Below are 69956 nucleotides of genomic sequence, written 5' to 3'. Positions count from 1 at the left end.
AAGGAGAAGGTCATGTGGAGCCAGTGGCAGAGGATAGAGTGATGAGGCCACAAGCCAAGGAATGCCTGGGGCCACCAGAAGCTGGAAGAGACAAGGAAGGATCCTCCCCTAGAGCCTTTGGAGGGAGCCACAGCCCTGCTCATGCCTTGATTTTGGACTTCTGGCCTCCAGAACTGTGTGCTTATAAATTTCTGTAGTTTTAAGACACCTAGTTGGCAGTCAATTGTTAGGTCAGCCACAGGATGCTAATCCATGCAGTACGATGCTTAAACAGTACTTGCGGGCGAGCACAAATGTATATGAAGATGCATGTGTGTGAAGAAGATGTGAGTGATGACAATAGCCATGGTACCAGTTAACCACTATTAAGAGCTTACTATAGGGACTTCCCTGGTGGTCCAGTGGGTAAGACTCCACGCTCCCAATGCAAGGGGCTTGGGGTTCTATCCCTGGTTGGGGAACTATATCCTGCATACATGCCGCAACTAAGAAGTCTGTGTGCCACAACTAAGAAGTCCGCATGCCACAACTAAGAGTCCACATGCCGCAACGAAGATGCCGTGTGCCAAACTAAGACCTGGCGCAGCCTAAATAAATAAATTTTTTTTTTAAAAAAGAGCTTACTACAGACCAGGAGTTCTCAACCAGGGGTGAGCCTGCCTCCAGAGGATGTTTGGCAACATCTGGAAACGTTATGGGGTATCAAACTGGAGACACAGTGCTCCTGGCATCTCATGGGTGGTGGCCAGGGATTCTGCTCAGCACCCTACAGTGCACAGCACAGCCCATCACAGAGCAGGCTCTGGCTCCAGTGTAGCTGAGAAACCCTGGGGTGGGCTGAGAATTGTTTACTGCCCTACTGGCCTCATCTCTCTCATCCCCACCACAAACTCATGATGTTAGTGCTTGTGATAGCGAGATCTATAGTAAGAGACATACATGTGTTGGAACTTCCCTGGTGGTGCAGGGGGTGAGACCCCATGCTCCCAATGCAGGGGCCTGGGGTTCGATCCCTGGTTGGGGAACTAGATCCCACATGCATGCTGCAACTAAAAGTTCTCATGCCACAGCTAAAAGCCCGCATGCCGCAACTAAGACCCAGTGCAGCCAAAATAAATAAATAAATATTAAAAATAAAAAAAGAAATATGTATTTGTTCTTAGTTCACTCTTCCTGGCACAGAGCTCCTAAAACCGTTAGAGTTCCCTAAGTGATGAGAGCAATAAAGATGTCCTGTTTGGTTAATTTTTTTTTTTTTTTTTTCTGCTGCATGGCATGTGGGATCTTAGTTCCCTGACCAGGAATCAAACCCGTGCCCTCTGCAATGGAAGCGTGGAGTCCTAACCACTGGACTTCCAGGGAATTCCCCTGTTTTGTTAATGAGGTAACTTTTGGAAAGCACCTTAGAATGGGGGCTGGTTGCCAGGGGAACCAACCACATGATTAGAGGGTTGGAACTTTCAGCCCCACCCCCCTACCTCAGAGGAAGGGAGAGGGCCTGGAGATGGAGTTCAGCTGGGGAGAGTAGGGCGCTTGGGAGGGCGAAGCAGCATATGCTTGGGAGGGCGTAGGACAAAGCATACATTGTCCTATGCATCTCTTTCATCTGGCTGGCTGTTCCTGAGTTATATGCTTTTATAGTAAACCGGTAATACAGTGAGTAAGTGGGGTTCCTGAGTTCTGTGAGCTGCTCTAGCAAATTAATGGAACCCAAGGAAAGGGTCATGGGAACCCCTGATTTATAGCCAGTTGGACAGAAGCACAGGTAACAACCTAGACTTAAAATTGGCATATGCAAACTATTTTATATAGAATGGATAAACAATAAGGTCCTACTGTAGAGCACAGGGAACTATATTCCATATCCTGTGATAACCATAATGGAAAAGAATATTAAAAAAAGAATGTATATATATGTATAACTGAATCACTTTGCTGTACAGCAGAAATTAACACAACATTGTAAATCAACTATACTTCAAAAAAAAAAAAAAAGATTGGCATCTGAAGTGGAGGGCAGTGCTGTAGGATGGAGCCCTTACCCTGTGGAATGCGATTCTATCTCTGGGTAGGTAGTGTCAGAATTGAGTTGAATTGTAGGACCCACAGCCGCTCTCCAAGAATTGCTTGGTGTGGGGATAACCCCACCCACGTGCTGGAATTGGGTGGTAGAATTTTAGTACTTCAGTCACCCCTCGCTTCGGTATCCACAGGAGATTGGTTCCAGGTTCCCCCCCTCTTCAGATAACAACAGCTGGGGATGCTCAAGTCTCTCATCTAAAATGGCGTAGTATTTTCATATAACCTACTGCACATCTTCCTGTGTACCTCAGATCATCTCTGGATTGCTTACGATACCTAATAGAATGCAAATGTTATATAAATAAATAGCTGTCAGCTCAAGGCAAATTCAAGTTTTGCTTTCTGGAACTTTCTGAATTTATGTATTTATTTATTTATTCTGCACTGCACGGCTTACTGGATGTTAGTTCCCCAACCAGGGATTAAACGCGGGCCCCCAGCAGTGGAAGCATGGGGTTCTAACCACTGGACCACCAGGGAATTCTCTGGAATTTTTTTTCAAATATTTTTGATCTGTGCTTGGTTGATTCCTGACTATTATTATTTCCACCTGTCACAGGAGGAAACTGAGGCACGGGGAGCCCAAGGAGCTTCCCTGAGACCTCACAGCTCATCAGTAGCAGCCTGGACCCAAAATGCTTCTTCTTTATTCCTTTCTATATAGTGAGACATTTTTAAGACATCTTCATGCCTTAGGTTTTCTTTTTAGCTAGAATAAGGCAGGACTATATAGACAGTAGAGGAAAAAGCTCATTCACAGAACCTTCAGTCACATCTCACTGAGCCTCCAGGTCCCCCTCTGTAAAAAGGGACAAATTCTAATTTTTTTAAAAAATAAATTTATTTATTTATTTTTGGCTGTGTTGGGTCTTCGTTTCTGTGCGAGGGCTTTCTCTAGTTGCGGCGAGCGGGGGCCACTCTTCATCGCGGTGCGCGGGCTTCTCACTGTCGCGGCCTCTCCCGTTGCGGAGCACAGGCTCCAGACGCGCAGGCTCAGTAGTTGTGGCTCACGGGTCCAGTTGCTCCGCGGCATGTGGGATCTTCCCGGACCGGGGCACGAACCCGCGTCGCCTGCATTGGCAGGCAGATTCTCAACCACTGCGCCATCAGGGAAGCCCCCAAATTCTAATTTTTAAAAAAGAGTTTTGAGGGAGCTTCAAGGATGGCGGCATCCACGGCACTGACTCTGCAGGAGAGCCCCAGCATGAAAAAAGCAGTGTCGCTGATAAATGAAATAGATATAGGAAAACTTCCACGATTGCTCACCCCAATTCTTCAAAAACTTCACCTGAAGGCTGAGAATAGTTTCAGTGAAGAAGAGGAAGAAAGACTCCAAGCTGCATTTTCTCTAGAGAGACAAGATCTTCACCTAGTTCTTGCAACAATATCATTCATTTTAGAACAGGCCGTATATCACAACGTGAAGCCAGCTGCTTCGCAGCAGCAGTTAGAGAACATTCATCTTAGACAAGACAAAGCAGAAGCATTTGTCAATGCTTGGTCGTCTATGGGTCAAGAAGCAATTGAAAAATTCAGGCAGAGGATTCTCGCACCCCACAAGCTGGAGACGGTCGATGGCAGCTTAACCTTCAGATAGATGGCCCACTCTGCCCAAGCAAAACTAAAATCTCTTCAAGCTGTGTTACAGCTAGGAGTGAGCAATGAAGAGTCGAAGAGCCTGAAGGAAGTTCTTGTGGAATTCAGTCACAAGGAATTGTTTGATTTCTATAACAAGCTTGTGACCATACAAGCACAGCTGGATTCCCTTACAGGATGTTCTCCAAGACTTGTTTCTCTATATACTCCTGCCACCTTATTATTTTGCACTGAAGATAAACGGCCAGGTTGTGTTTTCTGAAGGATTCGTTAGCTTTCTTCTTGTAAATTATATGGCTTATTGCTTCTTATCACAGTAACGGCCAAGGAAGATCATTGTTCTGAGTACAGATGTTCTAATATACATTCTCTAGTTCTGTGAGCCAACAGCAAGCAATTGTTAAGAACACTTCTGTTTTAAAGGAAACAAAAGTGAATATCGTATTGTTTTTACTGTCCTATTTTTGCTTTATTGCCTGACCTTTTTGTTTTTTACATACTTGATGATACTTTTATGTATCAAGAAGGGTCCATGGATACAAAGTGTAATGTGTACCTTAGAACACAGAACTTCATTAATTACAATAATAAAAATAAGAAAGTAGCCACATTCAAAAAAATTTTTTTTATTGGAGTATAGTTGATTTACAATGTTGTGTTTCAGGTGTACAGCAAAGTGAATCAGTTATACATATATCCACTGATTTTTAGATTACTTTCCCATATAGGCCATTACAGAGTATTGAGTAGAGTTCCCTATGCTATACAGTAGGTCCTTATTAGTTATCTATTTTATATATAGTAGTGTGTGTATGTTAATCCCAACCTCCCACTTTATCCCACCCACCCACCCCTTACGGGACAAATTCTACTTGAGGTGCAATGAGAGGGCTTCTTAGAAAGGAAGATACCTCCAGCCAGCCCTGGAGGATCTGAAACAGCAGGCTAGGGTCGGAAGCTGAGTGAGGCCCCCACAAAGGGGACTGGGACTGCACTTGTCAGAGATACCAGCCCAGGTAAGTTCCCAGATGGCTCCTGCCCAAGGTCTTGGCTGGGCCAAAACTACCTCTGTGGGAGGGTGTGGTTCCTGCCTGTCTGGCCTCCATTCCATCATATCGGGTTAAAACCACAGCTCTCTCCCACAGCTATTTTCCCTTTGTGGACCACCCTCCACTTCTTCTCATTCTAGGAGGTTTGGAGAGAGGTGACACCACCCTCTGGCCACCGGAGTGGGCATGTGGGACTCAGGCTTCACAAATCAGAGCATTCCTTCTTCCCCAACCATAGTGATTGGCTCAGGGACTGGCCTGTGACCCGAGCCAGCCAATGAGAATCAGCCATAGACTTTGGGGAATTATTTGGAGGAGAGGTGTTCTCTTTCTGCTGAGTGGCTGAGTTGGGAGGATATCAGCCAGCAACCACCTATCTTTGCCACAGCAAAAGCAAAGTGGAAAGCAAAGCAAAGCTACGTGGTCAAGAGAGGAGGCTGACGACATTGGGTGAGCACCTGAATCTATACCACCTGAAGCACCTGAAGCTATACCTAAAGCATACCAACATTTGGGCTCAAGCTGGATTGAGGTGTGATTTGACTGTCACTTATCACCAAACAGGTCATGACTGATACAGAACTCAAGTGGGACAGAACCAGGCTCTGTGAAGTTCCAGATGTTGGCTTTCCTCCCTCACCTCTAAGGGTAACCCAGGAAAGTGCGGCACTTTAGGAAATAAGGCTGTGGCGTCAGCCATGTGATCAGAGCAGGAACAAAGTCACACGAGCCATCCATGTGTGGGGCACCCACCTGCAGGTCCTGATGGGGAAGCACCTACCTTTCCCCCACTCATCTTTGCCCCATTTACCTGTGGACTGTGCTTCTCCCACAGAGCGGGGATGAGCCTCTGGACTGTCTTGTACTCCACTGGAATCTCATACACATGCAGGTCCACGCTGTCACCGAGCCCCAGCTTCTCCAGCTCCTGGGAGCAAGAGCAGAGGAAATGTGGCATTAGGTCAGGGCTGCAGGGATAACTAAATCCCTGGGGACAGAGTGACCTATCCTCAGAAGACAGGCGGGGTTCCTGACTCACTGCAGAGCGGGAAGGCACATGCGCTGGCCTATCCCAAAGATCCTCCCTCAGCCCCTTCCCCACCCCCTCTCTCAGCATCTCCGTGGGCAGCAGCATGATACCATGGCCTCTGAGGCTAGTCTCCTGGATTTGAACCCTGCCTGTGGGGGGAAGGGCAGTGACTTGGGCAAGTCACTCAACCTCTCTGTGCCTCAGTTTCCTCATCTGTAAAATGGGGATAATAAAGTACTTACTTCACAAGGTAGTTATAACAAATGAAGGAACTAATTCACGCTAAAGAGTTCCAAGCAATGTTTGGCATACTGTAGGGACTCGAATAATGTTGACTACCATTACTACTATTATTTTTGTTGTTTGTTATTATGCTCTCCCTTTGTTACACCTGTTAAGAATTATTTATAGACTTGGTGCATGGTAGATAGCAGGGTCTCAACATATATTTACAGATGGACCCAACTCCTTAGGGAGCCTCTAACCATCTCAGGAATGAAGGGGTTTAAGAACATCATGAATTATAAACAAAAATGGGCTATGATGACCCCAAATTTCATAGCAGCACTATTTACAATAGCCAAGACATGGAAGCAACCTAAATATGTCCATCAACAGATGAATGGATAAAGAAGATGTGATATATATATAAATGGAATATTACTCAGCCACAAAAGAGAGTGAAATAGGGACTTCCCTGGTGGCACAGTGGTTAAGAATCTGCCTGCCAATGCAGGGGACATGGGTTCGAGCCCTGGTCTGGGAAGATCCCACATGCCGCGGAGCAACTAAGCCTGTGCACCACAACTACTGAGCCTGCGCTCTAGAGCCTGCAAGCCACAACTACTGAGCCCACGGGCCACAACTACTGAGCCCACAAGCCACAACTACTGAGCTCACGTGCCACAACTACTGAAGCCCACGTGCCTATAGCCTGTACTCCGCAACAAGAGAAGACACTGCAATGAGAAGCCCGCACACTGCAACGAAGAGTAGCCCTCGCTCGCTGCAACTAGAGAAAGCCTGCACGCAGCAACAAAGACCCAACACAGCCAAAAATAAATAATTTTTTTAAAAAAAGAGTGAAATAATGCCATTTGCAGCAACATGGATAGCCCTAGAGATTATCATACCAAGTGAAGTCAGTCAAGCAGAGAAAGACAAATACCATATGATCTCACTTATATGTGGAATCTAAACAAAAATGATACAAATGTACTTATTTACAAAACAGAGACAGACTCACAGACCCAGAAAACAAACTGACGGTTATCAAAGGGGAAAGGGCAGGGAGGGATAAATTAGAAGTTTGGGATTAACAGATCCACACTACTATATACAAAATAGATAACCAACAAGGACCTACTGTACAGCACAGGGAACTATATTCACTATCTTGTAATAAACTATAATGGAAAAAATCTGAAAAAGAATATGTATACATAAGTACATACATATATATGTATATATAAATATATATCTGGGAAAAAAGGGCTATGATGGATCACCACATGCGTACTTTTCTGGGGAAACACGGATGCTTTCCTCAGATTCTCAATGTGGCAGAGCCCATGACTGGGCCTCCTTCCCCCAGATGGCCCACAACCCAGAGCACAGCAGACCCAGAACCAACTTTCCCGGAGGAATGATGATCCTGGCAGCTCTGGCGTCCAGGGGTGAGCAGAGACGTTCAGGGATGAAGGTTTCAGCTCAATATCAAAAACTGAGCATTCTTCATGGTAAAATTAATACCCCAAATAATGATTATCGGTCAGGCTGTTTCATATTATTCTCAGATCTCATGCAGTAATTTGGACATGCTACCACTGGCGGATGTTACAGAGTTCTATGGGCAGGTCCCAGGCGAAGCAGTTTTTGCATCTGGCCGTGCCGAATTCACTAGAGGTGAGCTCTTTTTTTTTTTTTTTTTTTTTTCACGCTGCGCGGCTTGTGGGATCTTAGTTCCCCGACCAGGAACTGAACCCAGGCCCATGGCAGTGAAAGTGTGGAGTCCTAACCACTGGACCACCAGGGAAGTCCCTAGAGGTGAGTTCTTGCATCTCCTGCAGCGGCTGCAGGATTTCTTTCTCTGGTTGCCTTGACCTTGCTATACCCACGCTATGCCAAATCTGTGCCCCACTGACTGCAGTTGCTCTGGAGAGTATCCGATGCCTGGAACAGCTAATTCCAAATTGCTCCCCAGAGAGGTCACCTGGAGACAAGGACATCTGGAGGGTAGGTGGGGCGAGGCAGGTGTGTGTGCGGGGGGGAGTCTCAAATGCCAACACCAGGATCTGGGACCCCAGCCCTCTTGCTAAGCCCAGTTACGTGTGACATCAGGAAGCCCTCCCCGCCGGACAGAAGAGGGCAGAGCGCAAACCTGCTCCCCAAACGTGGTGCACGGTGAGCTGCAGACACTGATGGGTAGAGGGCTGGGGGGGAGGGTGGTTATATTTTGTGTGAGATCTATTTTAAAAGACGCTAAAGAGAAAACTTTGTAAACTATTTAATTTCTCCCACAATCATTTTTCTTAGTCACTGATATTTTTATTCTTCATGCTCCTTTGTCTTCTCAACTCCCTGGAGTGTGGTGGTGGGAATCAGAGGGGACTTTCTTCAAGGGTTTATGGATTCAGAGACGAGGCAGGCCTGGTGCTCGCTGGCACACAACCATGATTCCTACCTGACCGTATTGTTTTTTACACCATTGAACCCCTGAGAAGCGCTGGAGGTTTTAGATCTGTGCTCCCTGTTTCCATTCCCGTGATTTTATCAATATTCACCCTGTTTGTGCACGCTGCACGCCCGGAGTGATTATTCTGAATGGCCACACATTAAAAATAATAGGAGGTTATAGACCACTGTTTGCTTGACGCTTGTTGGATACACCCAAGTTTTGTTTTGGCAAATTGATTTGGAGATCAAGCCCCACCTCCTCCCCAGCACTGCCCCAGCCTCCTGTCCCCCAAGGCAGCATCTAAAATCACAACGCAGGCTTTCCCTGCTTCCGCTCTGCTGTGGCTCCTGCCACGCTCAGAATAAAAATCTTAACTCCCCACCATAGCCCACGATGCCCTGAGGGGTCGGGATGCTGCCCTCCTCTCCCTTTGTCCCCCTTCTGCTCACTTCTCCCAACACAGCCTCCCACATACCAGACTCACTCCTGCCTCAGGGCCTTTGCACTGGCTATTCCCTCCACTTAGAATGCTCTTCCCATCACTTTCCAGTCAGTTGACTCCTTAGCCTTCGTGTCTCAGCCTCCCAAGAAGACATTCTGGATGCCCAGCCTGCTTTACATGCTCTCTTGGTCCCACTGGTCAATGTCTTGGCCACGGCCCAAGATGTGCACACATTCGGTGCTGGTGAATGTCGGCTGAACAAGTGAGCAGTTCAAGCTTGGACTGAGAGCAAATACAGACCCAGGTGAGCCTGGGCAAGTACCCGACCCTCCTGAGGGTGCCTTGTTTTTCTTAACTGTAAGTGGGGGTTTGGACTCACTGCTGGCTGTGACCGCTTTCCTTTTCATCCTTTCCTACATTTAAAAGTAGCTCCTAACTATTTGCAACAGCTGAAGTATCCATCACTGGATGAAAGAATATAAACAAAATGTGGTCCATCCATACAGTGGAATATTACTCAGCCATGAAAAGGAATGAAGCACTGACACATGCTACAATGTGGATGAACCTTGAAAACATCATGCTGCATGAAAAAAGCCAGACACAAAAGGTCACATATTATATGACTCTGTTTATGTGAAATGTCCAGAACAGGCAAATCCACAGAGACAGACAGCAGATCAATGGTTGCCAGGGGCTTGGGGACTGGGGATGGGGAGTGACTGCTAACGGGGACAGGATTTCCTTTTTGGATGATAAAAATGTTCTGGAATTAAATAGAGGTGGTGGTTGGACAACACTGTGAATGTAATAAATGCCACTGATTTGTATACTTTAAAATAGTTTTATACTATGCAAGTTCATCTCAATTTTTTTTAAAAAGGAAAAAAGCAGCTCTTAATTGCATGGATGGTGGAGGGTAGGAATCAGGGGTGGAGCCTCTAGAGCCAGGTGACCAGGTTTGTTCTCCCTCCCCTCCCCTCACTCCCTGGCTGGGTGACCCTGGGTAAGTCACTCAACCTCTCTGTGCTTTAGCTCCCTCATCTGTAAATGGGTGAACAGTAGTATCCATGTCATAGGGAGAAAAAATAAAACAATAGAAGAAACTAGAAAAAATAAAACAATGTTAAATTATATTTTAAAACATTAATGTGTTTCCTTTAAAAAAAATCCAAAAAAATCCAAAAAAAATCCAAAATTTCTGCCTAATATGGCATAAGTGAAAAAAAAATAGATAAAATGTGTAAAATAACAGTTTTCAGACGTGGAGTTGAGGAGTCAAAGCTGAGGTTCTAGAAAGTGTAAGAAGGCTACAGTTTGCAGAGTGGAGTCGTGGACAGGAGGTACCTGGGGGGGAAGAGGAGGTAGGGGGAGGGAGAGGAGGGGGGAGGGGAAGGGGAGGAGGGAAGTAGGTAGAGAGTGTGTGTAGAGAGGGAGAGAGGAAGAGAGAGGGAGAGAGAGGGAGGAAGAGAGAGAGAGATCAATCTAGAAGTTGATCCAGAGATCTTTTGAGAGTCCGAGGACTGATGGGTTTACACGCATGCAGAGGCCAGGGACAGAGCCACTTGAAAGGAACAGAGGGAACAAGCCTCCGAGCTCACACCAGGTTGGAAATACTTGTTCCCACCAGCCAGAGTGGAAAAACTTCACAAGGAAGTAGAGAAAAATTAGCCCCAGAGCGGAGACTGCTCTGGTTCTGCCTAACAAAACTGAACAGCAAGGCTGGAAAGGAACTGTTTCCAGTAGCTTAATTGTATCCCAGAACAAAGATCAAGAATATTTTGAGGAAATACAAAAGGATACAGCATGCCACAAGGTAAAATTCACAAGGTCTGGCATCAGTTGAAACTTACCAGGCATGCAAAGAAGCCAAAAACTACCACCCATAATGAAGAGAAAAATCAATCAATAGAAACAGGACCGGGGGCTTCCCTGGTGGCGCAGTGGTTAAGAATCCGCCTGCCAATGCAGGGGGCATGGGTTCAAGCCCTGGTCCAGGAATCCCACATGCAGCGGAGCAACTAGGCCCGTGAGTCACAACAACTGAAGCCCGCATGCCACAACTACTAAAGCCCGAGCACCTAGAGCCCAAGCTCCGCAACAAGAGAAGCCACTGCAATGAGAAGCTCGCGCACCGCAACAAAGAGTAGTCCCCGCTCGCCACAACTAAAGAAAGACCGCACGCAGCAACGAAGACCCAATGCAGCCAAAAATAAAATAAATAAATATTTTTTAAAAAGAAAGGAAAAAAAAAGAAAAGAAAAGAAACAGGACAAGGGAATTCCCTGGTGGTCGAGTGATTAGGATTTCAGTGATTAGGATTTCATGCTTTCACTGCCAATGGCCCAGGTTCAATCGCTGGTCAGGAAACTAAGATCCCTCAAGCCACGTGGCATGGCCAGAAAAAAAAAAAAAAAAAAAAAAAAGAAATGAAATGAAGTGAAACAAAATAAAATCTACAGAGTAAATATCCACTTCCAAGCCCTCCACACACACATAATTTGCAGGAATTTCAAATTCCCAACTGCCTGGGCAGGAGGAAGCACCCAGATATGTGAAGGCACCCAATCTGGGGTCCTCCTCTTTTCCCTTAAATGATGAACTGTGTCCCTTTATCAGGATCTTGAACATGTAGGGGAAATGGGGATACACAAACTTTTCATTTTTAAGGAAAGTGGGGACTTCCCTGATGGCACAGTGGTTAAGAATCCGCCTGCCAATGCAGGGGACACGGGTTCGAGCCCTGGTCTGGGAAGATCCCACATGCCGCCGAGCAACTAAGCCTGTGCACCACAACTACTGAGCCTGTGCTCTAGAGCCTGCGAGCCACAACTACTGAGCCCACGAGCCACAACTACTGAGCCCACGAGCCACAACTACTGAGCCCACATGCAACAACTACTGAAGCCCACGTGCCTATAGCCTGTGCTCCGCAACAAGAGAAGACACTGCAGTGAGAAGCCCGCACACTGCAACGAAGAGTAGCCCCCGCTTGCTGCAACTAGAGAAAGCCTGCACGCAGCAACAAAGACCCAACACAGCCATGGAAAGCAGTGAAGCATTGATTCATGCTACAGCAGGGACGGACCTTGAAAATGTTATGCTGAGTGAAAGGAGACATAAAAGGCCACATTCAATTATGTTTTCAAAAGTGAAAAAGAAAAAGTGAGCACTTGGCCCAAAGAGGCTAAAGTCAAACACACTTGGCTTGGGCTTCCCTGGTGGTGCAGTGGTTGGGGGTCCGCCTGCCGATGCAGGGGACGCGGGTTCGTGCCCCGGTCCGAGAGGATCCCACGTGCCGCGGAGCGGCTGCACCCGTGAGCCATGGCCGCTGAGCCTGCGCGTCCGGAGCCTGTGCTCCGCCAACGGGAGAGGCCACAGCGGTGAGAGGCCCGAGTGCCGCAAAAAAAAAAAAAAAAAAAAAAGTTCCTATAAAAGGGTTTCATCTTCAAAGAATTCATGGAAAAGGCTCTGACAAGTACAGGTTTCTGGTAACTGACTATACTGCTGAACTGAATGAATAAGCATTTTCAGAACTCTAATGGAAAAGTGATGAATTCATAAAAGTGCTAACAAAAGACCAAGATAAAAAACAATTAATTACATGGGACTGAGTGAACTGATGAGGATGATTATAATTTGTGTGACTTTCTGTTTGAATAAAAAAATAAAGTTAAAAAAATGCATTTCCAAAAAGTGAGCCTGAAACCAAAAAGGAAAGAAGTGCTCAAGAATGATACAGGAGCCAGCCTGAAGGGGCTGCCACGGGCCAAATCCGGGACAATTTGAACATCAAAATTAAGAGAGAAGGATGTAATAACCTATACAGGAAAAGAATCTGAAAAATAATAGATATATGTATATGTATAACTGAATCACTTTGCTGTAGACCTGAAACTAACACAACACTGTAAACCAACTATACTCCAATATAAAATAAAAATTTTTAAAAAATTAAGAGATTATCATCTGTTGAAGACAGTACCCATGAGTCCACGCAGATACAAATAAACTCACAGAAGGTCTTAAAAAGTGTCAAAGGTAAGATGGAACTAGAAAACCATCATTTGGCAAGCATCATACTAAAATAATAACTGATTCAGGTGAGACTCACCAGGGGATGCTAATATGGTCTCAAAGCATCTCTTTACAGGGTCTCAAAGTATCTCTCTATGGATGCTTTCTCATCACAAAGGGCAAGAGAGTAACTTTGCAAAGAAGAAATCCATCAGACCTCACCTTTAGCAAGTGATCAAGGTCAATGATGCCAAGAATGAGACGCAGCAATATAACCAGTGCCTCCTGATATGATGCATGGAGAAGGACACAACTTTACTTCTGTGGGATTCCTGCCCCCAATACACACACAGCCTCCATCTAGTCATGAGGAAACGCTGGAGGAGCCACCCTGACGGACACTCTCCGAAGGATTGAGCAGTTCTTAACAAACATGTCATGCCGTGAGACACAAAGGAAGACTGAGGAATTTTCCAGGCCACAGGGGATTAAAGAAATGGGACAACTGAACCCTACATATAATCTGGAACTTTCTTCTGCTGTGAAGGACATTAACAGGGTGGTTGGCAAATCTGAATAAGGTCTGTAGATTATAGAATTGTATCAATGTCCAATAAGCCTGATTTTGATCACTGTGCTGAGGCTGTGTTTTAGGAAACACACGGTGACTTATTTAGGGATAGAGGAGTATCATGTCTGCAACTGACCCTTAAATGACACAGAGCACGACAGTTCCTCAAAATATTAAACACAGAATTACCATAGGATGCAGTCATTCCACTTCAGGGTCTATACCCACAAGGACTGAAAGCAGGACCTTGAAGAGATATTTGTAGGCCCATGTTCACGGCTGCATTATTCGTAAGAGCTAAGATGTAGACGCAACCCGAGTGTCTACTGACCTATTAATGGATAAGCAAAATGTGGTATATACAGCTTGCGACCAGGCAATGGGATATATATCAACCTTCAAGAGGAAGGAAATTCTGACACATGCTACAACACGAATGAACCTTGAAAACATTATGCTAAATGAAATAAGCCAGGCGCAGAAGCACAAAACTGTATGCTTGCATTTATATGAGGTCCCTAGCGTAGTCAGATCCATAGAGACAGAAAGGAGAATGTGGTAGCTGCCAGGAGCCGGGAGAGTGAGGAATGAGCAGTTAGTGTTTAATGGGGACAGGGTTTCAGTTTAGGAAGATGAAAAAGTTCTGGAAACCAATGATGGTGATGGCTGCAAAACAATGTGAAGGTACTTAATGCCACTCAACTGTACGCTTTATAATAATGGTTAAGGTGGTAAAGCTTATGTTATATATATTTTACCATAGTTTAAAAAATGACTTGGAAGTCAAAAAATGTTTAAACTATATTTATCTACCTACCTATTTATCTATAGAGAAAGAGCAAATGTAATATAATGTTAACACTTGGGGAACCTGGGTGTGAAAGGACTTCTTTGTCTTCCTCTCCTGCCGTGGCTGGGAGGAGAGATCTCCAGCAAAGACATCTCAGCATAAGGTAAATAATCTCATCTATCTTTACATCCTGTCAACCACGACCCAACTTTTTCTTACCCTCCTGTCCCCCACAGCTTGAAAGTTCCCTGCCCCCTCCCGTTTCTTTTCCGCATGGCCCTGGCAGTGCTTTCTGGCAACATCTTGAAAGTCCAGTAGTGAAAAGAATCCATCCCCCAGGTTAAGTGAGGACTTAAAAGGATCATCTTTATTTGTTCAGAGTTTCACTCAGGGAGTTATCCCCAAAGCTGTCCACGGGACAGGCCACCCATATGCCCAGGCAAGTCAATTTGGTGGAAGAATCTCTATGGGCAGGGGGGGTGGGGTACTGAGGATGCTACTAACTCGGTTAGTGACCAAGCCAAGGAACCCTCTATACGGCGCAGTAACCCTCCCGGTGGCCACCATGACATCTGATACGCCAAGGTCGGACCCCCAGCTCAGGGCAGCAGCCCCGCCTTATGGATCCTGTCTCTCTGCCCCTCTCCCTTCACCCAGCAGAAACAGGCGCTACATGCTGAGCACCACTGCCCGCCCAGAGTAACTCAAGGGTCTCTCCCACTGGGTGATGTTTACCAAGTATAAGTGGGAAGAATCGCCCACATCGACTTTTGACGGTAGGAAATGACCTGGTGCCACCAGGGAGCCATGGAGTGAGTCACCTTCTTGTGCTAACCTTTCCTCCTCATGTCCTCTGGGTTCCCACCTACCCCTCCCCATCTGGGGGAAAAAATAAACTAAGAAACCCACCATCAAAGAAATACACACACCCCATGGCCAGCATCCCCACAGAGAGGCGTCCGCATGCTCGCTAGAGACCCTGAGAGGGGCATCCTTGTTGCTTTACTCTTGGGGAGCAAACCCTGAAGCCCCCAGTGTCAGTGCCAATGGGAGGAGGGGTGGGTCGGGAAAGGAGACAGTTGTCCCCCCGCCACACACACACACACACACACACACACACACACCCCAATACAGGGTGAGGAAAAGCAGCCGGTGCCAGAGGAACACACCATCCCATTCATTTCTTTGCAGCTTGAGACCAGGCAAAACTCATCTGCGGTGACGGAGCTCAGGAAGCAGCTGAGGAGCGATGGGGGGCGGGGGGTGGGGTAGCAGGAAAGAATGTTCTGGGTTGATGGGAATCAACCACCTTGATCGAAGTATTGGTGACATGGGCATAAACACTTTTCACCAAAGTGATGGGGGCACTGAAGATCTGTACATGTTTTTATACAAATGATTCCCCAATTTTAATAAGGGCAATGGTGGGGGAGGAGCAGCTGTACCATTCATCTGAAGTTAACAGAAGTAGGTGGCCCGTAATCAAGCGAAATTCTTGGCCTCTGACCACTTTCTGCTCCAAAAGGACTGGACAGTCCTCCTGGGGGGAGGGTAGCAGCGCACCCCAAGTCCCACAACAATCTGCAGCCAGCACAGCCACCAAGCACAGACTGTGAAAGTAACGGGGCTTGTGCGCCCCAGACAACACATTGTCTACACCCCACCTACCTGACAAGACCCTGCCGCGCGGCTGCGTCTGACCGATTCCCTTGACCCCATAACAAAGACCCGCTTTGTTCCCTGGTTAATATCCTTAGCAGGTCTGTCTAGACTCACTGTGGCAGTAATTGTCCTGTGACCCGACTCCTCCTTGCCCCACTTGGGCAGAGAAGGCTACAGTTGGCCCCAAGCCAACAGAGTCCAAGCCCTCAACACCCACCTGAGCCTCCTAGGGCGAGAAAGACCCGCAGCCAGCATCCCACTCCCGCCACCCAAGACCTGCGGGGAGACGGGACACTTGAAAAATGCAGTCCCTCCTGTGTGGGGTGCCAGGGGCAGCGGCATTTTTTCCTGGGAAAGAGGAAAGGAGGGGTGCCCCTCTGTCCCCAGAACTCCCACCTCCAGAATGTGGCTGGTGGGAAACAGTTCACTCTCTGCTGGGGCGCCAGTTCACCCAGGGCATGAAGAAGGAAGGTCAGATAAGAGAGAGAGGAGAGAGACATAAAGAGAGAGAGAGAGAGAGAGAGAGAGAGAGAGAAGGAGGTGGGGGAGGGAGAGAGTCAGGAAGAGACAGAGACCCAGAGAGAGATAGAGGCACCCAGAGAGAGACTGAGAGTGACAGAGAAACAGAGAGAAGAGGAGAGACAGACAGAGAGAAGTGAGTTGGTCCCTGGCAGAGGAGAAGGAGTTCCTTCCACAGGTGGCAACTCGAGCTTCAGAAAAATCAGTTGGGACAGGAAGTAACGGCTGCTCACTCCGCCTCACCAAACACCCATCTTCAGCTTGAGGTGACAGACATCAATGGTTGCCCACAACTCATGTCTGGATCACACCAAGAACACTCTGAGGCATATTTTCTTGAGGGACGGATTTGACCCATCCAATGACTACACCCTTTCCATGGGCAAATCTGTTTTATCCAGAGTAACTGAAAAGCACCACCAGCAGCTCCTAGCCACCCCATGGGTGGATCCGGCAGATGCTCTGCTGTGCAGAAGGCATAAGACCCAAGTGCAATTCCAATGACACCAAGTTCTAGAACAGGTAAAACGCACCTATGGAGGCCATAAAGTCAGCAGAGAGGTTTACACCTGGGAGTGGGGTTGGCGGGTGGAGTGGGAGTAGCTGGGAAAGGACACAAGGGGCTTCTGCAATGGGGACGAACAGAGAAGGGGCTGAGAATGTTCTAGGTCTTGATCTGAACTCAGGTGCTGCGGAGGTACACGTGTCAAATTTCATGGGCTAACACTGCTGTGCGCACTCAGGGTATGTACGGGCAACTCCAGTTTTTGCTGTTGTTGCTTTTTTAAGGGAAACAATTGGATCTGGGAAGGTTGGCATTTTTTAGCTGGGGAATGGTGGAGAATTCTCTCTTCTTGTCTCATAAAGTTGAGGAAGAAAACTGAAAGTCTTCTAGAGGTGAGGTCTGGAGAGATGGGTGACTGAAATATAAGGGGTATGTCCCCACCGGCAGCAGGATGAAAAGCTGCCATCCTCCACCATCCGAGTCCCAAAGCTCGGAGGGATTTCCAAAGATTGTTTAATTGATTTTTCTCCTATTTAGATGCAGATCATAGTGTCTGGGGCCCAGGAATTCAGACACACGGCTTTGTGTCCACTCAGCCCCGTGAAGACTCCTGTCTGAAACTCGCACAAAGCCAGACACACATGTCTTCAGAAACACGCTGTTTCCTTTTTGTCTGGGGCTCCAGGGAGCGGGTGCGACGAGCAGGGCCTCAGACATGCTCCCATCTGCGGAATCCCGGGGATCCTGTCCCTCTGTTCCGCTAGCAAAGTGGGGTGAAATTTTTTAAAAAGGGAGAGGAATGTGGCCAAGATTTTGAGGTCTGGAAGAAGGGTAACAAAAAAGGTGGGGCACCCCAACTGGGAATAGACACACTGAGGTTTCAGCTTGGATTTTTCTCCGAATTCAGGGCTCTGGAGTGGAAAGCAGGGGATGCTTTAAATCAAGAAGCTAATGGGCTAGGATTAACACGAGCTTGGCTCTGGTCCGTGCAGATCTGATTTATATAAGGAGGAAACTTTTCTCTCTTTCTCTCTGCCCATTGTTCCCCAGTCTGTCCCTCCAAATGCCCCAACTGACAAAGAAACTGGAAGGCTCAGGACAGCGGGAGAGACCTCCTCCCCCGCAATATGCAGCCTTTGCTTCCTCCAGCTGCCAGGAAGCAACACTGAGGGTCACTGCACCCCCTCTACAAGGTTAATACATCCCCCAATATCCCTGCCTGGTCCCCCAAAACCTGGCTGTGGCATGGGATACTTCCGAAGAAATGCCACTCTGGTTTCTGAGCTGGATGACCTCAGATAACTCTCTCTGTGCCTCAGTTTCCTCATCCATAAAGTGGGCACAAGAATAACTGCACCTAAGGGTTGCTGGGAGAATTCAGCATGCTGGGCAGCAAAAAACACTTGGCGCAGAGCAAGCACTCAACAAACGCAAGCTACAGTGGTAATTATCTGAGAGGAAGTGTATATCAGACTTAAATATCTCTCAGGAAGCTTCACAGGAGACATTCTCTTCGTAGGTTACTTCCTTTCTTTGGTGTCAAGTATTTCCAGGGGAAGCCCAGCCCCAAGCCTGATTCCTCCCCTCTGGATCCAGTTACCTGGACTGCAATCCAGCTGGCATTCACAGTGTGTTCCCCAAAAGGGCCGAACCCTGAAAAAAATAAGAAAAGCAGCATGTCACCACCCAGCGGCCCCTCCTGGCCTGCCCAGGGCCAGGCTGCTGCTTTCATCCAGGAGAATGGAACAGGGAGCTTCGGGAGCAGCAGCCACCTGGGACAATGTCGGGGGCCTGGTCCCAAGTTTGGGGTGCACCCAGTGGCCCTTCAGAGCCCTCCATCACACAAACTTGTCTGCTCTTAACAGAAGCTGTGAGTCCTTTCTCGTCCTCACTTTCACCTGACCTTCATGCCCAGCAAGAGGCCAGTGCCCTCCTTTTGCCCCAGAAAAGGCTGGCCTTGCTCCCTTCCCGATTTCTTCCCCTATCCTTGACCCCTAAATATAATATAATTTTATCACTGTCTTTGTGCCTCCTCCCTGGACTCTGGAACTGCAGGGCCATAGGCGGTCTGTGAATCATCACCTGATAAGGAACGGCCCTTAAGGGATGCATGTGTATATCTCCCAGGTCAGGCTGTCCAGACATCATCCCACCACCCTCCTCCCTACTCACTCAAACTCCAGGCCCCATTTACAAACCAGATTCTCACCTGAGGATGTGCTAAGTGCTCTGCATGCCCTGTGGCATTCAGCCTCCCTGTGCCTCTCTTTCAGGCACGGGTGTTTCCTGGGCCCATTTTAGAGGAGCTGGGACTGAGGTACAGAGAGGTGAAGCCAGCTGCCCAAGGTCTCACAGCAAGAAGACGGAAGAGCACGGATTCAAACACAGACCCAGGAAAGTCTGTGGCCTCCCTCTTCTAATTGCCCCCAACACACCTAAAAAATAAACCTCTCTAAAAAATAAACCTCTCTAAGAAAGGCTGTCATTGAACCATGGGTCACTCCAGTTGGGCCAAGTGTCCCAAGTGGTATCATGGCCCTGGGAGGGATGCTGTTCCCTGGATCAGCAGGGGGCCCCCAAGTAGGGTCAGAACCTCTCCACCCCTTTCCTCCTCCTGCATGGACCAAGTATGAGTCCCAGCTCAGCCACTTACAAACAAGGTGACCTCTGTGAGCCTCAGTTTCCCCCTCTGCAAAATGGAAGCAGTAAAGATTTAACGAGCTCATGCAAGAAAAATGCCCAGTCCCGTGGCTGCCCGCTGAGTCAGGACTAAAGTAATAAATAAGCAGATATAGGAGGGCTGCAGGGGAAAGTGACCCTCTGGCAACTCGACACACCTGTTTGTCAGATAAGTGGCTTCTTCCGTATTCCTGGGAATTCCAGGACCAGCCCAAACCTCCCTGGACCACAATATACCTGTTCGAACCTTAGCTGGATTTCTCACTCTGACCCTCCTGACAGGGTCAAAATACCGCACGCCCCCACGCCGACCAGAGGCCTGGCAGAAACTGACCGCACACGAGGCTCCGAGGTGGAGTCTCCTAGAGGAGAAGCAGTTAGTTTTGGGGAGTCGGTGACAGTGGGGCAGGGGTCCAGACTCACCCACAAACAGCCCGGGCAGGAAAGATTTTGACCAAGACAGTCCTTGGGACAAGCGGAAGAACGGCCGGGCACCCGAGGTTCCCCAAACTTCACCTGCCCCTGCCTGTGGGGAGCAACCCCCCATTAGCGCAGGGCTCGGGGAGCAGTGGTTGGCAAGAGATTAACTTATCACGGGGCAGTTCCTGCCCGCAAATCGACCTTTGTCCCCTGGGACCGGGGGTGGTGACAAACCCGACCTCGGGAGGGGCAGGGAGGAGTCCAGTCCAGCCTGCCGGCCGGGCAGACACAAGAAACAAGCGCCCGGAGGGTCCCTGTCCCCAACCGGGGAAGGAAGGAGGCCAGAGGGGCCTGCTCCGTGTGGGGCACTTGGCAGGACACCCACGTCCTTGCCTGCCCCGACTCCTGACAGTGGGACCACAGGGGCGCCCCCTTCTCCACTTTCTCTGTCGCGCGGACTGAGCTGGGCTCCCGCGGGCGATGACATCTGCCAAACCTGGGACGACTTCTAGCACCTGCCCCACCCGGGCCACCGCGCTTCTTCCGGCCCCGCTGCCTCCGGAGCCGCCCGACCCGCCCCCGCCACGGGCCGCGGCTGCCGCGGCCGCCATCAGAGCACTACTCGCGTACCCGTCACCACCACCGCCTTCCTGGGCTGTTCCATGGCGGGCTCAGGCTGCGCCTTTGACCCACTCCTGTCCGGCCCGGCGAGCCCGTTGCTGCCGCTGCCGCCGCTCGGCCACCGCGCCGCCCCGCCCCCAAGCCCGGCCCCGCCCCGCCCTGGCCCCGCCCCCGGCCGGGCTGCTGGGCGTGCGCGTCCCCGCGACCAAGACGCAGAGTGCACGCCCCATCCCTAACTTTCCCCACAGTAGTGCGTGGTTGCCCCCACTCCCCAACCTCAGTTTACCCACCTGTACGATGGGGACAGTTCGTCCTGCAGGCTGTGGCCGCTTGAACTCGAGTCACACGCTGGGGACGAGGCTGTTATGCATTCCACAATGTTCACTGATCGCTTGCTGTGAGTTATATCGGTGCCCCCCACCTCCCTGTGAGCAAGGCTCCATTATTCGGCCCCTTTTACAGATGAGGAAACTGAGGCATAGTTCGGAAGGCCATTCACCTAAATCCTCCTGGGGTCACAGATGCGGCATTCAAGCCAGGAGTTTGAGGGAGGGATGAAATAAGGTGAAAACCAGGCACCCACAGCTGGGTGGTGCCAAAGCAGGCTCCTGTATTGCTAAGGAGGCTGACGTGGCCCCAGATACCTGGGCCTCCCCTCCCTCCTTCTCCCCAAACACAGCTGCTCTAGACCCAGCAGTCCTCCAAGGGCCCACCCAACACAGTCCCACCTTAGGGCCTTTGCACCACTTGCTGTTTCTTCTGCCTGGAACATACCCTACAGGTTCCTGCAAAACTAGTTGCTTCTTCAGGGCTTAGCTGGAACATCACCTCCTCCTAGGGGTCCTCCTCACCCTGGCTGAAATCCCCCACCCCAACTCACCACCACCCCAGTAGGTCCGTCTCATTTCCTTGTTTCATCCTCTTCAGAGCATTAATCACATTCAGAAATCATTCCTTTATAGGCACTGCTTTTCTTTTCTTTTTTTTAATTTTATTTATTTATTTATTTTTGGCTGCGCGTCGTGGGCTTTTCTCTAGTTGCGGTGAGTGGGGGCTACTCTTCATTGTGGTGCGCGGGCTTCTCATTGCAGGGGCTTCTCTTGTTGCGGAGCACAGGCTCTAGGCACGCGGGCTCAGTAGTTGTGGCTCGCGGGCTTAGTTGCTCCCCGGCATGTGGGATCTTCCTGGACCAGGGCTCGAACCCGTGTCCCCTGCATTGGCAGGCAGATTCTTAACCACTGGGCCACCAGGGAAGCCCGACACTGCTTTTCTGGTTTATTTCCCTTTTCCTGCCCTGACTTCCAGAAAAGGGTTATGTCTCCATTAGAGCCTTGTGCCTGGCACACAGTAGGTCCCCAACCCACATTCAGCAGAGGCCAGCATTCTTCCAAATATAGCCAAAAAATACGGCTGAGTTTCTGGCCACATCCTTAGAAACAGGACTGGACCTTGGACATGGGTCACTGACATCTCATTCCAAGCAGCCTTGGCCCAGATTAGTTAGGGTGCTGACCAAGGACCGTCTGCCTCTGGCCCAGGCCTCAGAATATCCAAAGCAATGTTCTCTGAACTGCCCGGCAGCCTTGTTTGCAAGCTCAGACCAGAGGTCACACACTCAGTGGCTATTTTGGTCTCTGGCAGTTTCAGGTAGAATTCAGAAAATCTGAAATCCAGCCTGGGCCAGCTGTGGGAGCGAGACCTCAGCCAAGTAGAAGAAAAGAACAGAAGAAAAATCTCACCAAGAATCTGGTTTTATAACTCAAACATGTAATAAGTGTCTGGTACAAAGTGCATGTATTGCTGGAAGCTGGGGATGTGAAGAGAGGGAAACCACAGAGGGTTTCATTTTCCCCCCCATCGCAATGGGAAAAAAAAAAAAAGGAAATTGATGACACTGAGTTAGCCGTGATCAGAAAAACGGAGTCACATGCTACTGCCGAGAGTGACAGGGGTAAAAGTTAGTATTCACTGGATGCAGGCCCTGTTTAAGCACATCACTGATGTTCTCTTTTTTAATATCACAAATTTTCGGAGAGAGGAACTATTCTTCTCCCATTTTGCAAGTAAGGAAAAGGGACCCAGAGCAGCTAAGCCGCTCGTCCCAAGTCACACATGGAAGGGGCTGGGATTTGGATCAGAAATAAGTGGGTGAGTCCTTAGGGAAGGAAAAGCAGGACCAAAGTCCTTAAGGAAGCACAAGAAGGGCCAAAGAAAGCTGGCTAGATGGGGCTAAGTTATGTGTTCACAGAGAGAGACACAGTCTGGCTTTGCAACAGTGTAACAAGCAGCTCAGTGCCTGTGAGGGGTGAGGTGAAGGGAGGGTGAGGGATGGAGAGCTCTTTATTTAAAAAACCAAGATGGTTACATTGGAAAGCCAAGTGCAGTAAAGTGGTGCAGCTACTGTGGAAAAGTTTGGCAGTTCCTCAAGAAGTTAAACATGGTTACCATAGGCCCCAGCAATTCCACTCCTAGGGATAACGCCAAAATAATTAAATAGGTGTCCAAATATTATAGGTGAAAGTTCATGACAGCACTATTCACAATCGCCAGAAGAAAAGAAAACAAATGTTCATCAACAGTTAAAGAAATAAACCGTGGTCCATTCATACAATGGAATATTACTCAACAGTGAAGAGGAATGAAGCACTGACACATGCTACTGCGTGGATGAACCTTAAAACACCAGGCTGAGTGAAAGAAGCCAGACTCATAAGGCCACATACTGTATGATTCCATTGATATGAAATGTCCAGAACAGGAAAATTCAGAGACAGAAAGCAGACTAGTGGTTGCCAGGGGCTGCAGGAGGGGAGATGGGAAGTGACTGCTAATGGGGACAGGGTTTCTTTTGGGGGTGATGGAAGTGTTCTGAAACTAGATAAGAGGCAATGGTTGCACAGCATGGTGAATGTATTTAATGCCACTGGATCATATACTTTATTTTTTTAATTGTATTTTTATTAATTTATTGGCTGCGTTGGGTCTTCATTGCTGCATGTGGACTTTCTCTAGTTGTGGCGAACGGGGGGCTACTCTTCATTGCGGTGCGCGGGCTTCTCATTGTGATGGCTTCTCTTGTTGCAGTGCACAGGCTCTAGGAGTACGGGCTTCAGAAGTTGTGGCTTGCGGGCTGTAAAGCGCAGGCTCAGTAGTTGTGGCGCACAGGCTTAGTTGCTCCACAGCATGTGCGATCTTCCCAGACTAGGGCTCGAACCCGTGTCCCCTGCATTGGCAGGCAGACTCTTAACCACTGTGCCACCGGGAAGTCTCTGGATCATACACTTTAAAATGGTTGAAGTGGTAAGTGTTATGTGTATTTTATCACAATGATTAAAAAAAAAACAGCGTGGAAGCACTGATGGAATGAAAAACAAATGTCAGAGTAAGAAAAATGCAGAAAATATCTGAGGAAGGAAGAGTAAGAAATTGATAACATGATAACAGTGGGGGCTTTGGGGAGGGAACCAGAATATGGGGGAGGTGAAAGTGGGGGTGGAGGGGAGACACCCTCAGCATTTCTTCCACTATGTACATACATGGACTACTCAGAAATAAAAGATGGGGCTTCCCTGGTGGTGCAGTGGTTAAGAATCCACCTGCCAAGGCAGGGTCCACGGGTTCCGGGAAGATCCCACATGCCGCGGAGCAACTAAGCCCGTGAGCCACAAGTACTGAGCCTGTGCTCTAGAACTCATGAGCCGCAACTACTGAAGCCCACGTGCCTAGAGCCCATGCTCCGCAACAAGAGAAGCCACCGCAACGAGAAGCCCGCGCAACAAAACAAAGAGTAGCCCCTGCTCGCCGCAAATAGAGAAAGCCTGCACAAAGCAACGAAGAACCAACACAGCCAAAAATAAATAATAAATACATTTTTTAAAAGAATAAATAAAGATGATACACTCTCTGTTTTAAAAAACACCACTCGATTTTTTTAAATTGTGGTAAAACCATAAAATGGACCATTTTCAAGTGTACAGTTCAGCAATGTTAAAAGTACATTCTTCACATTGTCGTGCAACCAACCTTCAGAACTCTTTTCATCTTGCAAAACTGAAACTGTACCCACGAAACAACTCTCCATTCCCCCCCAACCCCAGCCCCCGGCACCCACCATTCTATTTTCTTTCACTGTGAATTTCAATACTTCTAGGGATCTCATATGAGCGGAATCATACAGTATTTGTCCTTCTGTGACTGGCTCATTTCACTTAGCATAATGTCCTCAGGGTTCATCCATGTAGTAGCATGTGTCAGAATGTCCTTCCTTTTTAAGGCTGAATAATATTCCACTGTATGAATGGGCCACATTTTGTTTATCCATCTATCCATCAGTGGACACTTGGGTTGCTTCCACTTTTTGGCCATCCTGAGTAATGCTGCTGTGAACATGGATACACAAGTATCTTTTTGAGATCCTGCTTTCAATTCTTTAGACCATTCAACTTTTCTAACTTCCTATTTGGAAATATTTTAAGACTGACAAAGTTGCAAAAATAGTTCCCTCTCCATGGACACTTAACTAAACCATTGTCAAAACCAGGATATTGGGGCTTCCCTGGTGGCACAGTGGTTAAGAATCTTCCTGCCAATGCAGGCGACACAGGTTCAAGCCCTGGTCCAGGAAGATCCCACACACGGCGGAGCAACTAAGCCCGTGCGCTGCAACTACTGAGCCTGCACTCTAGAGCCCGCGAGCCACAACTACTGAGCCCGCGTGCCACAACTACTGAAGCCCACACGCCTAGAGTCCATGCTCCGCAACAAGAGAAGCCAACGCAGCGAGAAGCCAGTGCACTGCAACGAAGAGTAGCCCCTGCTTGCCGCAACTAGAGAAAACCCGGGTGCAGCAACGAAGACCCCACGCAGCCAATAAATAAATAAATAAATAAATAAAATTTAAAAAAAAAACAGGAAATTGACGGTACGACGTAATGGACTCAGGTACCACACCTTATTTCCTGGAGTTGTAAAAACAAACAAAGAAACAAAACAAACAAATAAAAACATTTCATTTGTGAAGAATATTTCCTTTTAAAATTTTTATGCAATATTCTTAGGAAGAGAATGGAGGGCAGCAAGTGTGGTGGTTAAAGCCAGATCGCCTGGGTTCAAATTCTGCCTGGCTCCTCACGTGGTGCCTGCTCTCAGATGAGTTATTTTCCCATTCCAAGCCTCAGTTTCCTCATCTGTAAAATGGGGATCAAAGAGTACTGGGGCCCCAGTGAGTCCTGGGAAGGAAGGTAAAGTATATAATAGGAGTATTAACATAGATAACAATGTGGTCACACAGAATGTCTTCATGGAGCATCTTTTTTTTTTATTGATGTATAGTTGATTGACAATGATGTGTCAATTTCTACTGTACAGCAAAGTGATTCAGTTATACATATATATACATTCTTTTTCATATTCTTTTCCGTTATGGTTTATCACAGGATATTGAATTTATTACCTGCACTATGCAGTATTTTTTAAATAGAATGTGCTGTTTGCATATGGAAAGATGAGTGTGATGTATTGCTTAGTCAATCAACAAACCCACAGTCTATCCAGTTTCTTCCACATGCTCTCTCTCCATGCCAACTCCAATCTCTCCTAACACGTGTCACTGCTGTAATTTCACTTTTATACATACAGTTGTGCAGCTGCCGACTGTCTCCCTCTGGACTGTGAGCATGGGAGGGCAAGGACCTGATCTGACTTGGTCACCGCTGTGTACAGGGCCCAGCACGAATCGGTGCTCAATAAATATGCTAAGTAGAGCAGAACCCACCATGCTGGAGGTTGGCTTGGGAAAGAAGCTGCATTTCTCTGTGGGCCCCCACCCTGACAGCCCTGGGAGATTAGGGGCTCACAGCCATAGAGAGCCAGGTGGGGGAGGCTAGGACTGGAGCTGGATTCAGATCCCACCCCTAGGATCTCCAAGACTCTTCGCATTGCCAGCTCCTGCTGGGTGTGGCCTTGGGGGAGGTGGGAGAGAGTGGAAGCCCATGGGACCCCATGGCGCCTTCTTGGGGCTCCTTCCTTTTGGCTCTGCCAGTTCAGGGACTGGATGGGCCTTTTGGCCGAGTTAGGCAGAGTGACATCTGGGTAGACATGCGCGTTTCAAAGGGTGAATGCCCCTTTTTCTCCAGGTGGTCTTGAGATGTGTGAGTCCTTTCGGGGGCTCAGACTAGAAGATGGAGTGGATGCTTTTGTTACTGAACCAAACTTGGGTCTGCTCACCCACGTGCAGTAAAGCCAATCTACTGACACCAGGTTGTGGTGAAGGAAAGTGCAGGGTTTATTGTAAGGTGCCATCCAAGGAGAAGCGTGGCTCCGGCGGCTTGTACTCAAAAACCCCAAACACCCAGAAAGGTTTCAGCAAAGCATTTTTCAAGGCCAAGTGAGGGAGGTGGGTCGCAGGGTATGTGATCAGCTTGTGCTGATCCCTGGCGGTCCAGTAGTTAGGATTCCGTGCTTTCACTGCTGAGGGCGCAGGTCTGATCAGGGAACTAAGATCCTTCAAGCCACGTGGCCAAAATTTAAAAAAGAAAGAAACAGAGAAACAAAGAATAAGAAAAAAAAAAAAAAGATGCATATAGTTTTCTAGCAATTTTCTTTTTTTCCTGTACTCCTTTTGCGAAGTGGGTTCTGGTAATCCTCAGAAGCTATGAATGTAGTGGCAGGAGGGGGAGATGGGGGAAGCAGTTTCCACCTGCAACTTAAAACAGAAGAAAACAAAATTAAGGAAGATAAATCTTTTTCTTTAAGAACTTACATTTTTAAAAAATTATTGTTTATTTATTTGGCTGCATTGGATCTTCGTTGCGGCACACGGGCTCTCTCTAGTTGTGGTGCGTGCGGGCTTAGTTGCCCCGAAGCATGTGGGATCTTAGATCCCTAACCAAGAATGGAACCTGAGTCCCCTGCATTGGAAGGCAGATTCTTTTTTTTTTTTTTTGCGGTACGCGGGCCTCTCACTGTTATGGCCTCTCCCGTTGTGGAGCACAGGCTCCGGACGCGCAGTCTCAGAGGCCATGGCTCATGGACCCAGCGGCTTGGCGGCATGCGGGATTCTCCTGAACCGGGCCACGAACCCGTGTCCCTTGCATCAGCAGGCGGACTCTCAACCACTGCGCCACCAGGGAAGCCCCCCCTTTTCTCTCTTTTTAAGAATCTAACCACTAAGCTCAGCCCACTGCCTGCTCCCGGGGGGGTGGGGGTGGGGGAGGATTTACATATAATTTTTTAATGAATGGAAAATATTCTGTCTAGTGGAGGAAACATAGCTTACTCAACCAGTCCACTGCTGTTAGACATTTATATTCTTTCCGCTGTTTCAGAATTGGCAACATTGTTGCAAGGTCTTGGTATGGAGCAGTTCCCTTCATTTGCAAGACCGCCTTAGTATAAAATTTCAGAAGTGAATTACTGAGTTGCAGGGTGTGACACTTTTATGGATTCTGAAACATAATGCCATTTCTCCCCCACTTAAAAGAAAATATATGTCTACCAGTTTCACGACAACCTTGCCAGCACTGAGTTTTATGATCCCCCTCCCCCTTTTTTTTTTAAGTGGAGGATAGTGTATCTTTTTAAATTTGATAGGTACCTTGGTTCACACTCTTCAGGTTTCCGCTGTCAGAAATACAATTTAAACTGGACTGGAAAAAAATAGAGGAGTATTTTCAAGGGATAGGAAAGGATGACGATTTTCTGAAGCATCAGGTACAGCTGGATCCAGGACTAAACACGGCCAAGACTCTAAAGTGAAAAGATGGCCATGTCTGTACCGGACTCACATTACTCCAGCTCTGCAATTCCAGGAGACTTCGAGGGAAGACCTCTGATTGGTTGAGCCCGGGTCATGTGTCCATGATGGGGGGGAAGGAAAAACTGTGCTGACAGCCTAAAATAGCGGCCCATGCAAACTCTCACGTTGCTCCTACAAGTCAGGGTCAAGAAGGCTTAAGTGTGCAAATGAGCAATTACAGCGTGGTACAATTACAAACCAGGTAATGATGAAAATCAATGCAAGGTACTGAAGTTCAAAGTATAAGAGAAGGAATGATTAGATTTGGGGGGGGCAGTCATTGAAGAACTCACAGAGCAGCTATGCATTAGTGAAGGGCCTGCCAACTGCTAGGGACAGAGTCCACACTCCAAGTGAATTAAGCAATAAAAGACAACTTGTTGGGGCTTCCCTGGTGGTGCAGTGGTTGAGAGTACGCCTGCCGATGCAGGGGACGCGGGTTTGTGCCCCGGTCCGGGAAGATCCCACATGCCGCGGAGCGGCTGGGCCCGTGAGCCATGGCCGCTGAGCCTGCGCGTCCGGAGCCTGTGCTCCGCAACGGGAGAGGCCACAACAGTGAGAGGCCCGCGTACAGCAAAAAAAAAAAAAAAAGACAACTTGTTGGGCTCATATAAGTGGAAAGTCGCACCTTATGACTTCAGATATAGCTAAATCCAGGGGCTCAAACTGTGCCTCTTTTCCACAGAGGAATTCTACGTTAGATTCAACCTGCAGAGAGCTTCTTCCAGAAGATCAATCGGGATGGCACTGGGCTTTCACTATTGCACTTTAAAAAACCTCTGTGAAAAGCACTTTTCTCCCTTCTGGCCCTCAGTATCCGTCCCAAGGGTGAGTTTAATTGGCTTTGGTTGGTCACTTGCTCCTCTTTAGCCAACGACTATGCCCAGGTGGACGGAGAACTCCGATTGGCCACCCCTGTGTTGAAAGGGCTGACCAAATCTGCAGTAACCATAGTCCGCCACACGGGGTCACCCAAGCAGAATTTTCAAGGATGAACAGGAGTTTGTCAGTTATGCAAAAGGAGAAGGACTGAACATAGAAAAGTCTAGAAAAGTCAGAACGAGGTGAACCAGCATGCAATTTTCTTCCTACTTCCACCACCATGTTGACGCTGGAGCACTTCATGTAGCCCAGTTTATGTTGTTTACATCAAAGCGGCCCTTACCCTTGGCAAATAAGGCTCGGCTGGTCACACTGATCCCTCTAGCCCAATCGGCATATCACTGTTGGCCACTTACTAGCATCCTGCACACTTCCCTGACCTCACCAGCAACCCTGGGAGCATCCCCAAGCCAATGATAGAGGGGAAAATAAACTCTGCCCTGACCCTGGGTGGGACAACTTTGAGACACAAGCTCTTATGCTGTCTCCCTAAGGTCCACAGCTGGACTAACCCTCAGGTGCCCACTTTGTCCCCTGTTCATTGGCATCCAATGCAGGGATCCTTCCCTCCCTGTCTCAGGTCTCCATCCCCAGTGGGGACTTCCTGGGGTCACCCCCTGAATACTCCATGTGTCCTTGAGTCCTCATCTCAGGGTCAGCTTCTGGGGGAGGGCAGACCCCAAACTAAGACATGAAGGACAACTGTGGGTCCAAGGCTACCAGGTGCTTGGCACTCTATATGGGTTTCACATGTGATCACTCCACACAGTAACCCTGATTTGCAGAGATGATCACAGACTGTCCCCGACTTATGATGGTTTGACTTCAGATTTTTCAACTTCATGATGTGCAAAAGCAATCATTCAGTAGAAACTGAACTTTGAATTTTGATCTTTTCCGGGGCTAGACATACACTCTCGTGATGCTGGGCAGCTGGCAGTGAGCCTCAGCTCCCAGTCAGTCATATGGTTACAATGGTAAACAACTGATACACTTAAAACTATTCTGGTTTTTACTTTCAGTACAGTGTTCAACACATTACGTAAGATATTCAACATTTTATCAAATAGGTTTGTGTTTGATGATTTTGCTCCACTATAGGCTAATGTGAGTGTTCTGAGTACGTTTAAGGTACGACGTTTAGTAGGCTAAATGTATTAAATGTCTTTTCAATTTACAATATTTTCAACGTATGATGGGTTTATTGGGACGTAACCCCATCGTAAGTCCAGGAAGATCTGTATTCCTGTTTTTTTTTTTTTTTTGCGGTACGTGGGCCTCTCACTGTTGTGGCCTCTCCCGTTGCGGAGCACAGGCTCCGGACGCGCAGGCTCAGCGGCCATGGCTCACGGGCCCAGCCGCTCCACGGCATGTGGGATCTTCCTGGACCGGGGCACAAACCCATGTCCCCTGCAACAGCAGGTGGACTCTCAACCACTGCGCCACCAGGGAAGCTCCTGTATTCCTGTTTTTAACGAGAAGGGAGAGGGAGAAACATGCCTGAGTCACTCAGTCCCTTCATAGCAAAGCTGGTCCCCAGACCCCTTTCCCCTCACCAGGTCCTGGAGGGTAGATCAGGGTAGACCTGATGCAGGGGAATCTTTTATTGAGAAGCTGAGCATCAGGGGCTCCCTGAGCTGGCTCTGAGAGGAATAGGGACTTTACAGCTGGAAGAGCTTGGCTCTGGGCTTGGTAAGAAAAAGCTCTCGGGAATTCCCTGACCGTCCAGTGGTTAGGACTTGTCAGTGACACTGCCAGGGCGGGTTCAATCCCTGGTCGTGGAACTAAGATTCCACAAGCCACGTGGTGCAGTCAAAAAATTAAAAAGAAAAGAAAAAGCTCTCGGGCCAGCGCTGACACTAAGGAGGTCTGGAAAAGGGTAGTCACTGGAGGAGAACACCTATGTCTCATTTACAGACCTGAAGGTCAAGACATCTGTGAAAGTCAAGGCAGAGGAAGGAACCCTCGATGGTCATCCAGCTGGACCTTTCCTGGAAATTTAGCCTGCAGATATGCTCATGAGTGTGTGAAAGTACATGCATGGTCACCTAGGAGACATGAACTATTCAAATAAATGTCTATGTTCAAAGGAATCATAGCTAATACTTGATGTAGTGGGTTGAGTATTGTCCCTAAAAAGAAATGTTCTAGCATATCTTGGATAACATAGATAAGTTCTAACCTCCATATCTGTGAATATGACCTTATTTGAAATAAAGTCTTTTTGCAGATATAATTAAGGATCTCAAGATGAAATTTATCCTAGATTTAGGGTGGGTCTAATAAGAGAAAGGAGTGTCCTCATAGAAATGAAGAGGAAGATCTGAGACAGAGAAAAGCCATGTGACGTCAGAGTCAGAGACTGGAGTAATGTGTTTATAAACCAAGGCCTACAGGGCTTCCCTGGTGGTGCAGTGGTTAAGAATCCGCCTGCCAATGCAGGCGACACGGGTTCGAGCCCTGGTCTGGGAAGATCCCACATGCCGCAGAACAACTAAGCCCGTGTGCCACAACTACTGAGCCTACATGCCTAGAGCCCGTGCTCTGGAACAAGAGAAGCCACCGCAGTGAGAGGCCCACACACCACAGTGAAGAGTGGCTCCTGCTCGCCACAACTAGAGAAAGCCCGCACGCAGCAACGAAGACCCAACACAGCCAAAAATAAATATAAATACATTTATAAAAGGATAAAAAGAAATAAATAAACCAAAGACTACAAGGATTGCTGGGAGAGAGGCATAGGATGAATTGTGCCTCAGATCCTTCAGAAGGAACCAACCCTGCCAACACCTTGATTTCAACTTCTGGGTCAAGTTTTATGGTTTAAAGTCACCCAGTTTGATCCCTCTGTTACGGTAGCCCAAGGAAACTAATACCTTTTCCTAATTATTTTGTTTACCGGCTGTCTCCTCAGTGGGCTCCTAAGCCTCAGGAGGGCCTGGAGTTTTGTCTGGTTTATTCACTTATGTGTTTCTAGGAGCGGGTCCATAGTAGGTGCTCAATGTTGCACACCCGTGTATCAAGTGCTCAGTATGTGCCAGATTCTGTTCTACGTGCTCTTCCGTGGCTTAACTCGTTCTGTCCTCACTGCAACCTTCTAGCGCATACACTATTATTACGGCCATTTCAAAGGGAGGCAAACTGAGGCTCAAAGGGCACAGCCGGGATTCCAACCTACCAAAAGACATGCCTTGGATAATGGTCAACTACAATCATGAGACTCAGGAGAGGAGGGGCCCGAAGGGAGACATAAGCACATCCCAATAACAACCAAACAGCTTCCATTTCTCTCTCTCGAAACTGAAGGTAATAACCGCCTTCGCCCACGGCGTGGAGCCGAGATCCGCGAGGGTTTCGCCTGCGCATGCGCTTTTGCCCACAAGGCCTCCTGCGCCTGCGCACATTGCTCCGCCCCCTTTTGCAGCACTCACGGCGGCACTTTACGAGTCTGTCCCTCATTTCTCCTGTGAGAACACGGCCCGCCCCGCCCTCGTGCTTAGTAGGCCTCGCCTTACTCTGCGTGGATTGGTTGTCCTTCCCACGAGCCCCTCTCTGACTGGCTCGCGTCGCTGCCACTCCATTTCAGCCTAGTGGCGCGCAGCGGGGCTGCTACCGGCGGGAACGTGAGCGGCGGCGGCGGCGGTGGCGGAAGTGGCCGGCGAGCCCGGTCCCCGCCGACACCATGGTGAGGGCAAGACGACGGGGGAGCCGGCCGCCAAGGGCCCTCGGGGCGGGTGCTGGGGCAGGGGGTGATGCGGAGCGAGCGTGCCATCCGGGCCTCGAGTCCTCCCACCCCCGGCCCGAGGGGGTGGTAACTGAGACCGGGGACGGCAGGGGCTTCTTTCAGGACACCCAGCATGTCGGTCTCAGGGGAACTTGGGACTGACCGAACGTGTAATCATAGTATAGCGGTCTAGCCGCAGTCTTTCCATTTTTCAGGTGGGGAAACAGGCCGGAGAGGAAGGGGACCCACCGAAGGGCCCGGTGAATGCTGCAGAGTGACTTTTCGGGCAGGGAAGTGACTCCGAGTGCATCCGACCCAGTCTAACCTCATAGATTGTAAAGCTAGAGCGCCAAGAAGTAGGGGGCCGGTGTGCGTTCTCAAATTAAACCAATTTAGGGAATTTCAGGGCTTGTAAGGCCCTTAGAATGCTAGCCGCACAACCTCCTGTGCCTGTCTTTTTCAGGCTGACAAACAGACCCAGAGAAGGGTTTGCTTCTTCCTGTGTCACACAGTATGTCGTTCAGAGGGAGAGGGGGTATTTTGAGCTAAGGATGGACTAACTGCACCCTCCCAGTTCACAAAAAGAAAAATTGAGGCCCTGACAGGAAGCCTCCCCAGGGCCATGGCGCTCACAAGTTGTGGAAGTTGTAGATCTAACCCAGAGAGTGTCTGTGCCCCCAGCGTATGACAGGGAAACGGAGGTCCACACAGAGGAATTGAGAGCTGAGAGCTTCTTGGGAGAGTACCTGGCCCATCAGCACCTGAGTTGCTCTGAGATGGTTGCACATTTTTCAGAGCCGACCGTGAGGGCTCGCTAAATTCTCCTGGTCAGTGTAAGGATGGAGAGAAGGAAGCAGGTTCCTCTCTGCTGGAGGGTAGAGTTGGTCTGAGGGACTGGGCATGGAGACAGGATCTTTGTCTTTTATCTTCATATAGTCCCAGAGCCTAGAACAGTGTCTGTGTGAAGTACAGATTCATTCATTCAACCTGTTCGCGCCTTCTGAGGAGTGTTCAGGAGTGGACAAGGCATGACACACTGCCTGTTCCCTGTGGTCAGGGCAGGGCAGGGCCGGAAGCAGAGGTGTGGGCGAGGGAGTGGGTGGTCTGCAACCAGCTTCCTGAGTTGGGAGCCTCAGGATACTATTAGGTCTAGTCCTGGATTGGTCCAGGCCTGAGGGTCAGACCCCAGGCGTTCTGAGAAAGGCCAGAAAAAGGAGTTCTCATGCCTAAAGCTCTTTTATGACTTTCCCGACTCCAGATGACCCTGTCTCCCCCTGAACTGGGTGTTTGGCCCTTTCCTGTCTCCCTGGCACCTTCAAGTGTCTTCCATCCCCACACCCCTGCCGCCGCCCCTTCCCCTTGGCTTTTAAGTTCACCGAGGATCCTCCCCTTCCCTTCGCCTCTGTCTCCAGCACAGTTTGGGGACAAGGACGTAGAAGATGGCAAGATGTGACCACTGCTTGGCATTGCTATCCCAGTGTCACCTCTCCTTTGAGCCTCTCCTTTGAGCAAGAATCCCCCCTGCCCCAAGTGCCTCCCTTGGTGGTGTGTGCTGTATTTGTTCAGAAAATATTTACTGAGTCCTTCACGTGTGCCTGGCCCTGGTGTTCAGTGCTGGACAAAGTCCACACCCTCTGAATTTTCCAGTCTAGCAGGAGGCTTGTGGCACTTCCAGTCTAGCCAGGGAGACATAATAAATAAACAAGTTAATTAGACACTGGCTACGTCCTATAATAGAAACAGCAGAGGGTGGCCCAGGTGGAAACCGTGTTCCCTCCATGGGGTTATAATGAGGGCCTGGCCGAGGGAGCAGCCACCAGCCTGGGGAAGGGCACCCCAGGCAGAGGGAACCGAGGAACAAAGCTTGGCCCTCAGCACCGGGCATGGTGTGTGAGGCGCTGAGTGGGCCAGTTTGCTGGACCGTGTCAGGCCTGGCTCTGGCCCGCCTAGGGGGCGGCTGCACAGGCGAGGGTTGTGAGCAGGTGCTGGACCCATCTGTGTTGCAGCCGTATTCTGAGGGCACACTGCCAGCAACAGCTAAGGAGGCTGTGGGTCCTTCAGGGCTGTGCTGCCGGTAGCTGGGACAGGGTGGCAACCTGAGAGGGACTGGCATAGAGGCTCTGTATGCCACTGAAGGACGTCTGTGGGTCCCCTGCTGGCAGGCATCAGCCTACTTTCCCCGGCTTTAGCGGGATCTTGCTCCATGTCCCTGGGCAGGTCCCATCTGCTCTACCGCTGGTGCCTCATCTAGAGGGGCCTTGACTGTACTGCTGTGACCCTCCCTCCACCTCTCAGCACTGAGTCCATCTTCATTCTCGCCTTCCAGGGCTAAGCTGGTCCTGTCTCCTCTCTGCTGATCTGGGAGGAGGACCTAGGTGTGTCATCGCCCTGGTCCAGATTCCCATTGTGGGCACAGAGAACAGGCTTGCCCAGCAAAGCGTGAGGCTTCTCCGTTGTAAAATACCCCCTGGGTGTGTGGCTCGTGCACGCGCGGCTGAGCCTCCAGCTCTCCGCACCCGGCAGCATCACACAGATGCATTCCGGAGGAGAGGGCAGGAGCTGCAGGTTGGCCACATTGGGACCCCAGCCTGCCTGCCCACCCTCCTCGGAGCAGCCACCTCCTCTCCATGTGGCTCCTTCTTCCTCCTTATCGTGCCCTTCCAGGAAGCCAGTGCAGGAAGTGGGCTTGGGCATGCTTCCTGCCGCCCCTGGATCTTCCCCGGGTGGCTCTTAGGGAAGGCCCGTGGGATGTGAGATATTCCCCCACCAAGCCCTTCCATAGGGAGCCATCCTCTGGGGGTTGAGGGCCCCTTGTGGCCTCCTGAGAGAGGCCACACAGTCCCCACCACCTGGAGAAGCAGCTGCCTCCTATTGGAGGGTGAGGGTGGGCTGGGACTCCCCTGCCAAGAAGTCCTGGGGCTCAGGCCAACTTAGGATTGCAAAGTTGCTCGGGCAAGGTGTGATCCTTGCTGAGGCAGTTTCCCATCTTGTGGGGCCCTTGGTCTAGAACCTTCACCTGACTATACTGGATAGGCTGTCACTGGACCCTGGACCCAAGCACTGCCACCTGAGTCACCGTTCTGGAGACCCAGAGACAGGCCCCAGTGTATGGGTTGTGATTTGTGTACCTAAAATGAAAAGAACTGACTTATTTTCCCCAGTTACACTATATGTTTTTTATAAAAAAGAAATTCAGCAATAATGGGAAAAGAACTATCTTGAAAGTTCACCTTATCAGGGGGCGTTTTTAAATCCCATCCTTTATCTGCTCTCACTTGCAGTGACCACAGGCTTCTTCTGAAATGTTTCTTCCTCTCACCTGGTGAATTCCTCTATGAACACCCAGCTCAGATGTGGCCTCTGATTGGGAGGCCAGTTGCGCCTGGCCAAATCACTCTTGGTTCAATCAGAGCTGCCCCCTGAGCCCCCTGTGGGCTCAGCGTGAGCTGGCTTCTGACAGATGGGGTCAAGTCAAGCTCCGTCTCTCACTAGCTCACTGGTGCCGGGCAAGTTCCTCAGTCTCTAAGCTGCAGTATCTCCGTCCATAAAGTGGGTGTGATGATAACCACCTACCATGCCGACAATGAAAGGCCTAGCTAGAGCTGCATGTATTAGCCTGGATGTATCTCAGAAACATCAGTGGAGCAAAAAATTCAAGCAGCAGCAGAACCTGTGTGCTGTGATGCTGTTGATAAGCATGGAGGGCTACACCTGGTCCTGTCAGGGGTGGGACTATATGCAGCCTGAGCTACAAAGAAATGCCCGGAATGGTCAGCGCCAAGACCAGAGGGCAGATGCCTCTGCAATTGCAGGGGTGGGGGTGTTCCTGAGACTTTTCTGTCCTAAGCTAGGAGGCAGGTATGTGTCCTGGGCTTGGGCAGAGTTCAGAAGCTGCATTTCTGTCGGGGAATGTGTGCTCCTGGAGTCTCAGCCCTGCCCAGAGGCCAGGGCTCCACAGCGCTGGCTGATGAAACAAGTCATGTGCTTTTGTTTGCCTTTCAGCTTCCTTTGTCACTGCTGAAAACGGCTCAGAATCACCCAATGGTGAGTACATGCTGGTCTGGGATGGCACATTTCAGCGGGGACCAGCCTCAGCACAGGGACAGGGACACTGGGCAAAGGGTGAGGTGCCTCCAGCCAAAGCCACTTCCTGCCTGTCCTCTTTTCCCTCCCACATGCGTCAGGACCTGTGTCATTTCTGCTCCTGATCAAAGTAATACATGCTTATTAAAAGTGTCAAATACTAGAGATTCAGAGAAAGTGGAAGCTCCTCTTCGTTCATCTTCCCAACAATTTAACTATTCTTTGATATATACACATCTGGACTTTTAACATGTGTGTAAGCGTGAATGAGTTTTTAAAATATGGATAGGTTCATGCGATGCTCATTCCCTAAGCTGCTTTGTCCTGTCGTGATAAAGTGTAGTATCTGTCAATATGTTCTGTTGTCTTTTCTTTTTTTTAAATTCAGACGTTATTCACATACCATACAATTCAACCTTTCGAAGTACAGTTTAGGGACGTTCAGTACATTCACAGTTTTGTGCAACCACCACCTCTATGTAGTTCCAGAGCAATCCTGTCACCCCAAAAGGTGACCCAGTCTCCATTAGCAGCTGCTCCCCTCCCCCTCCACCCGCACCCCGCCCCAGCCCCGGGCAACCACGAATCTGCTTTCTGTCTCTGTGGATTTGTCTGTTCTGGACATTTCCTGTAAGTGGGATCACACAACATGTGGCTTTTCATGTCTGGCTTCCTTCACTTAGCATGATGTTCTTGGGGTTTGTCCACATTGTAGCATGTGTCAAAGCTTCATTCCTTACGGCCAGGTGATATTCCATTGTGTGGATACACCACATTTTATTTATCCATTTGTCCACTGATGATGGACATTTGGGTTGTTACCACTTTTTGGCTATTCGTGAAGATTTTAGCTGCTGGGAACATCCATGAACACATTTTTCCATGGATGTATGTCTTCGTTTCTCTTGGGCAGATAGCTGAGTTGATTCCTTTTATTTCTTTTTTTTTTTCCAAACTTGAAAGTGATGACTTTACAAATCATATTTTAAATCTTAAAGTGGTTGCCAAGGGAAACGGGCAGAGTAGCTGGAAAATGTCTGCAGCACTGCAGAAGGCAGCAGGAGAGCGCATGATGTCTGCCAGGTGGCCGTACGGGGACTCGGCTGTATCGTCCTGCAGGCTCGCCAAGATCTCACCCTCGCCACGTCACTGTCACCCACCAGCAGGAACTTCAGCAGGAAGTCATAGGCACGGACCAGGCTGCCGCCGGCGCTCATTATGCCGGCGCCTGCACCCATGCCCAGCCCATGGAACAATACAGAGGTGGCGGCTGTGAGCCCAGTGCCTCTCCAGCCCTGAGAGTTGATTTTTTTTTTTAACTTTTTATTTTATGTTGGAGTATAGTTGATTAACAATGTTGTTAGTTTCAGGTGTACAGCAAAGTGATTCGGTTATACATATACATGTGTCTATTCTTTTTCAAATTCTTTTCCCATTTAGGTTGTTACATAATATTGAGCGGAGTTCCCTGTGCTATACAGTACTTCCTTGTTGGTTATCCATTTTAAATATAGTCCTGTGTACATGTCAATCCCAAATTCCCTAACTATCCCTTCCCCCCACCAATCCCCTCTGGTAACCATAAGTTCATTCTCTAAATTGATTCTTTTTTAAGTCTCAGCCTTTTCCTAGCAAAAGCCTGTCTTCTGCATGACGCGCTTTTCCGGAAACACATCAAAATAAGCAAGTAGTTATTGCAATGAAAAACAGTTTTTCCAGACCACCAAGGATCACATGTGTGCCATCACCGGGCACCTGCCCGGCCCCCGGCCACCCTTACTCATTCCTTTAAAGATGTGGGGGGGGGTTTTTGTCTGTTTCTTTCTTCCGCACACAAAAAAATGGTTTCATCGTAGAAAGTCTACAATGCCCAGCAAAGCGTAGCGAGAAAGCAGAGCGTGTCTCCTGTGAGGTGGGCCCCTGGGGGCCTGGGCACCGTGTGCTGTGGCCAGTGGGTCCGAAGAAGACACGAGGATGTGTCTGAATGAGGCCTGGTGGTGGTGGCCTGCTCTTTGGGGTAAGTCTGCACCCCTCTTAGGGCCTGAGACTGACGTGGGACCCGTTTTCTCTCCAGTTGGTGGAGCTCAAAAACGGGGAGACGTACAATGGGCACCTGGTGAGCTGCGACAACTGGATGAACATCAACTTGCGTGAAGTGATCTGCACGTCCAGGGTGAGTGCCCTCCACCCCCAGTCTGCTCTCGCTGCCTGGGGGCCTTGGGGCAGCTCCGGTCTGGTGGGCAGAGCGAGTAGGGGTCGTGTGGCCAGGAATGCGCACTGGGACCTGGGGCTTTACAGAGCCTCAGCATCCTCGCCTCCAAGTGGGGTAAAAGCCCTTCCCTGGACGTGTGGGAGGAGTGGGAGGGTGCCTACCGCAGCCTATACCACCAGTCATCCTGCCAGGGGCGGGGCCTCTTGCAGGGGCGGGGCCCGAGGGACTAGTCAGGATGTTGGGGGGAACAGCCGGACAAGGCTCCAAGTCTCTCTAGTGCCCTGGACTTTGCACCCGCGGGGATGCTGCCCAGCAGGCACTGAGCTGCTCCTGCATCCCCGGGTGCCACCCCTGACCAAGAAGGACTTAGGCCTGGGGGGTGCTTCTGGCCATAAATCCCTGCTCTACAGGGAGGGGGTGGGCTCCAGGGCAGGCCCCACCCTCCTTGTTAGCCTCTGCTGCCTTTGGTCCTGGCTGTGGGCATTGCCCACCATGTGGGCCGTGGTGGTGTGACTGTGGGATGTGCACCACGGGGCTTGTTTCCCCTGAGGCCTGAAACCAGGAAGTGCAGGGCCGGGGTGGGGGAGAATGTTCCCCAGGGTCATCCCCGCCTTGGGATGATCCACAGAGTGCTGAGGACGGTGATGAAGGCAGGACTCCCTCCCCCTAATCTGCACTGGGTTCTGCTAGAGCTTTCCTTTCACCTTGATTCCAGTCTCTGTCCCCCTGCCCAAGATAGCCCCTCATGTTACAGGGAGGAAGCTCCTGGAGGGCCCAGGCAGGGCCCGGCTGTCTTGAGCCACAGGCAGTGTGCCCCAGGGCTCACCACGCCAGCATACGGCAGAGCACAAGGCAGCCACTCTCACCCCGGTCTGTGCTCCTGGACAGTTCACACCCCAAAAGGCAGACAGAGGGCTGTGACCCCCTACCCTCACCTGCTTGGCTCTGTGACCTGCTTCTTGGGACCGAACTCCTGGTGGCAGGCGTTTGCAGTGTGCCTGTGGCAGACGATGCCACAGTGCACAGCTGAGCGCTTGTCCTTCTGCACGCCGCTGTTACGTCTGTGTCCACTTCTGGGACCTAGAACCAATCGCTGGGTCTCAGGGCAAGGTCCGTCCGGCCTCCATGGCCAGCCGAGACTGGACACGTGGCTCCCCCTGGGGAGTCCCCCTCTGTGACCCAGCGGTTGGGAGGAGAGGCTGGTGGGAGGTACCGTCTCACGCAGGCCACCCAGAGTCCTCATCTGTAAACAGGTGATGGCAGCCCCTCCTTCCCTTGGGTAGCAGGTGGCTGAACAGAGATCCCAGGGGCTGAGAAAGCACGGGAGAGCAAGGGTCGGGAGGCATTTAGCTGCCCCCATGGAAAGCACAGTAAACCCTGTTCCTACAGGGAGCGCGCTGGGCTCGGCCTGCCCTTGGCTGAGGGAAAGCCTCGCGCTGAGCCACCGGCCCCGGCCCCAGCCCCAGCCCCAGCCCCAGCCCCGGCCCTGAGCTTCCACACAATCATTGTTTCTGTCTGGCTGTACTTTGCATCCCCACGGACTTGGCCCCTCGCCTACCATTTCTGGGAAAGGAATGCTCTGAGGCCTCTTGGGGTTCCTGTATGGGTCGGGGGCTCTCGTGTGTGTTCCTGGGAAGAGTTGGCCCGCAAACATTCCATTTGTCCCTGCCGAGTACCTCCACTGGGCTGGGCCAGATCGGCCCAGGCACCGCTGATGAGTGTCATGCAGGACTGGGGCTTGCAGGGAGGCTGGAAGCAAGGCCTGTTGAGGACTGGAGTTAGCCAGATGTGAAAAGGTGGGAACAGCGTGTGCAAAGTGCTGGGGCCCGGAAGCCCACCGTGTGTGTTCCAGAAAGTTCCATCTGGAAGGCACATCGAGTGCCGAGAGAGGGCAGCCAGGGTGGGGCTGGATCTCAGGCCCTCTGGAACCACACTGAGGAGTTTGGACCTCGTCCTTGGGCCAACGGGGCGCTGATTGGGATCTAAGCAGGGAGGTGTCTTGGTCTGATTTCTAGGCGTGGCGGGGGAGGGTTACCAGGCTTCTGGCCTGGGCAACAGGGATGGGGCCGGAGAATTCATCTGATGGATGAGGCCCCGGGCTCCCGCCCAAGGGCAGTAGGAGGTAGCGTGGAGGGAAGGCCTTTTGCTGGTCGCAGGGTATATGGTGGTGGGGGGGAAACAGTCAGCATCCTAAGAACTGCAGGGTTGGCGTTGCTCAGGAGTCTGCAACTTTACAAGCCCCTTGTCTCTCTAGCCTCCAATAGCTCTCCTGAAAACTGGCATCACTGGGAGCTGCCCCTGGCTGGCCCCAGACCTGGCTCCCCACCCCCGTCCTGGCCCTCTTCACCCATCACACAGGGTCTCTGTCCTGCTCACTTGTGTCCCATGCCCAGCTCAGACCCTGCCACGAGATACTTGTGTGAATGAATGAGTCAGGGTGCATAGAGAGGGTTCCAGAAGGTGAATTCTGGAAGGCTGGGGGCAGGAGGGGGAGGAGCTGGGCTGTGGCAGCACCTGGCGCGTGGGACAGCCTCACCCCTCTCCAGGCTTTGGGCTGCATCCCCCACTGGAGGACAGGCTGAGGACACGGAGGCTTCTCACGAGGCCCTGCCCCACCCTCTCTCATGTGTGAAGGGCTGCCAAGGATCTGGAGAGATCCTGCTGGAGTGCGGCCCCTCCAGTGTCCCGTCCAGGACGAAGAACTTTGCAGCCTGCGGGGCCTGCGGGGGCGATGCCAGGTGCAGGCGGCCTGAGGGGACAGATGCTGCCCCGGCCATCTGCACCTGCTCTGCAGGGACCCTACCACCCCCCCCAAAAGATCTGACACACACACCCTCTCTCACAGGACGGGGACAAATTCTGGCGGATGCCCGAGTGCTACATCCGCGGCAGCACCATCAAGTACCTGCGCATCCCTGATGAGATCATCGACATGGTCAAGGAGGAGGTGGTGGCCAAGGGCCGCGGCCGCGGTGGCCTGCAGCAGCAGAAGCAGCAGAAGGGCCGCGGAATGGGGGGCGCTGGGCGAGGTATGCCCTTCTCTCCCTGCTTCCTCCCTAGCAGGCTGCTGGGGCCTCCCCATTGGCGGGGGTGACTCTAGCACGTGGCATCCGTCCCGGCCCAGTGTTGACATTCTTGGCTGGTGCCGTCATGGTGCCGAGGGCCTGGCTCTGAGCCCCTCCTACGTGGAGCTGGGGGGCTGTGACTCATGGGGCTCCTCTGCAGAACAGCTGATGCTGCTGGTTGCCGCCTGTCCCCACCGCAGGAGCCCAACCCGGGGAGCCCAGCTGAGTCCTGGTGGTCAGTGCTGACCCTCACCCACCTGGGCCCTCCTGCCCCACAGTGGCTCTCAGTGCTCCCTTAGGTCTGGGTCCAGGCCCACATAGACCTGGGACTTGAGCCCTGCCTGTGTTTCCTGGCAGGTGCTCTGGGCACCTCGCCAAGGCTCAGTTTCCCCTCTGCAGAGAGGGTCCCACAGTGCCCGCCTCACTAGACTGCGGGTGAGTACCCCAGCGCGGGGCCCCGGCATGGAACCCTTCCCTGCTATGACTCCTTTATACAAAGCCAAGGTCATGCCTTTTGGATAGATCCCAGCACACCACCCTGAGATTATAAATCTGGCATAAAATTAAACTTGTGCAGTCAGCTGGGGCCTGAGCCCAGAGGCCATCTGCAGACCCTGCCCTTCCCGCCTCCCCCGCCCGGCTCCTGTTCTTGGAGGGACCTGGCTTTGTCTCTTGCATCTGGAGGGGCCTCCTGTGTGCCAGGCCCGGGGCCCACCTTGGGGGCTCATGGGCAGGGCTGGGAAGGGCACAGGAGCCAGCCATGAGCTGAGGCTCACGTGATAATCAGAAAGGAGCCAGATGGAAGAGGGCAGGAGGGCACCCCAGGTGGAGAGTAGCCTAGGATGGGGGTGAGCAGGGTCCCAGGGGTCCCAGGACCTGTCCCCGGGGCTAGACCCTTCACTGGAGGCCACCACTGTCAAGTAAACTGCCTGAAGGAGCAGGGAGGACGGGGAGAGCGGCTTGCTCGGGCGGCTCCGAACGGAGGCCACGGGGCCTTCCACAGCCAGTGGGACTCTCACAGGGGTCCCCGCATAGCCAGGCTCCCCTTGGCAAAGCTGGTCTTGCCCCATGAGACGTGAGGTTAGGCAGACCCTGCCAGCATTGGCTTCTGTCCCCAGAGGGCCCCCTGCATGTCTGTGGAGGAAGGGGGCCTGTGTGTACATTTCTATGTCCCCATGCTGCCCTGATCCTTCTGGGACCTCCCTGGGCCGGGGGCATGCCCTCCCTCCAACTACTCACCTCCCCCAACAGCAGTGCCATTGTTCCACGTAAAATGTATTTTGGAAACAGCCCCACCACTGACTGCAGAGGTCAGGGCTCAGGAGGCTCCCCTGCCCCTTCTCCAGGCTGGACACACACAAACCACCCAGTCGTTTCTCTCCTGGGCCAGATGCGGGTGGTGCCAGAGCAAGGAAGGTCCAGGTCCCCTGGTGCAGCTCCCAGCCTCACAGCTGGGGGTCATTGCCCCATCCCTGGACTGAGTCCAGGCCTTGTCTTAGTTCGTGCCCCCCCCCTCCTCCTCCTGGAAGCCCTTCTGGCTTTGTCCTGGTGACTGCCCTCCACCTTGGCCCCCAGCCCTCTCTTCCAGGAAGCCCGCCCCAAGCCCCAGTGTGACTTGGTGCCAACCTCTGTCCTCCCTGGCATCCTTTACACCCCTGGGGGGCCTGGTCTGGTCCCTTGTCACACTGAGAATGTTCTGGAGCACTACCCATGCCCAGCCCTGGTCGACACTCCATCTCAGATTCTCAGCCTGCCCTTCCCTCCAGAGGTAGGATCACTGCCCTCACTTTACAGAAGTGGAGGCTGAGACCCAGAGGGATTAAACAACTTGGCCACAGTCTAAGGATTCCAGTTCCTGGTCCCAGTCCACAGTGGGCCTCCCAGCCCGGCTCTGCTAAAGCCCGTTTCCCCTGTCTCACAGGTGTGTTTGGGGGCCGGGGCCGAGGTGGAATCCCAGGCACCGGCAGAGGTCAACCAGAAAAGAAGCCAGGCAGACAGGCGGGCAAACAGTGAGCCGCCCCTCTGTTCCCCAGAGATTGAGCCACCGCCACCGGGCATCTGCTTCCACCCGCAAGGCCGCGTTTCTACTCTCCAGTTTATGAGTCTGTTCAGAACAAAAAGAAGAGGCAGGTGTTGGGGGAGGACCCCCCTGCCTGTCATCTTGTGATCCTCCTCTTTTTTTGTCAGCCAGCAGTTCTACAGTTGGAAACGTTATTCTGTGCTTCTGGTTTTGTGAAGTCGCAGCCAACTTGATTCCTGAAGATTCTGTGTTTAATGAATCTTTAAAGCCCTCACTCTTGTCTTAAGGGCAGGCATTTTCCAAACAGGTTTGTTTTGCATTTTGTGTTAGATCCCTGTGTGACGAACAGACGGGAGGTTTTTATTTTAAGCTGTTTGCGCTGAGATTGACAGCCTGGAGAGTTTCCTAAAACACGGACCCCAAAATTGCCTTTTCAAAACGAATCCAGGCGAACGTATGCCTCAGAAGCTGTTCTGGGGGACGACGCTGGGCCCTGTCCCTTCACTTTCTCTCTCCCTCTTTGTGTTACAAAAATAAAAACAAATACAACTACAAACTGTAAATCCATAATTCCTTTTGAACCACTGGGTGCATCTAGTAGGTAGTGTCCTCAGGAAATCACAGCCCCATGCAAGAAGTTTCCTTTTGTACCCTGTGGCCTCTCACTGAGGGGAAGCAATTTGTTGGGACACTGGTTCCCATGTCCCTCAGCAGCCTCTTACAAAAGGTGGAAGGCAAGATTGGGCTCTGGGCAGTAGGCGACCCCCTCCTCTCTTTGTGGGGAGGTGGGGGGAGGAAAGTCCCAGGTGGGAGCCAGCGGGACACCCACACCGCCTGGCGTTGCCACCAGTGTTCTGCCCTCCGTCCCTGTTTTGCAAGCACCATTCACACCAGAGTTCACCGAGAGAGAAGCCATGACAGGCGGCTGCTTCGTGGAACACATGAGGAAGGTTTTCGTGAACCTTTTACCTCTTCTTCAAGTCAGGGCACTGCCTCTCCACAACCCGGTGATTTGCTTGAGACGCTGAGCCAGCACTTGTGAAAATGTTTCCGGTGACATGGTCTGCTGACCGATATTCCTGGGAACCGCAGAGACAGGCTGGTGTTAGGAGGCCGGTTCCTGTGGGTGCGGGTTCTACCTGTCACGGGTTTGAGACCGGTTCTGAGGGGTGATCGGAAGAAAAGGTGGTGGTGCCTGTAGAACTGCCACTTATCAGGTCTGCAAAGTGCTGGCCTAGCTAGCTCGAAGACCTCTGACTAAGATTTCACAGCCCCATCCTGTCTGGAGAGTGCCATACCCTGCCGCCACTCTCACCCCCATCATTGCTTCTTCCCCAGGCCCCCCCTCCAGGGACCTGCTGCTGCCTGAATCCCTGCCTGGTGACAAAGCAACACTTTGGCGTAGGTTGAGGACAGGGGTGTGAGGTCTGAGTGTGACCTGGGCCCTGAGAACCCACCTCCCGCATCACAGACGTGGGCTGTGCAGGGGGCCGGCTGACATGAAGGCTCAAGAAGAGAAGGACGGTTGGGGAGGGAGGGGGCCGTGTTCACAACTCCCCTCCCCCATGGCCCTGGACGCAGAGTCCCATTATGGCCTCCAGGGCCTTGCTCTGGGGGGCTAGGTCTCCCCCCTGCCGGGCGCGGGTCGTCTCCAGTCAGGCTTTGATGAAATCCGTGGGGCTCTGGTGTCCTGCGCGGCTGTGAATGGGAAGCCCTTTAGGAGCCCCGCCCCTTCCTGCTCTCCGCAGTTTGTTTTTTCTTCCCTTACCCGGCTCTGGACCAGGAACGTGTTCAGACGTTCCCAAGGGCCCATTCGCAGCTCAGGGTCGTGGGTCCCGGACGCGCCCCGTCTCCGCGCGGGGGCGCATCCTCGGCGTGCGTAAGCGCGGCTTCCCGCCCGCGCCGCCAGCCGCGCCAGGCAACCCTGACCTTTCCAGCCGGGCAGTCCGGGCTCTCATTTCTCTCCTTGCCCGCTGGTGATATGAGCCGCTTCCCCGGCCCTGGCCGCGTAGGTGCCGTGGGCTTCCGGAAGGCGTCGTCCTCCTGAGCTGGGTGTCGGGACAGGCCCGTTTTCCAGTCTTCTTCCTGGTTGGTTTCAAGAAACCAGCCTCAACCCCTTCAACAAGAAGAGAAACCAAAAGTGCTGGCCTGGTTCCCACAACTCGGCCTCCTTCTTTCTGCCCTTCTGATGGTCTGTCCCCAGGGATTTTCACCCCCATCAGCTGACTGCTGCATGACCTGCAGCCTGCGGGCTACCTTACGTGTAGGTGGTTAAGTGTAGGTGGTTCCTGTAGGCCCCGACCTCCTCCCCTTGGAGTTTGCTCCAGCTGCTACAGGTCAGGGAGACCCACACACCCAGGGTGTGACTCAGCCTGGGGCCAGTGCCAGCCTGGATGGCCCTGCTGCCTCACCCTGGGGCCATGAGTCCATTTCAGAGACCTGGATTCAGTGGGCAGCCTCAAGCAGCAGCCCCGCAAGCTGGTGGTGGGTGGGAGGGTGTCTCTTGCTTTCCCGCCTGCACACACTTCTGCGCGGATTCCTCCTCTCCTGGGCCTCACCTGCTGCTCCAAGAGCACTTCCCCCGGGAAGCCCTGCCCCCAGACTGCTGCCTCCCACGTCCTCCAGGCAGGCTTGACGGCCGCTGTCCTCCCCACCCATTCAACTGGACCCTGGGGTCCGCGTGTCCTGGCATCAGCAGCATGTGTGCCCCTACCGGCTCAGCATGTGCTTTGGTGTCCTCTGACATCTCTCTGTGGACAAAGGGCCGCTTGGCCTGTGGGAAATGGTCTGATGTCCACTTAAACGATCTCCGTAGGGGAAGCTGCCCGCCACAACGGGAGAAGAGGGCTGGCCGGGGGCGGAGGAACTGGGGCCACAGCTCCATCCGAGGCACTGGAGACTCAGCTGTGAATTAGGCAGAGAGTCCCCACCATGGTGGCCCTTACCTTCCACAGGGGTGAGCTGGCAACAAGCCGAATGCATAAATTCAGAGTAGAAAGCAAGGGTGGGGGAGAGAGGTACCTGGTCTGGGCAGGCCAGGGGGTGACATTTGAGAAAAGGGTTTGAGGGAGGCAAAGGAGCCAGCCATCTGGGGGAAGAGCGTTCCTGACAGGGAAACAGCCCGTGCAAAGGTCCTGTGACAAGTGGTGACCGGAGCAAAGTGAGAGGACAGGAAATGGGGCGGGTGCAGGCCCTGAGCGAAATGGGAAGCCGCAGAACGTTCTGGAACAGACTGAGGCAAGGGTGAAAGCCAAGAGACCAAGAGTAGGCAGTGCTGGGGGCTCAGCCCAAGATAGAGGCTGTAGGGGTGACAGGAGAAGGGGCAGGGGTGCCGTGAGGGCCCAGGCAGACAGGCTGTTGTTCTGCAGGAAGCTCAGGATGCTGGGGTGGGTCCTTTCCAAAGAGTCGAAGGGGGACGTGGTCAAACCAATTCCCGAACAACGAGAAGCCTCTGGCCTCGGAAAGAGAGCAGGGAACAACAGGTAGAGGGAACAGCAAGTGCAAATCCCCTGAGCTTCCATGGCCTGCTTGGGAAGGGCAGAGAGGATGAAGAGACCCAGGGCCGTGAACTAACAACAGTCTAACATGTGCCAGGCAGTGCCTAGGCGCAGACACAGAGAGGGTGAGCGACCCTCCCCAGGACACACAGCCCCCAGGACACACCGCTCCAGAGTCTCCTCTGAGCTCCTCCCTCTGTCCCCTCCTTGAACTTGGAGGATCCATTTACCTTCTCTCAGGTCAGTTGTGTCAGGTGTAGAATTAGGAATGGGGGCAGGTGAAGTCGGCACCTGTTTTTTTTTTTTTTAAATATTTATTTATTATTTATTTTTGGCTGCACTGGGTCTTAGTTGCAGCACACGGGATCTTCATTGCAGTGTGCGGGGTCTTTACTTGCGGCATGTGGACTTCTTAGTTGCGGCATGCGTGTGGGATCTAGTTCCCCAACCAGGGATAGAACCTGGGCCCCCTGCACTGGGAGCATGGAGTCTTACCCACTGGACCACCAGGGAAGTCCCTCGGCACCTGCTTTAAAATTCACTCCCCTGGCTATAGCCTCAGTTGAGGGACAGAGTTTGAAACACACAGAGGGCCAGCAAGTGTAACCCTACTGTGCTTCAGTTTCCTCACTGGTCAGCAGGGATAGTAGGGGACTCCACCTCACAGGGATTGTTGGGAGGATTACATGAAGGGAGGGTGGTTGGTAGACATATGTGCTTTTTTTTTCCCCCAGCAGGGATCAAACCCATGCCCCCTGTAGTGGAAGCGCAGAGTCTTAACCACTGGCCCTCCAGGGAAGTCCCTCATACGTGCCTGAAAACATAGGAGAGGCGCTTCACCGAGCACCTGTGGAGCGTCTGAAACCTCACCCAGGACCCTCTTTACCTCCATAAGCCGTGGGGTCAATGTGATTGGCTTGCTGTCCAGGGGGGACCTGGGCAGTGGTGCCACGCTACAGGGAGTGGCCAGGCCACTGTCCTCTGTACCCTGGAGCCCAGCACCAGACGCCTGGCCCCGGGCTAGGGAGCCGTCACCTTACAGGTCCAAGGTCCTGCCCTGAGAGCCCCCTCCTGGTCTTTGCCCAGCCACCCAGCAGTGACTCACCCCCACTCTGCCCCCGCTGGAACCAGGCACCGAAATAGTCACCCAGCTCATTCTCCGGGAGTGGCCATGGAAATATTTCAGGGCTGCATTCAGTGCCTAAAAATACTTGGCGAGTCCTCATGCATCTTCCCCTCCCTCATTCCCTTCTCTGTTCCTTTGAAGACTGTCCCTGTAAGCACCCCCAGGACCTGTCCCTCCATGCTGCACCCCTCCAGCGCGTTAAGCGCCCAAGGCCAGCAGGGCTGTGGGATGTCCCCAAGTGCCCAAGTCCGTGTGAAGGGTGGCCACGTGGCCTCCCTCCCTCCCTGTTGCCATGGAGAGACTCGACAAGGTTCCCCAGAACTCTCTGGAAGGGCGAAGCCTTTTCCACAACCCCCAGAAGTCTCGGTTCCTGGATGGGGAGGCCCGGGCGCAGCAACACTGTCCAGGGAGATCTTCATTACTCAGCAGTTTTCCTTAAAAATTAGAAAATGGATCTTGCTGTTTGTGTTCATGAGGCTGCTAGAAGCAGGCCCCTAGGACGGGGCCCCCAGCTGGACTGAATTCCATTGCCTTCCCTGCCCACTTGCTTCGGGACCCCACATAGGTTACAGATCCTTCTCCCTCCCCCAGGGGAACAGACCGTCCCCTCCAAGGGACCCAAATATCTTTGATGTCATCCCAACCACTCAGCCTCCCGGGCACACTCCATCCTAACCACCGAGCCCCTTAACCTTTCTTGTGGCCACAGGAAGACGAGGGAAGCAATTGGAGTCAGACTGTGCCTTGGCCCCCTGGGGTCTGAGCCAGCTTCTCTGTCACTTGAAACCTCCAGCTAGAGGGAACTGCAGGCACAAAGGCCCTGGGGAAGGTGCATGCTGGGTGTCTTAGAGACACAGGAGGTTGACCATTATTGCCTAAAGTCCACCCTTTATTCAGATTTCCTTAGTTTTTACCTAATGTCCTTTAAAAAAAACATGGAGGTAACATTCACTAACATAAAATCAACCATTTTAAAGTGAGCAATTCAGTGGCATTTAGTACAGTCACAATGTTGTGCAACCACCACCTGTATCTAGTTCCAGAACATTTTCATCACCCCAAAAAGAAACCCCACACCCACCCCCTCCTCCTCAGCCCCTGGCAACCACTACTCTGCTTTCTGTCTCTATGGATTTGCCTGTTCTGAACATTTCACATAAATGGAATCACATACTATGCAGCCTTTTGTGTCTGGCTTCTTTCACTCAGCGTAATATTTTTAGGGTTCATACATGTTGTAGTGTGTATCAGTGCTTCATTCCTTTCTTTGGCTGAATGATATTCCGTTGTATGAATGGATCACATTTTGATTATCCTTCATCAGCTCCTGGACATCTGAGCTGTTTGTTGAGTTTTTACTCTGCCTTGGGCACAGTTCTAAGCACATAATCCCCACCCCCCACTGTAAAGTCATACTGTGCTCACCATGCCAATTTCACAGTTGGAGAAGTGAAGGCATACCCTGGGGGGTAGAGAGATAATTGGGAAACCAAGAATTAAACAAGATAAATACACAGGTGAAGACCCTAAGGGTCTTCCAGGCAGGGAGAGCAGCATGTGCAAAGGCCCTGAGGTGGGAATGAGCTGGTGTGCTGGAGGAAAAGTGCAGAGGCTGGCGTGGCTGGAGTGGAATAAGTAAAGAGGGTGGAGGGAGGTGGGCAGCAGCTGTGGGGCCTGCGGAGTGTGGGGAAGGGTCTGGGCTGTACCTTGAGATGAAGAGACAGAGAGAGAGACTGAAAGACGCAGGAAGAGGGGGAGAGACTGAGAGCAGGAGGGAGAGAAGGGGGCCTCAGCATCTTGAGGCCTGGACCCAAGTGGCCTGGGGGTCTTCACCCACATCCTCCCAGCCCAGACCCCTCTCTGATACCTTGACTGCACGGGTGTGAGGTAACTGCCCTGTGCTGAGAATGATGTGGGCACACGGGAGGTGGTCCATAAATGTTAGGCGGATGTATGAATGAGGGATGGACAGACAGACAGACAGACAGATGGGCAGGATGACAGGTGAATGGAGGGAGGAAGACCTGGTACCCAAGTCAGTGCAGTGAGAACATTGTCCCCCACCTTCCAGCAGGTGATTGGATGGGGGTTGTGGAGGAACTTATCCAGCTGCCACAGGGCCTCACCCACCCCTCTCTAGTCTCAGAAAATGAGTGGAGTGGAGTGGAGGCTACAGGGTGGGGGTTGGGGAGGGTGCTGTGAGTGCAGAGGCGGGCCGGCTGGGTACCAGATGCCGCTACCTGCCTCTGCCTCTGAGTCAGTATCACCATGGCAACACGGGCCCTGCCGGATGCTCCTCTGGGCACATCCCCCATCACTGCAGCCACCATCACTACCGCCTCCTCACAGGGGGCAGGGGCAGAGGGGACAGCTATTTTTACCCAGGCTCAAGGACCCTGATGCCCACCTTCTCCCATTTCCATCAGCCTCTCTGTCTCCTAAGCCACCCCCTCCCTACAGAGCTTGCAGCCAAACTGGGGGTGAGGAGGCTGAGTGAGGGGCCCAGGGGCGTTGGGGAGCCAGCCAAGGGAGAGTCTCTGGGCTCTGCTCAGTAGGGGAGCTGCAGGGTGTCTCCTGAGGTGGGCACTGGTGAGGGAACATCATGGGCAAGGGTTGGGTGGCTCGATGGCAGCAGTGGGCAGAGAGCTAAGGGGTGGCAGGGAGATGGGCAGGGAGCCACAGAGAGTGTGAGGAGGCCAGGGTGGCACTCACAGAGGGCAGAAGATGGACCCCTGTGACCCTTGGCAGTCCCTATGCCCCCTGTGCCTCCCCTGCATCCTCTGGAACATGGACACTGGTGGGGAAACAGAGGCAGGGAGGGTAGTCACGGGCTCTACCTGGGCTGGCAAGGACTCCAACTATCACCCACTCCAGCTGCTGACAACATGGAAGCCCCTGCGATTCCCGCCCCCCTTACCTTCTCCCATCTCCTCTTTCCTCACCCCACTCCAGGCCTCTTCCTTGAGTCTCTTCCAACACACCTTGCAGCCCTACCTCAGGGCCTTTGCACTCGCCGATCCAGCTTTCAGGCACATCCTTCCCAGGTGCCTCCTCATGGAGCCCCCTTTGTCTGCAGGTGTCAAGGACCCTCTGTATTCACCACTCCCCTCCTCCCAGTGAGATTTCTTCATATCTCTTGTCACTGCCAGATATTATATTATCTATGTTTTCACTTATTTCCACCCCAAGAATGGGGGCCCCTCTCAGAACCTCAGTTTACCCAGCTTGACAATGGCAGTAGCCAGTGTGCAGAGGGAAGGGGAAGACAGGCAGTGAAATACCAGTGTCTGGGTCCTCTCCACCTGACCCAGAGCTGCAGGGGCATGGTGGGGACTTGGAGTGACCTACAGCTCCCTGGGCATTTCAGGCCACAAAGCCCTGTCAGAGGTCAGTGAGCAGTGGGTGAGCCAGGCTGGGGCCGCAGCCAGCATCAGGGATCCTGCCCTGTGAGGCTCCAGGACAGTTGGGGCCTCCAGCTCCCGGGGTGGCCTGTGAGTCCCTTATCACCACACAAACTGATCATCCCTAGGAGACAGTCACTGTATTTTCCTTGTACAGATTTATAATGTCACCTTCTCTTCATGCCAGCGAGACAGAAGACTGGGTCCAGTCCCCGCCAAGGGCCCTGCATCCCAGTGAAAAACTGTGGCTTGATTTGAAGACAGTCATTTGTCTCTTCCTGTGTCTCCTGCCTTCTCAAGCTGGTCTCTCTTCCCACCTCCTTTCTCTCTGGTCTCTGTCTCTGTGTTTCTCCACCAGACTTTGCTTCCCTCCCTCTCCCCTCTCTCCCTCCATCTCTGCCTTTCTCCCTTTGTTTATTTCTCACTCACTATAATTCCCTTTTCCCTTCCACTATGTGCCCGCTCCAACCCCCCCTGTTAGGAGGCCCTGATAAATCCGGCCTTGCCCAGAACCTTGGGGCCGGCCCCTTAGCCTCTATCTACCCATTCATCAAATGGGCTTGTCCTAGGACCTGAAGTCCTGGGCGGAGGGGAGTTTGGCAGCGGACATGTCCCTCCCTCCCCGGCTGCAACAGCACTTCACGGCCCGGCAGGGAGGGGTTAACCGCGTGCCGTCCCCCTTCCCCCAGCCCTGCATTTAATTAGCAGCCCCGCGGGGCTGCCGAACTGGGCGTGGGGCGAGGGGGGCCGGGCCGGGAAGGGAGGGAGGGAGGAGAGGAGGCGGGGGAGAAGTGGAGGGGAGTAGAAACGGAGGGAGAGGGACGAAAGGGGGCTGGAGGTAAGGAGGGGGTGCCGGGAGCCAACCGGGGATTCGAATCCTGCCTGGCTAGTGTCCCCAGCTCGTACCTCAGGGCTCTCGGTTCCCTTCCCCGCCCCTCGGGGTGGGAATCCCCTCCCACCCCCCCTCCCGAAAGCCGAGCCCGGCGCCCGCAGTAAATGTCAGCTCTCTTCCCATTGTCCGGTGGAGGAAACTGAGGCCCACGTAGATGTGGCGACTAAACTAGGACACAGCTCGGGGCCGCCCAGCGTTTATCCGCGTTTGTCTGCGTGCTGGACAACAAAACCAAAACACCAGTTCGTCCCAGCCAGGCGACCCCGGGGGCGGTCTCGGCTTGGGAGACGGTGACCCGGTGGGATAGGGGCGGGCTGGGGCAGAGGGGCAGGAACCTGGAGCCCAGAGGCCCAGGGTTTTCCCACCTAGGCCACGCCTCTCGTGCCTCAGTTTCCCAGTCTATTTGCGCAACGTCGGGGAAATTGGAGGGCTGGACCCTACCCACCACCACACCCACGGTCTCCTGCGCTACAGGGGCGCGGGCCGGGCGGCCAGACCATCCGAGTCTACGCCGCTCCGCCTCGCCTTGACGTCGGTGCTGACGCCACCCGCACCCCTCGCAGCCACAAAGTCCGGTCGCCGCGCGGGGTTAACTCTTGCGCTGCCACCCGCCGCGCCAAGACCCCCCCCCCACCACCCAGTAACCTTTCTCTCCCCCACCCCCGCCAGAGGAGGGGCCAGGCTGCCGGGACCGACGTGGGACAGGTCCTGGGCAGCCCAGCCGCCGGGAGAGGCGAGAGGCCCCGATCGGCATCCAGGTCTTTGCCTGCGCCTGGAATGTGCCTCCTCCCCAACCCAAGTCCTTGTTTACTGCGACATCCCTCCCTCCGGCCTGGCCCTGACCCCTCCAGGGCTGGGCGTGTCCTTGTCCGGCTGTGTCTCCCCCCCCCCGGATGGGGGGGGCTCCTCAGGCCCGGGGCGGGGACCTGTCACCCAGCGATTCGCTGTTTCAAGGTCGAGTTTCTTATACCCATTTTTAACATGAGAACCGTCGAAGCCTAGAGAACTTGTAAGTCACCCAGAGGTGGGCCGTGTAACCCTGGCCGAGCCCCAGCTCTTGCGGCTCCCCTGCCCCACCCCTGAGGGGGCGGGGGCTCGATTCCCTCGACGGGGGAGGGAACCCTGCAGGCCCCGCCCTGCCCCAGGGGAAGTGAGAATGGGGGGCCCTCCCCCACATCCTCACCACTTCCTCACGGGGAGAGGCGGTGGCGGAGGGGGCATGGGGGAAGGGTGGGAGGCGACGGGCGAGGGAGTTCAGAGGAACGGCCTCAGGTTCAGAGTTGGGGGGGGTCTCCCTGGCCCCGCGCCCAGGAAGGGCACGACTGGCGTTAATATATACCTCGCAGGCAGCCACCCCCCGCAATCTGCTCCTTCCCGGAGGGCCCCTTCCCAAGCGACCCGGACTCTGCCTGCTCCTCCCCGCCCTGGGGGCCCCCACCGCCTCCTCCCTGCTCCCTCGGCCGCTTGCTTCACCCCCATTCGATCTACTCCCCTACAGGAGCCTGATCCTGGAGGGCTGCCGACCAGCTGCCGGCCCACAAGGTCCTCCCCTGCCCCGCCCCCCGCAGGCCCGAGATCCAGCCCCATCTTCTCTCTGCATCAGCCCAACTCCCTGAGCCTTGTCTGCCTGTAGAGATTCACCTGGATTCCAGTCTTCCCTCCAAAGACTGGACCCATGCCTTGCTCAGAGCCTCAGTTTGTTCATGTGAAAAATGGGGACAGGTGTCACTCTTCACGGTGCTGTTGTGGGGTTTTAAAGGAACAACGTCGAGAGTGAGTTTCCCATCTTGGCAGCACGGAAGCATCTGCTCATTACTTCACTCACTCATCCACTTATTCATTTAATTATTTATTAATGTGTCCATTGATTCACACACACACCCTCCCCAATCCCAGGCAGCTTGGGAGCGACCTCAGGGGTCCACAGGACTGTGGGTGGGGACAGCCCCAGGGTCTTGAGGCAGAAATGGGAGCTTCCACTTAACCAACCGGAAGCCTCCTCAGAGAGGCCTCTGCCTGCCACTGCAGCCTCTACCTGTTCCCCCAGACAGGTTGGTACCTCTCAGGGCCTTGGGAGGATTCCGGCTGATGCAGGCAAACCCCACGTCATAGGTGCTCATCACCAAGGCTGGGCACATTATTGAGCTCCTACTGCGTGCTGGGGTCCTTCCCTTGGGGACAGGAATGCTGGGTGGGTCCCTGTGGCTCCTCCTGCCCTGTGGACGCACATGCCCCACTCTTGTTGGTTTGGGGCTTCCCTGCTTTTAATGCTTTCTGGATACTGGAACATTCGGGGTCCAGGACTGGCCCAGAGTGTCCCTGAGGAGTGAATGCCTGAGTTTTGCTCTCATTTCATCGTTTTTCGGTTTCTTTCTATTTATGGCAAGAGAAACTGGTTTTCCATTCCTGGTGGTGACTCGAAGCTTCCCTCTTGAAATTTATTTACTGAAGTAGAAACAGAAAAGGGGTCGACTTAAAGGAAAAAATTGTGACATTGACCTAAAGCGGGCTTCTGTGTTATGGTGGTGGTTTCCCATCCCGTGTGAGAGTCTGGTCAGCTCAGAGGTGATGAGAGATGGCCCCAAACCCTCCCCCAGCACACAGGCCTGGGCATACAGCAGGTGTTCAGTAGAGGGTGGTAGAATGGATGAATGAGGGTGCTTGCACTTGACCAAAAGCAAAAAACAAAACCAAATAAACTTCTGAAGCTGGTCTTGTGAAATCGAGCTCACCGCCCTCTGACCCCCAAATCTTCTGGTTCCCCAACGTCGGCCTGTGAAAAGACCTAACCTGGGTCTGGGTATACAGCAAGTGTACATAAAATGTGCACTGGATGAGTGCAGGAGTCCTGCCTGTCCTGGGGGGTGGAGGTCAGGATAGCATAAGACGTTATTTTCTTGTCCCACGGCCCTTCTGGACTCATTCAATCAATCAAGTATTGGACCTAGTGACTCTTCTGAGCCTGCGGGAGCCTCGGGACACCACAACCTCGGGAAAGAGTCAACGGGGCCACCGGTCATAAAGCAGGCTCTGCCCGGTGTCCATCTGGTGCTGAAGGTGGCTGCCGGCGCATCAGCTTCCTCGTCTGTAAAATGGTCTCGTGAGACTGGAAAGAGCCGGAGGGCAGGGGCTGAGTCCTCTCCCAGAGGCCTGACGAACACCTGCGCTGGACGAGGGAGGAGGGCGGTTCCTGCTCCAGGCGAGGGCGGAGGCGGGATAGGAGGGGAGGTGCCGCCGCCTGCGCCAGTAACCCGATCCTCAGGAATGCGCCGGGGCCAGAAGCGCCCGCAGCCCGAGCCCGGCGCCCTTCCCCCGGCCCACCCGCGGGGTTCTGCCACCCGGGGACGGTCTCCGCAAGTTCCACCCCCACCAGCCCTTGGGTCCTAAGCGCCGGGGGACTGTCCGCAGAAGCCCCATCCAACCCCGCGGTGATCTGAGCACGCCGGGACCATCCTTGGCAAGAGCCTCTGCCCCAGGACCCCCTCCGCTTCACTCCCTTCGGCTTCCTGCTTAGCTCTTTTTCTTTGGGGCTTTCCGTTTTATTAAGTAGATTTTAGGTCTCTGGAGCTTCAAATAAAGACTAAACATTAAATCGAATTGCAGGTTGCTTTAAACAAGAAAGCAAATCTCTTCGCGCTGGGGAGAGGGCAGAGCTGCGGAGATTTGAACGCCGGCGAGGGGGCGTTACGTTCAGCCTCCATTTGGAAGGCTGGGGTGGGAATGGGGCTGAGGCCTTGGCTGTGTGACCCAGGGCAGGTCGCGCACCCTCTCTGGACGCTGCTCTGGGAAGTGAGATAATGTCCCAAGACTTAAGAAGCTGCAGGGAGAGTAAAGGCGAAAATAAAGAGTCCCGACCTAGCCCTGTTACCCTCTGGTCCCTCAATCCTATCTGCCACTTCTGCTGCCCTTGAGACAAATACCACCTAGGTTTCAGGGGAGGTACCTCCACTGCCCCCCTTGCCTTCCTTCTCTCGCTCTGGCTCCCCTTGGCTCAGTGAATCCAGCCTCACTTGCTTCTCTACTCTCCATCGGTGTGGCCAGCAGGTTCTACCCCAGGGCTTTTGCACTTGCTGTTCTCGCTGGGACACTGCCCTCAAATGAATTATCTCATGATTTGCTCCAGCTCCTCCTGTATTCAACATCACCTCCTGGGGTGACCCTCCCAGAGTACCACACTCTAAAACACTACCCCTTGGGCTTCCCTGGTGGTGCGGTGGTTGAGAGTCCGCCTGCCGATGCAGGGGACACGGGTTCGTGCCCCGCTCTGGGAAGATCCCACATGCCGCGGAGCGGCTGGGCCCGTGAGCCATGGCCGCTGAGCCTGTGCGTCCAGAGCCTGTGGTCCGCAACGGGAGAGGCCACAACAGTGAGAGGCCTGCATACAGCAAAAAAAAAAAAAAAAATAAAGGTAAAACACTACCCCATTCATCCTCCGTGAAGGAAGTACCATTTATTTTCCTTGAAGCTGTGCTTGTCAGGTCCCTCCTTCACACTGTGTGTCTGAGAGGTTGCCGGTGTTTGTGTCACCCATGTGAGTCCCCATCACTAGGTTCACAGTAGGTGCTCAATCATTGTATGTGGAATGAATGAATGAATGGGAGTTTTCCCTAGTTCACTGCATGGGACTGTTGATGGATTTCAGGCCCCCCCCTTGACCTGCCTGAGAAGTCCCCAGTCTGGGAGGACTAAAGCTGGACACAGCTATCCCCCAGCTCTATGGGGTCAGCGCTGGTCCAAATGGAGGAGCAGGGCTGGAGTGTCCCAGAGGGAGGAATGAGAGGATGGGGAAGGGTACTGGGTCACAGGGAACAGCAAGTGCACAGCAGAGGAGCCTGAGGGCGGTCGATATTGGAGAGTAGGGATGGCAGAGGCTGCCAAGGGCAACTCCCCACACTTAGAGGCCAAGACAGGTCTTCCCCACCTAGCTCCAAGGACCCTCCTGGGGCAGAGAGAATCAGAAACACAGAGTGGACAGGGCTCAGTCAGATGGAAGGGTTTAGGGGAGTCCCTGGAGGCATGGTTAAGGAAGACTTCTTGGAGGAGGGAATACTGGAGGTGGTTTTTGAAGGATGAGTAGGAGTTTGCCAGGAGGCTAAAGAAGGGCACTCCAGGCTGAGGGTACTCCAAAGAACTGCAGTTAAGTTTGGCCAAATGATAATAAAGTAAAACAATTATAGAGAACATTTATTGAGCCCTTACTATTTGTTCAAATACTTCCAATAAAAGTCACAATACTCCATGAAGTAGGCGGATTATTTGCTCCATTTTCATAAGCAGTAAACACACTCAGAGATGTAACATGCCTTGGCCTTCCTGTGCCTCCATTTCCCAAAGCCTGTCTGTTGGGTGACCGCTCAGCTCAAGCTGGCCCTGCCCACAGCTTACCAGACCATCCCTACCTATCAAAGTCAAGGCCCAAGGTCAGGGTGGAGCCTCCCTAGGCCGCCCACTCACCCTCCTGCCTTGGGGAGAAGCATGATCCCATCTCCTTCAGTCTAGCCCCACTGCACAGGCCCAGAGAAGGGTCCTAGGGCAGGGCTGGTTACAGGCTGGGGGCTGCATCCACTCCATTTAGGGGTCCCTTTGCTCAGGCTGGTACCCAAGAGGACAGGTCTGGAGGGCACAGAGACCCACATTCCTGGAAACACAGACACATACACCTATACACACACACGGGTACATAGATCCATGTGCACGGATCCACACGGGCACAGACACCCACTCCCATGTGTGAACACATCTGGGTACACTGACCCACGCATGAACACACACAGGCACATGTGGGCACAAACAGACATTTGTGTGTATGTAGACACAAACCCATACCCCCAACCCTCTGCCAGCCAGGCCAGGCTTCTTGCTTGTGATGACAACCTCCCTCATGGCCTTCTTGCTCCACAGCCCAGTTAGGGGCAAGGCCAGGTGAGGAAGGCAAATAGAAGAAAGGGTGCTCATGTCCATAGGCCAGTCAGACAAACTGAGGCCAGAAACTGCCACAGCCACCCCACCAGCCTGTGTTCTCCTTTAACACTGGCTGTTGGATGCTAGGCCCTATGCAGGAAGCTGGGGATCCAGCAGGCTCAAGATAGACAAGGTCCCTGCCCTCCTGGGCCTTATGGTCCGTCCCATCATTCTGGATGGTTCTGAGAATATAACGGAAACAAGGTGAGTGGGAGGGGCCTCTCTGAGGACAAGTGTAAGCATGGTGGGGGGAGGAAGGGAGCACCAGGCTGAGGGCATAGCACCTATCGATGAGGCAGCAATGAGTTGGGAAGACAAAGCTCAGAGAGGTTGAGGGTGAAAGGTTAGAGGGGGTCACCCGAAAGAGCAAAGGAGCGTATGGGGCCTCCACCAACTGCTTATGGATTGGGCGCCATCCCGAGTGTGGTGAGAGCCATGGAGGGGTTCTGTGCAGGGGCTGTAGGTCAGATCCAAATGTCCCCAGGATCTCTTGGGAGTGTGGGGAAGGGCCCCTCTCACCTCCCTCAGATCCCACCGCCAGCCAGCCTTTATGGAGGCCCATTAAGCCTGACCTGCCAGTCATGATAATAGTAATAAACAGGTAATAATTACCAGCTTGGATTCCTGCCTTAACAACCCAGTCCGGGAGTCACCGGGGTACCCACAGGAGGCCCTGGCAGACGCAGAGATACAACGTAGGCGGCTGCCCAGGGGCACGGACGCCCGGGTTCTACCAGATGGATAAGAGTTCAGGCCTGGTCACAGCTCTGGCCCCGAGGGCAGGTCACTCCACCTCGCAGAGCCTTAATTTCCCGTCTGTAAAGTCAGGAAGTCGGACTCCCGCGCTTTAGACCCCACCCAGTGAAGAATAGCAGGATCAAAGCATTTCCAGCAACTTCTGGCTGAAACCTCCTCTCCCCTCCCCCGTCTTCCTGGGGCAAACACACCACCGGGGACTGGGGTGGGGGTGGCGGTGACGTGGAGACAGACCTGGAGCACGCCCCCGGCGAGCCACCCGGCACAGCTCCCTCAGGCCCGCACAAAGCCTAGATAGAGGTGCGCTAAGGAAGGTACAGTCGGCACAGTGGAGCGGGAGGCGACAGGGAGTTATTTATCCATCCGGAGCCCCATCCCCCTCCGGGCTCCGGAGGTCGGCACCGCCCCCGCCCGGCCGGGGCCCCACTCGCGGACGCGGGGCGGGGCCGGGCCTCGGGGCGGGCGGGCGCCGGGTGGCCGGGCCCATCACGCCACCCGGAACGTGCCTTGGCGGGAGGCGGCACTGGGGGCATTGGTCGTACACAGCACTCCTGGGGCGGAGTGACCGGGCCGGGTGCTCTGCTCGCCCCCATGACGTCAACCCATAAGGCAACGCGCTGTTGTGCCGTTTACCGCGCGTCACCCAGACAACGGCAGTCGGTGGGGGTTGAGGGGGGCGTTGGTGACTTGGCCCCGCCCCGCCATGCAAATGAGCAACGTCACTCGTGCCCAATGGCGAGCAGGGACAGTGAGCTCATCGCGCCCGGCCGAGGCTATAAGGGGGCGCGCGGGACGCGCGGCTCAGGAGCCGCCGCCAGCGGAGGGCCGGGCGCAGCGGCCGCGGCGGGAGCAGGGCCGAGCGGACGGGGGGGCGCGGGCCCCCCGGGCGGCCGCGGCCACTCCTCCCCCCCGGGCCGGCGCGGCGGGGGAGGCGGAGGATGGAAACACCCTTCTACGGCGATGAGGCGCTGAGCGGCCTGGGCGGCGGTGGCAGTGGTAGTGACGGCAGCTTCGCGTCCCCGGGTCGTCTGTTTCCCGGGGCGCCCCCGACGGCGGCGGCCGGCAGCATGATGAAGAAGGACGCGCTGACGCTGAGCTTGAGCGAGCAGGTGGCGGCAGCGCTCAAGCCCGCGGCCGCGCCGCCCCCGGCCCCTCTGCGCACCGACGGCGCCCCTGGCGCGGCGCCCCAAGACGGTTTGCTTGCCTCGCCCGACCTGGGGCTGCTCAAGCTCGCTTCGCCTGAGCTCGAGCGCCTTATCATCCAGTCCAACGGGCTGGTCACCACCACGCCGACAAGCACGCAGTTCCTCTACCCCAAGGTGGCGGCCAGCGAGGAGCAGGAGTTCGCCGAGGGCTTCGTCAAAGCCCTAGAGGACTTACACAAGCAAAACCAGCTGGGCGCGGGCGCGGCCTCCGCTGCCGCCGCCGCCGGGGGACCCTCTGGCATGGCTGCGGGCGCCGCGCCTCCCAGCGAGCTGGCCCCCGCAGCGGCCACGCCCGAGGCGCCCGTCTACGCGAACCTGAGCAGCTACGCGGGCGGTACCGGGGGTGCGGGGGGTGCTGCGACGGTCGCCTTCGCCGCGGAGCCCGTGCCCTTCCCGCCGCCGCCACCCCCAGGCGCGCTGGGGCCTCCGCGCCTGGCCGCGCTCAAGGATGAGCCGCAGACGGTGCCCGACGTGCCGAGCTTCGGCGAGAGCCCGCCGCTGTCGCCCATCGACATGGACACGCAGGAGCGCATTAAGGCGGAGCGCAAGCGGCTGCGCAACCGCATCGCTGCCTCCAAGTGCCGCAAGCGCAAGCTGGAGCGCATCTCGCGCCTCGAGGAGAAAGTGAAGACGCTCAAGAGTCAGAACACGGAGCTGGCGTCCACGGCGAGCCTGCTGCGCGAGCAGGTGGCGCAGCTCAAGCAGAAGGTCCTCAGCCACGTCAACAGCGGCTGCCAGCTGCTGCCCCAGCACCAGGTGCCCGCGTACTGAGCTCGCGCGCGGGGCGCATGCGCGGCCTCCTCCCAGAGAGGCGGGCTCGCGTGGTTGGGGGGGGGCGTGGGCGCCCCGGACTCGCAGAGGGCGCGGCCCCGGGATCCCCCCCTTGAGGGTGCCAGGAGTCGGAGAGGGCGCCTCAGACTTGACAAGCTGGACCCCCTGCTGCCGGGGGGCGAGCGCATGACCCCCACCTCCCCCGCCCTCGCGCTGCCTCTGTCCCGGGCGCGCGGCCACCCAGTGTTGCACAAACCCGCGCGTTCTGGCCGCCCCTTTGTACACACCGCCGCCGAAGGAGGCTCCGAGGGGGCGCAGGCTCAAGCCCTGCGTTTTCTCTTCTTTTACTTTTTTTTTGACTTTGGAAGAGAGAAGAACAGAGTGTTCGATTCTGCCCTATTTATGTTTCTACTCGGGAACAAACGTTGGTTGTGTGTGTGTGTGTTTTCTTGTGTGGGTTTTTTAAAGAAATGGGAAGAAGAAAAAAAAAACTCCCTCCTTCCCTTTCCTCGCTCTCGCTTCCCTTCCCCTTCCATCCCTCCGGCGCCCCCTCGTCCCGCCGTTTTTCTTCTGTTTTTTTTGTTCCGTTTTGCTACGAGTCCACATTCCTGTTTGTAATCCTTGGTTCGCCCGGTGTTCTGTTTTCAGTAAAGTCTCGTTACGCCAGCTCGGCTCTTCGCCTCCTTCTTCTCCTGCCGGGGCCTGACGGGGTGGGCGGGGCCTGGCCCGGTCCCCGTCCCCTCCTGCCTCCTTCGCCTCCTCCCTCCGCCCCTGCTCAGAGGAGGAGGGAGTCGGCGCGTCCGGGAAGAACCTGCACATCTGGCGCTCAGAGAGCGCCATCTAGGAGCGCCTGGGCGCTGGGCCGACTCCTGTCCGGGTTGGGCGGGGGACATTGGGGTTTCCAACCTGAGTTTGGAACTAGCCAGCCCGAGGGTGTCCCCTTTGTCTCCCCTTTGCGGAGGAGGGACTGCGGGAGGGAAGGGGGACAACTTCAGCCCGAGGTAGGGAGGAAAAGGCAGAAACTAACTTTCTAACTTCTGTTTGCCTGTCTGTAAAATAGGCAGAGCAATGGTAAACTTGTTCCCTAAAGTTGTGAGGATTAAGACAGTTCGTTTACAGAGCAGTTCTTGGCTTACGGGTGGTGCTCAGTGTAAGCTTGTATTATCGTTTGTCGGATGGGGAGCGTGAGTTTCCGGAACAGAAGGAAGGTTGGCACAGGTAGGATCTGACCCAGGCAGTCTGCCTCCGGGACTGGAGGTGTGGTTAGGTTCTGTGGGACCACTGACTTGGAATCCAGGATTTTTCAAGTACTGTCTGAAACACTCCTCCCCCAACATCCTATTCTCCCATTTTGAAGAAACTAAGGTTCAGAGAGGTTGAGTGACAGGCTTCAGGTCACACAGCCTTTTTTAGGAGACCGTGCAGGGACATTTTGCACCTTGGGTTTCTCACTTCCAGCGCCTTGACTGCCAGGTTACCCTCGTCCCCTGCCTGCTTTGGCTTTTGCTACTGTGGGGGCAAAAGACCCTGGACCTTGGGCTTCTGCCTCACTTGGGGCCCGAGGGACATGAGCATCGGTGGCCAAGGACACAGGGCAAGAGGGCAAGTGAGCTTTGAACTCCAGTTGTGTACCCAACCCAGATAGGGAAGGTGGGCAAATCATGCCTGTTTTACAGATGAGGAAACTGAGGTGCAGAGAAGAAACGCCTTGTGCCCACAGTCCCTCAGCCATCGAAAGAGTGGGGCTTCACCACATACAAGTTCCCTCTTCCTCCGGATCACCTGGCTGCCCACCTTTCAAGGCTTTAAGAGCTGCTTTGGGGTTTGTTTTTTTAAACTATGTGACCTCTCTTTGGTACCACCTTCAGGCAGATGTTTCAGGAGAGGGGTTTGAAGTGAAAAGAGGGCTGATGCTGAGGTTGGGGTGTCCACACAGAGGAGACCAAGAACCATGCTTGGGGGTCAGAGCTTCACTCTTCAGGAGGCTTGAGTCCCAACTTGGGTGCCAATTTGCCCAATTTGCCGCTGTAACCTCAGCCAAGTTCCCTCCCGGTTCTGGCCTTTACCTGCTGTGCTGTGAAAAGGATGTGTTTCCCGTGTCCAGGTAACGTCTCAGGTCAGAAGTTGGAAGTGCTTGGGAGATGAACAGCAGTGAGATAGTATTCAGGCGAGGCGAACACTGTGCAGCCCCCAACCTATAGAGAAGGGGAAGCCCAGGGAGGTTACAAGATCTACCGGATACCCCCTGAAAGGTTTTTACTCACAGCACTTCCGACACCAAATGAGTGGGGTTTTTTTTTTCCCCCACACTAACCAGTTTTCCAACTGCAGACACCAACTGGGTATCCTACAATTCAATTCTGACACTCTACCTGGAGTTAGCACGGACCACACAGGTGAAGAGTTCAAAACTGCCCCACTTCAGATGCCGATCACAGGTCCCAGGTTGCCACCTGTGCTTCTTTTTATTAAAAAAATTATTTAATTTATTTTTGGCCCTGGGCGGCATGGGCATGCAGGGATTAGTTCCCCCACCAGGGATCGAACCCGTGACCCCTGCAGTGAAAGCGCCGAGTCTTAACCACTCCGCGGGAATTCCGCCCCCCACCCCCACCCCGGTACTTCTTAAAGACTGGCTATAAACCTGAGGGTTCCCACCAACCCCTCCTTAGGTTCAATAATTTGCTATAACAGCTCACAGAGCCCAGGAAAGCACTTGACTCACTCTTTCCAGTTTATTTTAAAGAATACAACTTAGGGGCAACCAAATGGAAGAGATACATAGGGCAAGGTATGGGGGAAGGGCAAATGGGGGAAGGGCAAGGAACTTCCATGCCCTCTCTGGGCACCTCATCTTCCCAGCACCCCATGAGTTCACCAATGCTTGGGCAGGATTGATGAAATCCCTGGCGTTTGGTGATTAACTCAATATCCAGCCCATCTCCCTTCCCAGGAGGTCTGGGAGGTGCGGCAGAAAGTTACAACCCTCTGATCATGCCTTGGTCTTTTTGGAGACCAGCCCCCATCCTGAAGCTATCTAAGGGCCCTGGCCGCACCACTCCGGAGTTTATAGAAGTTTTAGGAGCTGTGTGCTAGGAACCAGGGACAAAGATCCTGCTAAATGATTGCAGCACGGGGGCTCAAACCCAAGCCTTTTACCTGCCTAAAAGGAGCCTTGGGGCTAGGTGGAGGCCCTGTCTTTTCACTAGCATGTGACCTGAAGGGCTTTTTGGAAACCATAGATCTGGCCCCTACTTGCCACTTTTCTGGAAAAAAGGCCGTGACTGCACCTGGCCCTGGGCAGGTCAGTGTCTCTTTCCAGGCAGCTCCCCACCGGAACTATTTCCTGTCCTTCTGGCCTCGGGACCTTGGCACAGCTGCAAGCCTGATACCCCTCTTCCCTCAGCCACCCAGCTGAGCTTCACCTCTCAAGCTCTGCTGCAGATGCCCTTATTGGGCTCCATCAGTGCTCTGTGCTTCCACTATTATTGCCCTGATCACCCTGGATTTGTGTTTGGCTCACTCAGGTCATGAATGGGAACTGTCCTGGTCACTGCTGAAACAAAGGACATAAGTCTTGTCCAACTCCCATATCCCTAGTTTTGCCCAAAGCCACACCCACAGGGTGGAGAAGACAGAGGATCTTTGCAGAGGGAGGCTGGGCGTCCCTGTTGGCCTCTTGCTCTGATGCCCCCCAGTGGCTTCCCAGGGAGGCCAGGCAGAGGCCTCTGGGCCAGGCTGTGTGGCTTTGGCAGGACACTGCTGAGCTGAGGCCAAAGAGTGTGTCAGCCGTGGCCCAGCCAGCAGTGATTCACACGAGGCCTTGGCCCAGCCCCGGGAGGTGACAGGGGATGGTGGCCTCACTTCCCCTTCCAGGACTGTGGCTCAGGGTCAGTGCCCATTTTTGCCAGGCAGTGGGAAGATCCCAAGGGGCCCTGGGCCTGGCACTACCCTAAGGAGCCCCCATCCTCAAAGCCAGACACTCTAAACCCTTTAGGATATAAGTCAGAGCACAAGAGCCATGGCTTACCCCTCACCTTCTCAACAAAACCCAAACTGCTATATAGTCCTCTCTGAAGCCTTACCTATACAGTCACCCTCCCTGCCCTCTTCTCCCTCTCTCCAATGACTTTAGCCTCCTCCATATTCCCTAAACATGCCCAGCTTGTTCCCACCACAGGGCCTTTGCACATGCTTTGCTGCCCACCTGGGATGCCCTTCCCACAGCACACCCCCAGCGAACTCTTTTTCTCTCTCTGTGGGGCTCAGCCCATCCCACCCCCACTTTGGTTCCGTTGTAACAGTTTCACACCCCTAGATTATTTGAGTTGTTTGTGTCCCCAGGTCCAGATCAGGTCCCAGCACAAAGTAAGTGCTCAGCAAAGACCCAAGGGATGAGACTGAGGCCACCTCCAGACACATGGAGGGGGAGATTTTGGGGTCCCCTCTGTGCTCAGAGCCCTAACTTTCTACTCAGGATGGGCAGGCAAGATGTAGCAATCACCATGCCCTCAACCCTGACCCGGACCTGGGTCCTGCCCCCTCCCCCACCCTACTGAGTCAGCCTTCTAATACCCCCTCCCCCCAGGAGATGGGATTGGCCAGGAACCTGGCTGTGAGTCACAAAGCCACTGTGGCACCAGTGCCCCAAGGCCGGCCATCCGCCTGGTGGGTTCAGCTTCAAAGGCAGGTGAGTGAGGCTGGTGGCACGTTTGGTGGGGGGCAGTACATGGAGACCTGGTCATTCTCCCCTGGCCCCCAGTGCCTTCAGTCCTCCTGGGCCCTCCAGACTGCTTTGAGAGGTGGAACAGCTCCACAGCCTCTCACAGCAGGGGTGCTAGGGGCCCCCAGAGGCCTGATGGTGGGTTTGTCTGCCTTGGGGGCCCAGCCTGGAGAGCCTGTCCTGTCTTCTTGGGAAGCTGGGAAAGTGGTCTCAGCTCATGTGACACATGTGGAAGGCTTAGAGGGGTTTGCTCAAATTTGCCTAGCTGGCCACTGAGCTTATGTGTCCGCGGCTCCTATTCCTTCTTTGCATTTCCTGCCATCCTGTTTCTCTCACTCTGTCCTTCCTTTGTCTCCTTATTCTGATTGAGTTTATCGAAAGGGCTGAGCCGTGTGGTTGAGAAAACCTCAGAACCTGGGATGGACCAATTTGGATCCTGAAGCGGCCGTCACCAAGTTCTGAATCCTGGGCCACGTTCATCCATCCATCCATCGATCCATCCATTTATTTATCCTTCCTTTCATCCTTCCATTTATCCATAAATATCTCTTGAGCACATACTATGTGTACTGTTCTAGACACTGGGACAAGGGCAAACAAAGGGTCCTCCCTGGTGGGCAGCTCACAGCCTAACGGGGGAGGCAAATAGGAAACGATATAAAGAAGTAAGACACAGTACGTGGGTATTTCCCTGGTGGTCCAGTGGTTAAGACTCCGCGCTCTCAATGCAGGGGGCCTGGGTTCGATCCCTGGTCAGGGAGCTAGATCCTGCATGCCGCAAGTTAAGAGCCCCGCATGCCACAACTAAGACCCGGCACAGCCAAATAACTAAATAGATTTAAAAAAAAAAGAAAAAAAGACTCACTGTGTTGCCTCCTCTGACATGGGGACAGTGACTGTGCCCGCCTCCAGGGAGCCAGCTTCAGGCCAGTTTGCTGTTACAATTTAGTTCACATTGATGCCCGTTGTGCCTGGGGCCTGGCTCATCTTGGGGCCAGATATTCTTGAAAACAAATCGACTGTGATCATCTCTGTCTTGAGATGTTTAGTCCATTATCATATCAATGATTAATATGATTGAATTTAAATCTACCATTTTACTACTTTTCTTTCTGTGGTCTCCGAATTTTATTCCTCTGTTCCCCCTCTTCTGCCTTCTTTTGGATTATTTGAATCTTTTTCAGAATTCTCTTTTAAATTAACTACTGCCTTTTTTTTTTTCCTTTTTAGGGGCTGCTCAAGGAACTGCAATCCTTAACGTACATCCTTAAGTCACAATTGACTTGGACTTACTATTGTTCTACTTCACCTAAAATGTAAAAATCTTCCAACTGTAGAGGTCTTTTTACCCTCACCATTGTCCTTTATTCTCTTTGTCATATGAATGACATCTACCTAGATTATAAATGCCACAAGACAATGTTTTAGTTTTTGCTAATACAGTTATATGTGTTCTTTAAAAGAGGAAAATAATAGTCTTTTTTATTTATGCAGGTATTTATCATCTCTTATGTGTTCTTCATTTCTCCCCAAAGATCTGTTTCCCTCAAGTGTAAATCTCCTTCAGCTTGAAGAACTTTCTTAGTAGCATTTATTGTAATGCAGGTGTGCAGGTGACAAACTCTTTTAGTTTTTTTTTTACCTGAAAATGTCTTTATTTATTTATTTTTTTTCAAAAATAATTTTTTTATTGAAGTATAGTTGATGTACAATATTAAATAAGTTATAGGTATACAGTATAGTGATTCACAATTTTTAAAAGTTATGCTGCATGTATCGTTATTATAAAATATTGGCTATGTTCCCTGTGCTATATAATACATCCTTGTAGATTATTTTATACATAATAATTTGTACTTCTTAATCCCCTACGCCTAGATTCTTAGAAAGCTAAAGGGACACACCTGAGAAGGTATGGTGGCATCAGACCCTCTAACTGATTAATAACAAGACACATCCACAAGCACTTACCCAACAAGCAATCTGTGTTGGTTGATTATGTGCCAGGCTGGCAATAGAGCTGGGGACACAGCAGTACAGCCCTTGCTCTCCAGTTAGCATGGTCATCTTGGAGGTAATCACCCATGACTGCCGTCCGGGCACAAAGCATCTCTCAGGGCATAGGAGCTACACAAGCCGCATAAACCAGGTTCTTTGCACATTTTGGACCAAGCAGAGACGACCAGTCACGTGTCATCTTGCTTCTCTTTCTTTCTTTCTCTTTCTCTCTCTCTTTCTCTCTCCCTTTCTTTCTTTCTTATCAAAGTATAGTTGATTTATAATGTGTTAATTTCAGCAAAGTGATTCAGATATATATATATATATATATATATATATATATATATATTCTTTTCCAGTTTCTTTCCCATTAGAGTTTATTACAAGATATTGATCATCTTGCTGCTTTTACTTCCTCTCTGAGGCAGAATTGATTCTCATTCTTTGCATACTGCTTAGAGAACCACTTTTGTTTCTGAGGAGTTTAAAACCTTTTTATGCAGCTTGAAATCTCTGAGTATCTCCGTTCGCAGCTGTTACTTCATAGAGTCTACAGAGAAAGGTGTGCGTGAGATTTCTTTGAGCGCCTAGCCCACCAACCCCACATTGAGCGGGGGAATTCCACAAAGCCTATCCATTTTGAAAAATTTCAGTGATGCTTTGTGTCATACAGTCATCTCTGTTCTGGCTTGCAGGACTTCCCCGGGGTAAATTGACCAAAACTAGGCGGCAATTCAAGATGCAATTCAAGGATTTCCCTGGTGGTGCAGTGGTTAAGAATCCGCCTGCCTATGCAGGGGACGCGGGTTCAAGCCCTGGTCCGGAAAGATCCCACATGCCACGGAGCAATTAAGCCCGTGTGCCACAACTACTGAGCCTGAGCTCTAGAGCCCACGAGCCATGACTGCTGAGCCCGCGTGCCACAGCTACTGAAGCCTGTGCGCCTAGAGCCTGTGCTCAGCAACAAGAGAAGCCACCCGCAATGAGAAGCCCGTGCACCGCAACGAAGAGTAGCCCCCGCTCGCCGCAACTAGGGAAAGCCCACACGCAGCAATGAAGACCCAACACAGCCAAAAATAAATTAAAAAAAAATAAAAGATGCAACTCAAGGAGGACCAGCTTCTGTTTTCTGTAAAATGTCTTTAACTTTACTCTCAAAGGACATTTTTGCTAGGTATAGAATTA

At 52.7% G+C, this 69956-nt stretch overlaps 3 protein-coding genes, 1 long non-coding RNA gene and 1 pseudogene across 8 annotated transcripts in view; 3 read left to right on the top strand and 2 right to left on the bottom strand.

The window, feature by feature from the left end:
* The window catches only part of PGPEP1 (pyroglutamyl-peptidase I), a 42182-nt gene extending 21390 nt beyond the window's left edge, over window positions 1-20792 (bottom strand). The window contains exons 1-3 of one of the 5 annotated variants that reach the window (XM_027084716.1): window positions 20670-20792; window positions 18541-18593; window positions 5539-5655 (exon numbers count right to left, since the gene is read on the bottom strand). In XM_027084716.1, coding sequence (XP_026940517.1) covers window positions 5539-5655; window positions 18541-18593; window positions 20670-20703 — 204 coding nt within the window. In that variant the 5' untranslated portion in view covers window positions 20704-20792. The other 4 variants (XM_027084718.1, XM_027084713.1, XM_027084717.1 and 1 more) reach the window with 4 other exon arrangements.
* LOC113608858 (COMM domain-containing protein 10 pseudogene) lies at window positions 3140-3940 on the top strand (annotated as a pseudogene).
* A 12102-nt stretch (window positions 20793-32894) lies between the features above and the next one.
* On the top strand, window positions 32895-44997 carry LSM4 (LSM4 homolog, U6 small nuclear RNA and mRNA degradation associated). The gene is made up of 5 exons (XM_027084709.1): window positions 32895-33022; window positions 37064-37105; window positions 39219-39317; window positions 42202-42385; window positions 44343-44997. The coding sequence occupies exons 1-5, from the start codon at window positions 33020-33022 to the stop codon at window positions 44432-44434; spliced, it is 420 nt and encodes a 139-aa protein (XP_026940510.1). The 5' UTR covers window positions 32895-33019; the 3' UTR covers window positions 44435-44997.
* LOC113608426 (uncharacterized) lies at window positions 44996-46694 on the bottom strand. Its single transcript, XR_003428327.1, has 2 exons — window positions 46210-46694; window positions 44996-45520 (listed from the first exon to the last, which is right to left on the bottom strand). It is a non-coding gene; the product is annotated as an uncharacterized LOC113608426 (long non-coding RNA).
* A 14171-nt stretch (window positions 46695-60865) lies between these two features.
* Window positions 60866-62716, top strand: JUND (JunD proto-oncogene, AP-1 transcription factor subunit). Its single transcript, XM_027084708.1, has one exon. The coding sequence runs from the start codon at window positions 61013-61015 to the stop codon at window positions 62048-62050; it is 1038 nt and encodes a 345-aa protein (XP_026940509.1). The 5' UTR covers window positions 60866-61012; the 3' UTR covers window positions 62051-62716.
* The last annotated feature ends 7240 nt before the right edge of the window (window positions 62717-69956 follow it).

Source organism: Aethalodelphis obliquidens, unplaced genomic scaffold (assembly GCF_003676395.1).
Source record: "Aethalodelphis obliquidens isolate GAN/ISIS:26980383/991018 unplaced genomic scaffold, ASM367639v1 scaffold53, whole genome shotgun sequence".
Classification (NCBI taxonomy): Eukaryota; Metazoa; Chordata; class Mammalia; order Artiodactyla; family Delphinidae; genus Aethalodelphis; species Aethalodelphis obliquidens.
This window is presented reverse-complemented; position numbering and strand designations above follow the sequence as displayed.

What these genes read in the sequence shown, in the direction of transcription:
- JUND (XM_027084708.1), top strand. Translation starts at nt 61,013, where the DNA reads ATGGAAACACCCTTCTACGGCGATGAGGCGCTGAGCGGCCTGGGCGGC.
- LSM4 (XM_027084709.1), top strand. An exon ending in CGGCTCAGAATCACCCAATG is followed by an intron (nt 37,106 to 39,218) that starts GTGAGTACATGC and finishes TTTTCTCTCCAG; the next exon opens with TTGGTGGAGCTCAAAAACGG. An exon ending in AAGTGATCTGCACGTCCAGG is followed by an intron (nt 39,318 to 42,201) that starts GTGAGTGCCCTC and finishes CCTCTCTCACAG; the next exon opens with GACGGGGACAAATTCTGGCG.